At 37.1% G+C, this 71,631-nt stretch overlaps 1 protein-coding gene and 1 non-coding gene across 6 annotated transcripts; both read right to left on the reverse strand.

Annotated features, from left to right (window-relative positions):
• Positions 1 to 5,130: 5,130 nt before the first annotated feature.
• SLTM (SAFB like transcription modulator) lies at positions 5,131 to 48,776 on the reverse strand. Of its 5 annotated transcripts, none has more exons than XM_040226627.1 (21): positions 48,370 to 48,776; positions 47,314 to 47,401; positions 36,437 to 36,501; positions 33,608 to 33,805; positions 32,640 to 32,687; positions 24,814 to 24,841; positions 23,039 to 23,279; positions 22,379 to 22,428; positions 20,133 to 20,251; positions 18,189 to 18,338; positions 17,683 to 17,786; positions 17,418 to 17,584; positions 16,841 to 16,926; positions 16,464 to 16,627; positions 13,600 to 13,780; positions 12,761 to 12,885; positions 11,724 to 11,894; positions 10,685 to 10,990; positions 10,433 to 10,577; positions 8,290 to 8,450; positions 5,131 to 6,201 (listed from the first exon to the last, which is right to left on the reverse strand). In XM_040226627.1, exons 1-21 carry the CDS (start codon positions 48,529 to 48,531, stop codon positions 6,093 to 6,095), a joined length of 2,868 nt encoding a protein of 955 aa, XP_040082561.1. In that variant the 5' UTR covers positions 48,532 to 48,776; the 3' UTR covers positions 5,131 to 6,092. The 5 variants fall into 5 exon arrangements, with proteins under 5 accessions (XP_040082561.1, XP_040082560.1, XP_040082557.1 ...); XM_040226626.1 differs by having other exon boundaries at positions 17,499 to 17,584; positions 23,039 to 23,453; XM_040226623.1 differs by having other exon boundaries at positions 23,039 to 23,453.
• Positions 48,777 to 60,714: 11,938 nt separating this feature from the next.
• LOC120853770 lies at positions 60,715 to 60,776 on the reverse strand. The gene has a single exon (XR_005718828.1). It is a non-coding gene; the product is annotated as a U7 small nuclear RNA (small nuclear RNA).
• Positions 60,777 to 71,631: the final 10,855 nt, after the last annotated feature.

The raw sequence follows: 71,631 nt of genomic DNA on the forward strand, positions 1-71,631 counted from the left end.
AAAGTGCGGTGCATAAAAGTTAGATTATATGATTCAGCTAGTAGGATCAGAACCAGACTCCAAGAATTTTAACTCTGGATCTAGTCTCTTAACCTTGGTATCAATCTATAATCCTTTTAAAAGGTGACTCTCCCAGTTAATATACTAAATACAAAGTACTGCTTATCTAAATAATATGTAGAATTAGTATTTCACAGCTTAACCAAGACAGTTTTAAAGCCCTAGACACAAGTTCCTAATGCTGAAGTTCACCTTCCCCTATCCCAAGTGGTTCAACGATATGAAATTATTATTCATCAGTTAACTGGAAAATTACATTATTCAGAGCATCTCATCCCACTGGCACGATGGTGTTTCTAAAACTAAAATGACACGCTGGAGCAGTGATGAGGAAAACTCTACTAATAAAACTGGCAGCTGCTCTTCAAAGAACATTTGGTTCTTCCTACTCTGAGGTGTATCTATCTCCATAATGATTCTCAACCCAGGCTGCACACGTGGATCCTTTGGAGAAGCTTTGGCAGACAAATATGCTGAAGTGCTGCCCTGAATGTCTTGGAGTAGGGTCCAGGCTTGAGAAGTATTTACTGTCTTATCTCACCAAATTAGACCTAAGATTTCATCAGCAACAGCTATACTATTTCAATTCTCTACATAACCAGCAACATTTACAGACGAAATTTTTCTTATCATCAGAGAGCACAAGTTTGCTACAAGAGAATGAATGAGAATTAGTTCAGTATTCTATGCATGTTTTCACCGTTTAAATCCTTACAACAGCCCTGCAAAGTAAGCCAAGTTCATCATAGCATCTTGGACTTACAGATAAGCTGCCCATAATTGTACCCACCTAGTAAACGGCAAACTGCCACTTGAACTCCTAATTCCTGCATATCCCTAATTCTTTAGACTGGACAGTCCTGTAGGTTGTCCAGAAACGAGGGCCTTTCCTATGGTACAGTCTGGCCCAAGTGTGGTTTGTTAAGAGTGGTTCTGTGGTAGTGAAATGTACACAAGGTGAAGCAGACCCAGTCAGGGTGCTTTTCCTGAGGCCAGAAAGCCAAGAACAAGAGGGACCAAGGATTGCAGATCATTTGGGAAATAGAGTAAAAGTAATTGCAAAAGCTCATAGGTATATGATAATTAAAAAAAAACTGGGATACTTCAGGGTTTTTATCTTACAGGATGTTTTAGAATTTTTAGTCTATCATATACTTAAGAAATGTACTATATATCTTACTTCTCATGGTATCTGATCTGTCTCCTGTCCACTCCATCTCCCAAATGCCTGCTGGTAGACCATAATGAGTAAAGTAATGAAGTTAATATATGTTGACAGAAATTTGAGACAGAAAACAGTCTTTGTCCAAATGACTGGTTATTGTTTGAGCTTTTGATGTAAGCATTTTCTTAATAAATCAATAAAAATTTAACCATTGAGCAGATTTCATATTCTTGCTTCCTAACCCAGATGTCAAATCCAAGCGGGAAGTAAATATATGATTTGGTGAGCTTGGAACTGGAGCAAAGATGATTTGATGGTTAATATTCATGCCTAAGAGGCTTCCCAGGTGGCTCAGTAGTAAAGAATCTGCCTGCGATGCAGGTGCAGGAGATGCCATGGGCTCAGTAACATGGTTCAGGAAGATTGCCTGGAGGAGGGCATGGCAACCCACTCCAATATTCTTGCCTCAAAGAATCCCAAGGACAGAGGAGCCTGGCCGGGCACAGTTCACAGGGTCGCACAGAGTCGGGCACAACTGAAGCAACTGAGCACACACATCCTGCCTAAGGCAGGCATCTACTCTTTGTTTGGCTTACGTCTGATGGTCCAGGCAACCTGTCTCTAAACAGTCCCATTTCTTGCTGCCGCATAGGGAGCAGATGCTCGCCCTCCTCAAGTGCTTACCTCGATTTTCACCAGATACTCTCAAAGTTACAAGTATTCAATCTTAAGAAAATGTATTCAGTCAGTCAGTTCAGTCGCTCAGTCATGTCTGACTCTGAGACCATGTGGACTGCAGCACGCCAGGCTTCCCCGTCGATCACCAAGTCCCAAAGCTTTCGCAAACTCAGGTCTATCGAGTCAGTGATGCCATCCAACCATCTCATCCTCTGTCATTCCCTTCTCCTCCTGCCTTCAATCTTTCCCATCAGGGTCTTTTCAAATGAGTTAGTTCTTCGCATCAGGTGGCCAAAGTATTGGAGTTTCAGCTTCAGCATCAGTCCTTCCAATGAATATTTAGGACTGATTTCCTTTAGGATGGACTGTTTTGATCACCCTGCAGTCCAAGGGACTCTCAAGAGTGTTCTCCAACACCACAGTTCAAAAGCATCAATTCTTCACACTCAGCTTTCTTTATGGTCGAATTCTCACATCCATACACTGGAAAAACCATAGCTTTGACTAGATGGACCTTTGTTGGCAAAGTAATGTCTCTGCTTTTTAATATGCTGTCTAGGTTGGTCATAGCTTTTCTTCCAAGAAGCAAGTGTCTTTTAATTTCTTCTAATTAGAAAACTGTTGGTTACACCAATTCAATTGTACAAAGCCCAGACCCCCACCCCAACTGCTATTCCTACCTAACTGCAGCCCCTAAGTACCTTCTAGAAAAATTCTGAATTCTCCATATAGGTATTTACTTGACAATTATTTATTGAGTAGCTACTAAGTGTGAGGTGCTCAGGATATGGAAGTGAAAACTAAACAAAAAAAACTGCAGACAAAACTGCTGCCCTCCTGGAGCGTATATCCAAGTTGGAAGAAATATAAATGTCAGTTGGGAAGGGGGAGGGAGAATATTGAGAATGGATAAAAGTATTATAAAAGTTATAAATACTAGGGAAGGCATCACCGAGAAAGTGACATTTTTCACAAAGTGGATGTGGCAGGGGAGTGTATTCCAGATCAAGGCAAAAGGCCAGAGGTGGGAGACTGTATTCAAGAAACAGGAAGAAGCTGATGTGGTGGAAACAAAGTTTGCAAGGAAAGAAGCAGGAAACAAGGTGATCAGAAGTAGCACAATTCCAAAGGCTGGGTTTATTCCAAGGGAGATATGGCAGTATTTGAAGGTTTAGAACAGAAAAAAGAAAAACATCTGCCATTTGGTGGGGGGAGACATAAAAGTAATTGGTACAGAATACATAGGTGAAAATTAACTGTATGGAAGCTTACCCTTGAGCCTGGTTAGAAGCACCAAGTATAACAAAGAGAAAGAAAGGAAAGACAGAACCTTATTTTGCAGGAAGCACTTAAGGACTTCAGAAAAGTTTTTTTCAGGTAAAAATAAGCTGATGCAGTTTGACTGATCTGTTTACATGATGCAATTTGACTGATGCAGTTTACATGATGTAGAAAAGAGAATTTTATGTATGAGCCTTATTGACTTTGAAGAGAGTGGCTAAACATTTGTGAGGATTAGCTAGTTTGTTGGGTGGTGGTGACTGAAATGTTAAATTAGAGACACTGAGAGGAAAGCTAATTAAGCAGTTAGAGGTGTTGGAAAAGATTCATCTTTAGGTAACAAGCTGGATTAGATGAGGTTTGAAAGAATGTAAAAGTAATTTGACATTTTTATAGTTTAAGGATTCGGTAAGTGTTTAATTGCTGGAACCGGCTTAAATATGGAGGAATTCAATACAGGGGATTCAATACAGGCAGAAGGGTTTCTAAATGTTTCTATGCAATTCTGAAGTTTTTACATCTCTTTCACAATTATTTTGGGCAATTATTTGAAACTATAATTATTTGAAGTTTCTGACTTCATTGTCTTGTCCAAGCTTATTAAGACTGGCTCTTTCAAAAAAAAAAAAAAGACTGGCTCACTCTTCTTTTTTAAAAACCGTATCTTTCCTGAACCACTGTAAGCTGTCTGTTACTCCTCAATCACTGAAATCTTCACTTCTAACATTATGCTGAAACAGTTTTGGATTGTTTGATAAGTATATGGAGAGTAACAAAATTTTCTTTTCTCTTGGTTTTGAGGAACTCATCTTCCTTTATAAACTCTTTAAAATTGGATTTCACTACTGATCCTTAGCCAGCCAGATATCTAGTAACTGATGCCCCTGAACCCTGAGGGTTACTTCCAAACCCAATGCCAAAACTTCAGAAGGCAGTTCTGTTAGGTTTTTTCAACTTTAAAATGCTATACTATGGCAACTTTGAGGAAAAAAATAACTACATACCAGTTGTGGACAGTTGTGCCATTCAGTGTTAGGTGTAGAAAAGATTATAACAAATCAAAGATCTAATATTTTAAGAGATTACTTCTCAGATCCACATCTGAAAATGGATAGAATAATAATTGTTACTTACAGCTAGTAGGATTCTTTTTGAGTATTAGGCAAGCAATGCATTTAAAATGCTTAGTACACTGCCCAGCAAATAAAGTGCTTAGCAATGTTAGCAATTGGGTAATCCATTATGGTAAGCATAGCTCCACTCTACCAATGGGGAAAAAGATCAAAAGTGACCTAAAGACCCAAAGTTTACAAAGAGGCAAAGCAGAAAAGTAAGTTAGTTCACTGCAATACATAACTGAGACTTCTGTTGTACCATTCTACAACATGAAGAGGGGATCAGGAAATGAAGTAGACCTCTACACACAGACAGACCCCTGCTCCAAAACTGCAGGGTTAGGAAGGGAAGAAAAGGGTATGAAATCCAGAAAAACAGAAAAAGTGCCAGTTCCCCAAAGAGTCAAAGACAAAGGTACCCTGCCTGCCTTCAATAAAGAACTTCTATAAAGACTCCTTCTCAAATCAAAAGGTGGCCTCTGGGCAATCCCTTGGCACCCATCTTTTACTTTGTACACACTGCTGAGTTTTCCAAGAATCTAGACCATCTGAACTACTGATTCACATGAAGGAATATGGAAGGCTTTAAGAGGTGGTATTCAGAATTTTCCTTGAAGGACTTCCCTGGAAAAGATGCTTAAAAAAAAAAAGTCATAAGGTTAGTGCTCAAGTTTCCAACACTTCAGTAGAAGTGAAGAGTCAGTCAGACTTATATCTTAGGAAGAAGACCAAAACACTGTTGTTAAAGCTCTAAACTTGGTCAATTACTTGGAGTAAGGAAAAGGGCTGGAGGACCAACACCTAAAACATTGTAAACAAAGACACATACACTTCCAGGTGTGGATTTTTATTTTCACAAAGAGACAACAATGCCTTCCCACATACAAGTATTTACAAAACCCAACTGATTCACCAATCTAGAACCTGGGTTTTTGTTTTTTGTTTTTCCACTTCTCAACATAGTTGGGAATATGGAAACATTAATACCAACACAATTCCCAGAGATGGAATTTATCCATCAAACAGTGCAGATTACCTAAAAGTGCACTTACCTGCACAACTCAGTCTAAGAACCTCAGTGATACAAACCTCATGGCCAAGGTTTCATTAATCTATTTGGTTTCATACCATGCAAACCTGAACAAGTGTGCTGCTACACTAAACTGAAAATCGGTTTCCATTTTACAATTAAAAAGGTTCTCAACGCTTTAGCAACTATACAGAATATGAAGGTTTATTTCAAAAAAGAGTACATTTCTTAAAACCAGGATACACAGATGCACTTAATGTAACAGTACCTTCTGCAAAAATAGGTTACATAATACTCAGAAATGCAAGGAACAATCTTATTTTCTAAAAATTAAACAGCAGACTTCTTAAGCTTAAACAGCCTTCAAAATGGAGGCTGAAAATTCTTGTTGATAAGAAGTAACTCTAGAGCCTGACACCACAGAGCTAATGCTGCAAATTAAACCACTACCACACACCTGCAAACTACTCTTTATATTCACACAGCGTTAAACAAAATGGTTTTGATTCCTATCCTTTCCAATGTGTCTTGGTGCTGCAAGAAAAAAAGTTGAATGATACACAAAACTATTAAAAGTTGCAACGGAACTATTTAAACATCTTCTCCAAAATTGAGAAAAGCAATCATGTTAAATTTTAAAAAAAGAGAAAAAGGAAAAGTCTGACAACTCTCAAGCAAGTCAGAGGTCCTCTTCATAAGTAGTCAAGTAAAGTTTACAGGAGATTTCAATAAATTATCTTGAAACCATGGCAGCAAGTAATTTTCAGAATCGTCGTGGAGGTCCACCCTTAAATGGCTTAAATCCAGAGCCACTTCCTCTTGGCATGGAATTGCCACTGATTTGTACAATTCTATTAATTGGGGATGCATTACTGAAAAAAGGTTTAAAAGAAAAAAATGTCAGAGAACGAAAGAAAATAACTACAGCTAATACCTAAAAAGTGATTATCATTTAACACTGTTTATTGTACTTTACTCATATTAAATAATTTACTTTTTTCAACAGTTCTAAAAAAAAAAAAAAAAAAAAACAGTTCTGTGAGGTATGTACCATTACTAACCCCGCTTTCCTGATGAAGAATGATACAGCATTTAAGTTACCTGCCTAAGATCACAATGATTATCTGATAATAAACAGTGGCGTAAGGATTTCAGCTCTGACAGTCTTGTGTTAAACCCCTGCCTCTTAGTAAGCCATGTCATGGTCTGCATATGAATGGACTTCTCAAAGTGTGGTCCCCAGATCTGCATCAGCATCAACTAGGAACTTGAACCTCTGAACTATAGGACATCATTTAAGAAATACTTTTGGAATTTCTTTTATATGAATAATGCAAAGTAGGTATGAATAAATAATATGGGAATAAAAGCCCACCCCAAAACAACAAATTTGGAAGATAAAAATCCATGGTGAAATGGTTTAAGGATAAAACCTGATTAAAGAAAGGCTTGGATGCCAGGCTAAGTGATCTAAAGAAGCTGTTTGTAGTTCTGCAGCAAGTAAATGGTGTACAAAAACAGTCTCAACAGTTAAATTTAGAAATAATGTGAAAAAATGGAGGAGAGAAAAATATTGGGAAGATCGACAGGAGCTGAAATGAAAAAGAAGACAAAGCTACCACAAATATTTTTTTTAACTGAACCATACTTAGAAGTTTATGCTAGGCAAGAAGAAAAATAAAGATGAGGCCCATATGTTTTCCAGTCCGGTACTGGCAAATTAAAAGAAGTTGGAGACAGAACATAAAGATCTGAAACAGGAAGGAAATGAGTTTCCTTGTGACCTTGAATTTATTGACTCATTCAAGCATCTACATGGTGATCACAATATAAGACAATAAAGAATACTGTCTAAAATCCAACCATGTGAAGGTGCCAATAAAATAAATAAAAATAAAATTATGGTACATTAGAAAACAGAGGAATGTTTCAAAAAAGGAAAATCAAAAGGGTTTAATCACCAAAGAGCCCAAGAACTAAAAATAAAATAAAGGAATCTGTATTTATCAAGAAAAAAGGTATGGGTGACCTTTAAAAACCAAGGATAGGGGAAGGAGAGGGTGGGAAAAATCTGACATATATACACTACCATGTGTAAAAGAGATAGCTAGTGGGAACCTGCTCTACAGCACAGGGAGCTCAGCTAGGTGCTCTGTAAAGACCTAGATGGATGGGACAGGGGTAGGAGGTGGGAGGGAAGTTCAAGAGGGAGAGGATATATGTATACGTATACCTGATTCACTTCCTTGTACAGCAGAAACTAACACAATATTGTAAAACAATTATCCTCCACTTAAAAAAAAAAATGAGTGATGAGGCTGGGCAGGCACAAGTATAACACTCACTTAAATCTGATGGTGGAAGCAACCAATAGAATAGTAGTAACCTAGGTCAGTGAGCTAAGCCAATGTCTCTTCTAAGACAGATGACTGGGAAAGAATGAAGTGTATAGAAGAGATAGGCCAAATACTTGTCAGCTGAAGGGTCACAATGGATATTGGTAGGAAGAGAAAATAAAGCTCATCTCTTAGCATCTGAACAGGCTTTGGGGTAAATGTCCAAAAATTCTGATAAAGCTATTTGAGAAAGGAGGAAGCAGAACATACTTTCAGTTTCTTCTTCCTTTCTAAAAATTTTTGTAATGATAGTGAACAAGAAGATTGTTCCAATATGAAATTAATATTCCTGTCTACTGGATTCTGACATGTATACATACCTATATCAAGATCTATGCCAAAATACCAATTAATTAACTTATAATGAGAAATATTAACATCAGAGCTTGAGCACAAACCCTGCATATAATCTCCTGGAGACTTTGAGTTAATATGAAGAAATATCTGGGCAGACCTACGGTTGTTACTCATTATAATTCAATCTCTCAGAAACCATAATGACTCTTAAAGGAAAACGGTTTGGTTGTATGCTGGCAGAAAAACTTGAACTGATTAATTACTTACCTCGTATGTTGCGTTATCATGCCTGCTCCTGTCCGGCCATCGCCCATTCGCCTTGTATCATGGTAGCCAGGCCCTTGGGAAGGTGGACCATGCCACTCTTTCCTTGGTCCACTTGTGTCCCGTCCATGGCGTTCAACTACATGTCGTTCTTCAGGATAGTGCTAAAGAATAACATATTAAAAGAAAACCTCAGCTTCAGGCCAATTTACTTATGCTGGTATACTTCTCATGTCAGAAAGAAATTAAGATGTCTGAGAAGACGAAAGAACAAATAATATGAAAAAAGGTTCCCATCTACTTTGAACTGGGAAGCTACTCAGGCTACAAGGGTAGAAAAGGTAGAAAAGTAGAAAATGATTCAGCATTGCTATTTCCATACCTTCTAACACCCATGTACTTTTTGACCCTTGAGTATTTCTGGATCTATATATAATGCCTAGATCTCTACATGTGTTAAGAAGGCATACTGAGAGATCGGAACCTTAAGACAATCAGGGTAGGGTATATGATCCACATGCAAATACCACATAGAAATAGGAGCTGCCATCTTATTTTACATAGTGGTAGTTACTGTTATGGCTCTTACAAGGCCTTAATACTGAACAGAAAGAAACAAAGAGAACTAAGGATCTGAGGGAGAAAAAAAAAAGTCAAAAGTTATGAAAGCCTACAGAAATCTGAAGGTGCTCTACAGATACATACTGCTGTCAGAACAGCTTACAGACCAAACACCATGAAAACGAAATTTCCAAGGGAGGAATAAGATCTTTTCCCTAAAGATACCTTTTCCAAAAAGGGTAACTGAATGCAGAGGGGCTAGTCTATGAGACTGCGTTAAACTTTAAATAAGGCAGAATATCTGGATTATATTAAACAAATTTTAAAAAGTTCTATTCAGGGTAGAGCTCAATGAATTGATCTACTGAATATTTCTACTTACTAGAAACACTGAAACTTATAAATCCCAGCAGGCCCAAATGTGTTTCAAAAATGTTTTGTATGAAATGGAAAACACAAAGTGGTATTAACTAGAATGCCTAGAGATTTGGTAAAAAGTTGTTACAAAACCACAGAGCACCAGAGGATAATAGAGGTTGAAGGATGGATACACACATATATATACACTTCCAAATTCTTTTCTGTAATTTGAGAATATTCTATCTTCACTACTGTCAACCTATATCATGCCAGTTATTTCATCAACAAATCAGGTAAAAGGTTTTTGCTCATTTGAATTGCAAACAGATGTCCTCTGTTCATTAACTTACAAAATACTCAAGTCAATAAAGTGTTGCAAGAGTAAAAGCAATTAAAAAACACAAAATATTCCATTTACCTACCTCTAAAAATAAAAGAACAAAAAAGAGACTAGCGTTTTATTTCAGTTCTACACTTTATTTAATTAAGTAGGAGGAAAGAGAGAGTATTACTTAAAGAAAAAAAAAGGAAAACGATGACAGAAACACACGTACAGGTCAAAGATTTTCCATCCAGTTTGAAAATCTCAATTTCTTAAAAAAGAAATAAAGCCAAAGTCATCATTAAGAAGGTTCATCTACCAAATATAACAATTCTCAAATTTCAGCAGGAATTTTAATAAAAACTTTAGAGATTAAATAAAATTATTATGTTGTACACTTTAAATTTACCTGGTTTTGTCAATTATATTTTAAAAAACTAGAATAAAAAAAAACTTCAGGGCTAGTATCCTGCTTCTCTGGACTACTATGTTCAACTACTGTCTTGAAAATACAAAAGGGACTTCCTTGGTAGTCCAGTGATTGAGAATCTGCCATCCAATGCAGAGTACTCAAGTTCTATCCCTGGTGAGGGAACTAAGATCCCCCCTGCCACAGGGAAACTAAGCCCATGCACGGCAACTTCTCAGCCCACCTACTCTGGAGCCTGCACACAACTAGAGAGGCCCATGCGCTGCAGGCTGCAACTAAGATCTGATGCAGGGAAACAAGTAAATATTTTTTTAAAAAACACAAGGCGCATTAAGGCCTTTCGTGAGAAACGAATCTGCCAATCATGCCAATCTAACTAGGTCATGCCCAAATGATACTATAAATACAATGTCTCAATGAGTCCTCTAAATTTATTTCTGGAGAGTTGACAATAAACTCTCATAAGCACTTACCTGTGCTCCACTTCCTCGGTCAGTGATTACTCCTCTGTCTCCCTCCCTGTTTCCATAGCCAGAAGCATTACTGCGAGTTCCAGGAGGAGCCCCTCTTACACTGTGCCCTGATACTTCTCTCCCAGATCGTTCTGGCCTTTCAACTCTGTTAAACAAAATTCAAGAACATATACAATCAAACTCTAACTTTTTTTGAAAAACCCAAGTGCTTTATTACCACCATTAGCTAGGCATTAGAAACTATACAAATACCTTGTTTCCCGTTTGTCAGTGGACATGCCTCCTTCAGCCTTCCAGGAGGTTGGTCTAGATGGATTGGGCCCTCCTTCTCGAGGATGTCTAGGGTGGGTGGTATCAGGTCTGTCATGAATGATCACTGTTCTCCTCTCATCTCGTTCCCCTCGTCTGTCTGTTTCTCGAAGTTCGTTTCTTGGTGGTGGAGGCTCGTTTCTTCTGGAATCACTGAAATTTTTGGGATACCTTTCAAAACCTAGATCTTCTCTTCGTGCAGAAGGACGTGGTTTTTTCCCTTCACTTTGACCAACAAAACGTTCTCTCCTGTTATCCAAAACAAAGAACACAGGTTTTGAGAAGTACTTGGTCTGATTCTTCTTAACTTTATTTGCACCTTCTTTAAAAAATAACTTAAGGCAAAGAACAAAATAGCCATAATTATTGACTGTAATGGGGCTTCCCAGGTAGCTCAGTGGTAAAGAATCTCCCTATCAATGCAAGAGAGAAATGGGTTTGATCCCTGGGTTGGAAAGATTCCTTGGAGGAGAAAATGGCAACCCACTCCACTATTCTTGCCTAGAAAGCCCCATGGACAGAGGAGCCTGGCGGGCTGCAGTCCATAGGGCTGCAAAGAGTCAGACATGCCTGAGCACAATGATGACTGAGCATAATAACCTATGTTCTTTTAAATTGAACTAAATGTCTGCCATGAAGGGTGGTTTTTTGGCATACAAGGGAAATTACATCAAACACTCAGGTCACTACCAACCTGAAGGATATTTTACTATCCTTCACAAATGAGACACATCCCAAGGTAACAATACTTTCACTTAGTTTTAAAGGTTAAGAAGATAAAGCCTACCTACTTAAGCATGTTATGGCGGCCTATAAAACTAATTTTGAATACAGAATCACATTCTCAGTAACAAATAAAAAAACCAAACATGATTTGTTCTGAATACTCAGTTATGACCTGTACTTAAGATTTTAATAGAGAACCAAACTCACTAACAAGGCTCATACACCAAATACAGTCATTTTCAACATATTCATTTACCTATCAAAAGATGAAGACTGAATTGATGAGCTCTCAGGAAACCTGCCCCTCTCTCGGTGGTCAAAGTCATTAAATCTATTCTGTTGCCGAGAGTAGTCAGATCCATGGCCAAATCGTGCATCTGTATCTAGAGACAACTTTTTATTCTCGCTCCAGTAAGGATCATCCCGCCTTGAAGAGAAATATTTGCTCGTTTATATCAATCAGTTTTACAGGAACAAAATAATACTTACTGGAGTCATACATACCACATGCTAGGAACTGTGGATACAGAGGGCTAATAAACTCAAGACAAAACATTCTTTTGTAAGAACAAGCTAACAAAAAATTATCAAATTATATAAAGTTATATAGTATTAGAGGGATTTCACAGAAAATAATTGAAAAACTGTTTTCAAATTACTAAATGAAAAAGGCAAATAAGACAAATAGTTGATAGCATTCTAAAATAAAATTCTAACCAGGAGAATACAACACTTTTGGTTATACTTAACTGTGGAAAGGATAGAGAGGTTAGTCCCAAGCACAATTCATTCACTCCGCTCCACTTATTTCTCAACACAATCAACTAAATCTCACAGAATTTATATTAAGAAAAATTACTATATTATATTTTGAAGTCTATTAAGAACTATGAATGCAAACAAATTACAGAATCTATATTTTAGTGTTCCCAAGTTTGTGACTTTGATTTCTGTACTGTCTGTACTACCCTGTAAGAATTTTCAAAATGGATCCGAGTTTGAGAGCCATTATTAAAGTCTACCATGTATTCAGTACTTCAAGTCACAGTGGAAAACATTTGGCAAAGAAAGGAAAAAGGCGGGGGGGGCGGGGGGGGGCGGGGGGTGGAATGGGGAAGAATTTTGTTCTACTTGAAAATCCACTGATGTCCAATTCACTACTGCAATCATTCCCATCCCTCTTGATCATGACCTTGTATTCCAGCGACAGGTGCCTGTACGTTCTAATTCTGTAGACTTAGCATGAAAGGAATAAGACAGCAAGTTTAACTGGTAAAGAAAGCAAGCAGCTACCTATGATCTACATCACGTGGGCGTTTCAAAGAATTCCTTTTTTCTTGCTCATAACGAAGCTGCTGCTGTTGCCTTCTCAGTTCCTCTCGTTCTCGAGCAATACGTTCAGCTTCCTTACGACGTTCCTTCAGACAACACAGAAGGAAGAACCAACCAAGGCAAAATGAAAACATAAGGTAAGTATATATGCAACCTTGCTTTAATCCTATCATTAAGAAGACATTATAAGCAAGCACCAGGCAAAAGACAAACCTGGGACAAAAAAATTTGACTTCAGTAATTGCAGTCTAAGCTATGAGTACTGTTCTGTAGTAAAAATAACAGACTGGGTGGTGAAAGCTGGCAAGTAATATGGAAGGCCAGATTTAGTTTAATAATTTGAAACAAAAGCACCTAAAAGTAATTAGAGATGAAGTTATTAATAAGACTAAGTGTCCTAAAACCCTGGATGCAATTCTACAGAGAGGCATTGTTTCCTTCCAGCCTTGGGGAATCATTCCCACTATAATCAGTAAGGAAATAGTTATTATTTTCTAAGAATGGGATAGTGACAGAGCCTGGATTACAACTACTCTGGACTCATAGTCCTATGCTCAGACTATTAGGCTGCCATGATATCACAGAGTTCAAGTTATTACCAATTGGCTAGAACAAAGTCATGACTAAATGTAGTTTTAATTAGCACCTAATTCACTGTTATCTCAGGGACACTTAATAAATGCTCATTAGCTGAACTTATTCTATAAAAGCTTTACAGCATGTAAAGCAAATTTTAGGGCAAAAATCACAGGGTTTGAAAAAGGTCAGTTATTTAAGATGAAAAGATTTTCTGACTGCACCTGTTCAATACGAATGCGTTCCCTTTCCAAGCGTTCGCGTTCCATTCTCTCTCTCTCTAGTTTTTGCCTTTCAATTTCTAGGCGCTCTCTCTCTCTCTGTAAGCGTTCCCGTTCTTCCCGTTCACGAATTATTCTAATGCGTTCTCGCTCTCGACGCTCTCTTTCTGCAATCTCTCTTCGTCTAACAAAAATCAGTATTTAGAAATACTTAAATTATGCTAGCACTGTGTGAAAGAGAATAGCTTTTGAATTTCTATTTTTTCCTGAGGTTGGCAATTTTATACTTCAACTCATTCTAAATAGTTTTAATGTAACTGGAAAGAGAACTCAAAATAAAACTTTAAACAGATTTCAATACTGTCACTTATTTAAGACTGTCAACTGAACAATTTTACAGAGTTGTTGCCTCTTAGATGATTCCTGTTTAAATAAAAATCCCACTATAACAGCCCATTAATTAGTCAACATCTTTAAAAGGATAGTCTACATATATGAATTTACTAAACTACAAACTTCTGTTTTTGATAGAAAAATTGCCAGTATCTAGGATATATTCTATCTCCTTAAATGAAGTAAGCCTTAGTTTTGTTGAACTGGGATCATAGCCACCAACATGAATTACAGCAAATGCTATTCTAAATGGCTGCCCTCGTGGCCTCTTTTGGAGTGTTCACAACCCATAATAGATGGCTCTAAATAACACGTTTCTTTGAGTTCAAATATGTGCTCAACTAAATTATTATATCAAGACTTTTAAAAGTGGGTTATTTTTCTGTTTGTTTTTAATCATTTCCTCACTTTAAGGCACCCAGTGTGTTCTGTCAATCAGCATGTCTTCTCCTAGTAACCCAGTGGTTCTCAATGGTTCAGTACGGCCCCCGTGGAAAGGCATTTCTAATTATAACAATGACCAAGGGGGCTGTTACCAGCAATTAGTTAAACGGACCAAGGATTCTACATATCTTTTGATGCATGACATAGTCGAGATAGTCCTGCATCACAAAGAACCATCCAACACTCCAAATACCTTTCAAATGCCATAATGTAATTCATGTCATCAAAACAAAATCACTTCTAGGAAAAAAAAAAAAAATCTGGCCCTAGCATTTAACTCATTTTTAATAAATGCTAGTTTCATTTCCTTTGGCCTTTTATGTACACTAAAGTTTCCAGGAATGCAGCTCCATATAAAAAGAGGAAAAATTACACCTTCTTGAGAACTTCACCAAGAGTTGTTCACCATTTCAGAAGTCATTCCATAACATCAACACTACTCCTGGTATTTGACTCACCAATATGACAAACCGGTATCAATCTGTGTTTGTAGCTGTCACATTCTCACTGAGTCTTAAGAGAGGTGCAAACATCTGACTACTTCATTAGATCTTGTAGAGCGTCATGCCTAAACATTCATATCTGGAATATATGCTTCATTATAAATTACTTTATGTTTTCTTCATATTAGAGTCAAGGCTTTATATTGTTCTTTTTTGTATATTTGTATAGTAAGTATGTTACATATCAATTTCATTTCAGATTAGTAAAGAAGGTGCTACAATTTTTTTTGTTTTATTACTATGAAACGGGTGCTGGTCTGATAGGTTTGAGAAGTGCTGCCTAATAACTCCCACTTTCACTCTTCTCTCAGCTGTGGTCATCTGAACAGGAAGCCAAGCATACTGAGACTTCATCAAAAAAAAAAAGTTCTGAGTATGCAAGAACTGGAGAAGACAATGGCAACCCACTCCAGTACTCTTGCCTGGGAAATCCCATGGATGGAGGAGCCTGGTAGGCTGCAGTCCATGGGGTCACGAAGAGTTGGACATGACTGAGTGACTTCACTTTCATTTTTCACTTTCATGCACTGGTGAAGGAAATGGCAACCCACTCCAGTATTCTTGCCTGGAGAATCCCAAGGAAGGGAGCCTGGTGGGCTGCCGTTTATGGGGTCGCACAGAGTCGGACACAACTGACGGAATTTAGCAGCAGCAGCAGCAGCATGCAAGAATTATTTCCTTTTAGTAAACTGTGTGGCAATCACAGTATTATTTAAGTTGCTAAAAGTGTCTCTGGTAGTTCCTAGCACCCTTCTGAATGAATAGATGAAACTCCATAAGTGACCATTCAACAATACAGGTTAATATTTGGAAATTTATATTATGAAACACTTTCACAAGAAAATTTTAAGTGGCATCCAAAAATCGACAGCAAACTGGTAACCCATGATGAACTTGAGATATGGCCACTAAAAGTAGAAATGTTTTGTTCTCATTTTGTTTTAAAGAGGATGTCTGCTCTAGGACAGAGTTTGAATGCAATAAGGTTCACAGGTTAAATCTTCCTTTACTTGGGGCTCCAATTCAAAGTACAATAAATTTTCCCTAAAATGTCAATGTATTATTTGGCCACTACAGCTTACATTAAGACTATCTTATATCAAAATCAGAATTTGCCTTCAAAGTCATGTTTTTTTATGGCGGCAGCTTTGAAGTAGAGGAAAGAGCATTGGACTTGGAGTCAGAAGACTTGGGTCTGAGTCCCGACTCTGCCACTCATTAGCCATGTGGCATTGGAAGAGTCATTTAGCCTCTCTGGGCCTCCATTTTTCTCATTTATATAATGGACATAACTAACCTTATAGAACTGTTGAGATAGAGATAAGAGATGCAAAGGTATTTTTTAAATTGTAAAATATTATGCAATCTAAAGAAATCATTAGGTTTTACTTCTTAGAAGTGACAAATATCTTTCTATAGAAATACAATTTCCAGAACTCTGGTTTATAACTAATATTAAAGATACACCTATAGTTAAAAACATACCTATATAGTTAAAAACAGGTATAAAACAGACTCTTTCCTTACCTTCGAAGTTCCATTGCTCGCCGCAATCTTTCAAAACGAACTAAATGTTCTCTCAACCTTTGTTCCTTCATCTTTTCAAAAGGCAAGATGTCTTTCCTCCTGTAGTCTTTGTCCCTTTTTTTATCTAAGCTAGCCCTCTCCTTTTCCATGCTTCTTCCATGAATCTATAGGGAAATAAAAAATTGTTAACAGGACTAGAAGTTAAAATAATTTTCTTTTCAAGTTGAGCTGGTAATTTAAAAAGCTTAAATGAATAATGACATTCCCCTTTTCTTAGGTTTTCTATCATGGACACATGCAAAATGGTTAGAGATAACTGAATTATCTTCTTTTGGAAACAGGCAAAATAGTATACAACATCCCTATCAGGGACTTACTTTCTCGTATCTTCCTCTTCTTGATGGCCTACAATGATCGCCTTTAGTTTGGTCTAGTATTACCATATGTCCTGGACTCTTTGAACCTAAGAGAAAAAAAATTAGATAAGCAAATGTCTAAAACTATTCCCATCAAAAAGAAAATATAATGTAAGTATGCTGAATTCTTAAGACAACCAAATATTTACAAACCAATATATGATATAAAATATATCATGAGATATATATGAGAAATATTAAGTTTATATGAGATATAAAGTTATTAAAACTTGATCCCCTAATGTAAATACTTCCAAAGATATCAAAAGATAAATTCTTCTATTCTTCTATTATTCAATAATTCTTCTGTTATTCAATGACCATTTTCAGTCAGCCCAGATTTAACAGTAAATGGGCTTAGGTGGAAGAAGACAGCTGTTTCCCCAGTCCTATTAGATCTCATTTTCGACCACAATGACATCTAACAACAAAGTTTAAATATTTATCTAGATTGTATTCTCAAGTTTCCCCTTTCACTGTAAAAATTAAACTGTAGGATGCATTAGAAATGGACTGAGAAGAAAGACACATAGCATACTTATTCGTTTCTTTTCTTCACTTTTTTTAATCGATTCTGAAGTCTGGCCACTTGATCCATTATCATTCTTCTCATCTTTACCTTCTATTTTCTTAGTATCCTTGCCTTCTTTTTTTTCAGTTTTCTCAGACAACCTTTTCTCTTCTTTTTTGACCGAGGCTTGCGTCCTGACCATACCACCCCACACAAGAAAACAACAAAATGAGAACTACTTCATCATTGTACCAAAAAAGTCTATAGGCTAATTGACAAAATAAATCCTTACTTGCTACTTCTATCACTCATATTTTTTTTGTCTCCAGAACTTCTTGAACTACTCTTTTCATCAATTTCTTTCTTTAATTCTTTCTTAGAAGGATCACCTTTAACCTGAAAAGTTTAAACAGGAAGAAAAAAAATATTAATTTTATTTTTTTTTCTGGAGTGCATGGGCTCTTTAGTTGAGATTCGTAGGCTCAGTAGTTGCAGCTTAGCTGCCCTGAGGCATGTGGAATCCTAGTTCCCAACCAGGGGTCGAACCCACATCCCATGCACTGGAAGGCGGATTCTCAACCAAAGGACCACCAGGGAATTCCCAAATATGTAAGTTTTAAAGTTACATTTTTATGTTTTTAACAAGGATGTGGATGGTAAAAAAAAAAAAAAAAAAGGAAAACAGAAGTAAAATAATTAAAATTAATATATGAAAATAAAAGTCATTCCCAATTCTACTCCTTACTAGCGTAATATTGTTAAATTGAGAATTAGTATCCTTCAGTTAAGCAAGCTTACTTTTTCAACAGAAATTAGCTGTCCATGCAGCTCAGTGCGATGAAGATGTGCAATACATCTGGACACCTCTGTGCTTGAAGACATAGTTACAATGCCATAGCACTTGGCCCCAGGACTTCGAGCATTTGTGACTACCTTTGCACTCAGAACCTAAAAAAATGAGATTATACTTTAGTTTCACAGTTTCACATATATTTCTAAGATAAAACTTCAGAATGCAGACTATTCAAATTAAAGGATATGTTCAGGATGTATAAATTCAGGATAAAGGATAAATTGAGGACAATATATATTATTGTTTCATATTCTGGCACTCACCCACTACCTTGCCTATAATATTCAGGGGAACAATTTAAAATGTTAAAAATCAATATAACCTACTTTTTTACTTTTCTTTTTTTTTAAATACATTGCCAAAACACAGTCAGTCACATCAAGGAAGTAATGGCACAATTAACAAAAGCAAAGAAACAATATTTTCAATTAGATTTGGACCAAATTGATAGGGCCTTCCTATCAAAGGCCCATCCCTAGTCTCTTAAAGATATTAAAATGAAAAGGGTCTGGGTAAATGTTAACACTCTTCTATAATGAGTCTCTCAAAAACAGTCTCCCACACATGAAAAAGCAGCCTTAAAAATATACTCCACAAAACACACTCTAAAAAGACATATTTTCCATTTATGTACTTTTAAAAGGTATACTAATATAAAAGTGACGAATCCTTCAGCTCAATAAAATGAATAGCTAAGAGAGACAAGGCAGGGATGGCTGAGTGAGAAGAAAAGTGGGAAAGAACAATCCAGTGCTGAACAAACAGGAACACAGACACAAAGGAAGAGGAACAGAGGGGATCTGGTTTGAGTAGCTGGAAACGTATCAGCTTGTATCTCAACTCTGGGAAAGCATGACTTGCCCCAACAGCAATTTCATGTTATAAGTACATGGTTTCCTTATATAGTTTAGCCCTAATTAAATTGCTGGAAACAGAATCAAAAACATACCACAAACTGATCATGGGACAATTCTCAGTGTTTTGTATCTGACATCTACAAGAACCTCCTTACTCTGTAGGCAATTCTCTAATTAGAAGGAAAAAAAACAATTTCTAAAATCCATAGGATAGATTTTTATAACATTCATTAATGGCTATTTACTGATATTGGTGGTCATTAATTAAATAAATATTTGAAAGCCTATCATGTGCATACAAAGTATAGTAGTTAAGACCCCTGTTATCAAAGAGTTTACAGCAGAGTAGGTTACATATATGATGCATATTGAAAACTATAATGTAAAAATAGTGAGTGCCCTAAGGGATGCAGATCAACTACAATTTAATTCAACAGCTATTAATTGAATATTCAAATCATTTAATTATCAACTATTTTCTTTTTCATTAGGTCTCCCCTTATATGCCAGAAAAACTTCTCCTGATCAACCAACCACAGTAAAGCCTCCTTTTTTGCTCTCTAAACCCTGCACTCTTCCTTCATAGCACATATCAAAACTTCTGATTAAGTCCATTTTATCAGTTTTACATTCTTCTGCACCACTGTACTAGAATTTGTATAATAAAAGGGACCACATTAGTTTTGGGGTTCCACCCCATATTCTATATCCCAGTGCCTCTATTTTCCAGATGACCAGATCAGCCTCAGCAATTTTAGGTCCAAGATAAATTATGATGAATGTGACGAAACAAACTCAGTCCTTCCTTGGCTTAAATGGGCTCAAAAAAATGAACTTTTAATACAAAGATTCCCAGGGCTCAGAGTGAGATTATATGATATAGTAAAACTCATGATTACCACAGAACTAAATAATTATGCCTATAACAGTCCTGAGAGAGATAAGAAATTAGATTTTATATGTATTGTTTTGAATACCACCTCTGTTTAAAATGGACATAGAAATATGGATAAAAAGATAAAAAGAATGTACCTTTCCATATTTGCCAAAGAGGTTCTTCAAATCAGCAGCTTTGGTATTAGAGGAAAGTCCACTAACCCAGATATTTTTAGTTGAGCTTCCACTGCTACCACTAGCACTAATTGTACTTCCTAGAATAGATTTAATATCAGAAGTTTAAGTTTCTCAATTGGAAATTTTTTAAACAAAATTATTAGGGCTATAAACTTCCAAAATTATAAAACCCTCTAATTTTGACAGCATGACTTCACTGCATCAAAATCCTACACATCTACTACAACTAAAATTGAACACAATAACATAACACAAACATGTCTGAATTTGTACATTTTCTGCTGCAAGAGTTTTAAGACAAAGTGGGTAAAAAAATCAATTATATGTCTTGGACTTTTGTTGTTTAAATTCATTCATTTATATTCAACCACCACACTATATTCAAGAAACCAGGAAGCAGCGGTATAGGAATGTACAGACTGCTTATTTATCTACACCTGTTGTGGGCTTTAGCTCCTGAGACATTGAGAGCACAAAGAGAAAAGTCAAACAAAGGGATAAACTGTTTTCAAAAATTTAAATGTTTACTAACAAAGACTAGCCACAGTTCATCTTCATTTTGTATTAGAGAAAGGGTAAGAGAAAGTGGAAATTACATGCAACTAGAAAACTCTGGATTAAAAAAAAAAAAGTCTTCTAAAGCAAAGCAGTTACAAAGATCAGAGACCCCAAAATTCTTTAGAAAAGGTAAATGGTTATATGAACTATTTCTGCACTATTTCCATACACAAATTATTGTTTCATACAGATAAATGCCATTTCTTAAAACACATTCCTGGCCAGTTACCCTTCAGTATTTTACTTCCAATGTGCTATTATAAAAAAGGAATTTTCATTTCATTATTTAGAAACAATTCTTACCCACTTTAAGAGAAACAGTATCTAAGCAATAAAAGTAACAATTTTTATAACTTCATGGTATCAAATATAGAAAGAGTAAAATGTTTAATGCTTTAAAAACTACAAGCCACAAGTTTTAAAGAACTTCTATCAGTGTACTTATGAGAAGACAACACACACCTAATTCAAATATTTTAACTATTAATGACTGCTGCATTTCTGTTCTTAACAAACATAATTATCAAAGGAAATGTTTTATCTTATGAAATGTTAACCAGAAGTTCGTGTATCTTTTATATTTTACCAGGAACACCTGGGCCCACATACTCCTCTTAACTTGAGAAAAAAAATTTTAATGATAGGAAGTTAATATTTAATTAAGACTACCCTAAGCTTCTAAATTTAAAGGATAATATTTAATAAATTTATTATATCTTATCCATTAACCAAAACTGTAAGGGATGTAGGTAATGCAATTAATTGTCAATTACTAAGCCAATCACTAAAATTTCTAATTATTAAAATAGGCCAACAAAATATACTAAAAAAAGATAAGGGACACATAACATTCCTTTTTTTAGGCACTCAAGAGGCATTTTCGATTCTGTAGTACCCAAATGGTATTATTCTTCCCTTAGAATGCTTTTTTAAAACACAAGAAATATTTTTCACGTATACAGCATATATAAGATGAAACTAAAGCACATGACCAGGAGATAAGCAGAGACTTCCCAGAAACAAAAGACTAATCAAATAATGCACCTTTAAACTTACAAAATTTAAAAATAAAACTACTTTTCTACATAAAACTCTCATCAATGCAAAGTAAGTCAATTAGGAAGTAAATTCTGAAGAATTAAAATCCTATAAAATGGCTATATTAACAGTTGTGCGCCCTGATTTAAAGAATCAAAAAAGTAAAACCAAATGTCAAGGCTAACTTGCTTTCAGCTCCACAAATACTATTTATATCACATCTCCTACTAGCCAGAACAAGAAAAAGATTGTGGTAGTGTGTGGGAGTTACAAGTGATAATTAAAGGTGAAATGCTTCTGAAATTTTAAGAAATGAAATGTCTAGTATGTGAATATTCAATACAGATACTTAGAACACAATGTAAAAAATACATAGCAAATATATTTGACTCAAATTCATACCAGTTTATAAATTAAATAAGAAAGTAATGCTTCAATCACACTTGAGAATTTGCTGTAATCTAACTCCACTGTTCACACAAAACCCACCAAAAAATTTACTATGTCAGTTTTTAAGGACTAAATGTCAAAAGAAACCCTAGACAATTACTACTTTTTAAAGAAAACATTCAAATTATCACTGAAATAAGCAGGAAAAAATACATTACCTTTGTCATCTTTGGATGATGTCTTGCTGTCTTTAGATTCCTTTGAAGAGCTACAGAAGCAAATCACCAGAAGAAAATTGAAAACAAAAAAGCAAAAACAAAAAGAACAAAAATCGAACAGCTTGATATTGACTATATTTCAAACCAGTGCTATCCATACAAATTAACAATTCCAAAAGCCTAGATTAGGTTATTTGAACAAATGATTCCCTTAGGATTCTTGCACTGATTTTCCCCAAGATTCCTGAAGATCTAGATTTTCTGACAATTCTATTCAGTGGATATATGGCCATCTTCTCCAGATTTCAGGACTGGGACTTGACTTCATTTGTGTTCTTAGGACTGATAGTTGTTCATTAACCATCATCACAAGGATTTTTAAAAATGAAACACAAAAAAATTGTCAATTTGAAAAAAACAAAAAAACAAAAAAAACCAAATATATGCTGACAATTCGACAATGCAATCAGTAGGACACACTGCATATTACGAAGATCTTGAAATTTTTTTTTAAAGTAACTTATGACGGTCAAAAATATTATAGGCAGGATCATAAGTACTAATTACTGTACATGGTCTTGAAGCCACCCCCTTAATGTAGAGTGATCTTATTGAATGCTGGAATTCAGTATCGTAAAGAACTGACATAGAAAAACAAACCTCTTTGCTTGACCAGAGGCCCCAGTAGACGAGGGCCCTTTCTTCAAAGTATCCTTTTCTTTGTCTCCAGATTCTGCTTTCTTAGAACCTTCTCTGGCTTCCTTCTCGACAGGATCACCCTTCACGCAGTCTTCCTTCTTACCATCTTTATGGTTCGCATTCATCTCATAATCCTTGCTTTCCTTCTCCGGGCTCTGTGCAATGACGTCCTGCCCATCTTTTGGCTTACTTGCTTCAGAATCTGTAATTTTCACATTTTTACCTGTTTCTAGGAGGTCATCACCATCAAAATCCAGAGTGATGGCATCTTCAGCCTGGATTGTAACCGAGATGTTGTCATCCTCAGCTTCTTTCACAGTCGCATTAGCTTCCATCTCTTCATGAGCTGTGTGATCAGCCTCAGCTAGGTTCCCTTCTGAAGGAAGAGGTTTAGATACTTCTTGTGTACCATCACCAGAACCTGCTATATCTAAGAGGATTTAACAGGAATAAATATGGCAAAACAAGAAGTTTAAACAATTTTCATATTCATAAGCTAGAATAGGACCTAGAAAATATAAACCCAGTTATTAGCACTGATGGAAGGTTAGGAAGAAAAACACAAGGGTATTAACTAACATAAACAATCCTTTACCCAGGATCACTTATTCTTCATGGAAAAAATGATCTCTAAATACAAATACCAAACAACAAAAGTGAGGAGAGAGTTCCATCCTGAGGATACCAGCTCTTCATTTCTGGTTATAAGTTAATGGCATATGGAAGGTGTTTTTCCTCCATGAAAGAGTGACAAATGAGCAGAGTTGTTATTCAATGTTCAAATTATCTTGGGATTTAACCCTTGTGACCTTCAGAACTCCCATGGTGACGTCTTGAAAGGTCACAGTCTGAGGATACCAATCAGTCTTCAAAGTATTTAGGGCCTCATCTTTTTCACTCTTCTTATTCTTGTGTAGTCCGAAAACTGCTGCAAGAGGCTCCAAAGATGGCCTGCTCCATAACGTTTAAGAAAGTGGTCATTTCCAGGCTTCATCCTGTCCAGTCAGTCCTGCAATTACCATTTTCAAAGACGTCTTGCATTCACCCAAAAGCGAAAGGCCTCGAGCACCTGAGATTTTCAGTCGGTAGCTTTGCTTCATTCATTGCTTCTAGGTTTTTTATTCTGCCTGTTCCATGTCCTTTCTAGTCCAAAGTAGGAGGATCCTTGGACGTCCTTCCAAGAGCTCTTCTATAACCTCAGACCAACCACATATATTGCTACTGATGTCCCTGTAACTGTATTGGATAAGATAGGTCTCCAGAACTACTGAAACTATCAGAAGACTACAAAATTTCTCCAAGCAGCAAACAAAAAGTCAGTCTCCTGGTCACCCAACAATTTTAGAACTAGTTATAAAATTAATTATCCATTCCATACTAGGATTACCGGTAAGCACGTATGAGTTACTGCAGTGCCAGTCTTAAGGATAATATCAACTTACCGTATGCTAGAAGCTGGTTTTAAAAATAAAACTTAAATTAGGTTAAACAAAAATGGCATTGTCCACCACAGTAACTGATATGTACCATTAAGTTAGAACATGTCTTCAAAGTGTTAAAAAGAAAATTAAACCAATTAAAAAATAAAATCAAGGTGCTAACTCACTAAATTGATAAATTTGAAAATAAACTCATTTCAAAAATAAGATTTTGAATAAGGAATGCTTTATTTTCACATAGTTTACTGTTTTTCTAAATGTCACCAATTTTTAAACTCTACTTAGCATCAAACATACCTTTCTCATTTTCTTCTTCCTCAGCATCCTGAAAGTCAAAGAATAATCAAATGTAAAATGAATTCATTTAAAACTGGATTTTAGTAACAGTTCAAGATCTATCAAGTTAAATTGTAGAGTAATATTAATTAGAGACACCTATTACTAACAAACACAAGATATTCCAATCAGAACCAAAACACAAAGAAATGTACCATATGTCTAGTATACATGACTTAGACAAGAAAACAGGCAAATATATCAACAGTTATATCAACAATAAACTAGAATATTTAGTTTCACTACTCAAAACTGGTTTCAATTACCCAAATCTTACTCATATCAAAAAGTTGCTAGGAATTCCCTGCCAGGCCGGGGTTCAATCTCTGGTCTAGGAACCAAGATTCCACAAGCCATGAGGCATGGCCAAAAAAAAAAAAGAGAGAGAGATGCAAAAAGCCACCAATAAAAAGCCTGCCCTGATTATTCCGCATGACTCCGTTTGAAAGCACTTTTAGGACATACTATTCAAAATGTACCAGAAAATATAACACGAAGACATACTTTTTCAAGGGATAAAATGCGTATTAATAAACAAAGAACATTCCCAATTTAGGCATCTCAGAAGTAAGAAGAATGACAAGAGTAGTTTCAAATTCTTCATTCCTTTCTATCTGTTAAAAAGGAATTCATATACTGTTTCATATACACACTGGTGGTCAGCCACTTTAAAAACAGTATTTGTGCTACAGGTAATCAAAACAAGTTAATTTTATTAAATGACTGATTTTAATTTTAAAATATTTTAATTTTTATATATGTGACATCATGTAATCTAAAATTAAGCACGTAATGGCTTGAAAACGGGAATATTACAAGGAAGAAAATATTTACACCAACCAAAATTCTGCAAAAATAACTGAAATTATAACAAGATAGAAACAACATTTCCCAAAATTAAAGATCATAACAAATATGCATAGAATTAAGGTATGTTTTAACTTACAACTTTTAAAATAAAAGCTGAGTATAAGTAGATCATATTTAGTCAAGGTGGTGTGAAGCTACCAAATGCAAAGTCTTACAGTAGTGATTCTCAAACTTTGATTTTGTATCAGAATCTCCTGGAGTGACTGTTAAAACAGACTGCTGAGCACCAACCCCACAGTTTCTGACTCAAGACTGGAGTAGAGCCTGGAAATTTGCATCTCTACAAGTTTTAGTGATGCTGATGCTTTTGGTCCAGAGACTACAAATTAAGAACTGTGCCTGAGAGTGACAGCCTAGCAGTGAAATTAGACTTAAGGCAAAATTTAACTGTAAACAAAATTTTAAATGCCATATGTATCTCCTAACACAATTTTAGGTTCACGGAAGTCCACATTTCTTAAAAATAAGAAATATTTTATCATATGCTCAGTTACATTTGGATAACAAACATATTTCTAAGAAATCATTTAAAATAATTTTTCAACTTCAAGTTGACATATACGTGCCCCATTTAGGGAAAGACCAATTGTTTTACACACTAAAGTAATATGAAGGAAACTGAAAACACTGAAACAATTAAGCCACAAGCTTAGTATGTAGAATAGTACAAAAGAAGATTACTAATTGGTAGCAATGTGACTGCTATTATATACGTCCATTATACTATGCTCTAATAATCTCCTAATTGTTATACTGGAATTTAGTTTTAATCATTATATTTCTATTGTGCAACATTTGGAAGGGAAAGAAAAATGATTTGACAGGATGGACTGGCAGGCAGTGGCAGCAAAGAAAGGATGAGTTATGCTGGAATTACTGAGAAAATCTTTTTCTCCCAAATTCTCTTTTAGTTTAGTAATTTATCTTAAAGGGATAAATAAACTGGAATATCTTCACTTTTACTTAAAAGAAGAACAAAAGAACTTAAAGAATGTACTTGCTTCTTCATCTACTTGTAATTCAACAGCACACCACTTCTAAGTTATTCTTTTAGAGATTCAGTATCGATAAGATTCAAGGAAAAAAAGAAATAGTCAAAGTATTTGCTATTTTAAAAAACAAAATGTTTTTAAATACTGTGATGTAAAAACCGAAATCTTTCTGCTGTACTTTCTGCCAAGTAGAAATGTTATTTCTAGCTGCTAAAACCACCAGTAAGGTTTGCCTTACTTTTGCTGGTTTTTAGATATCTATCCTAATCACTCAACAGGTCTTCTGAAGGGTTTCATACATTTAAATGCCCCAAGGAAAAGAATCTGAGCCAATTTCTAGAAAACAAACTGATTACAATGGGGATGGAGTGCAAAAACAACTAGGGTTAGTAGAAAAGATGAGCCACACATCAGTGCATATTTGCATTATATTTCTATGTGTAATAAACATAGAACTACTAAGGTTAAATCATTTCTTGCAATAAAAAAAACAAACCAAGAATACTGGGAAAATGTCCCTGAATATGCACAGACATGATATGTGCCTTATTTCAAAATAATTTTCCTCCACTGAAAACATGTTTTTTCAGAATGAGGAATATGGTGAATAAGTAACCACCATGAAAAAGCATCATTTTAATTAACTACTTTTTTAGTTTATATTGAAAAAATATAATATTTCACATATGAAAATGAAGCAAACGCTTTATAATATTCATGTTATCTTTGTAATGGGATTTACAACCCTTAAGTGTCAAAAATCATACAGGGGCGTATAGCTCAGAGGTAGAGGATTTGAATGCAAAAACCATACAGAAAGCTTCTCTATTTTTATTTCATTCTAGGAACAGCAATGACTAATGATAAAGACAAACCTAGGACTCACTTTCAGTTAACAAGGTGTTAACTTTCTACCCATTCTAGTAATCTTTGCCAAAGGTTAATCTTGCGATACATGTACAAGTGCTAAGTAAGAAGACGTCTTCTGGAAGGCCTCCTCTCCCTTGACTTGTACATAAACACTGTACTCAGTCTCACTAATTTACAATAAACTGTCAAAATAACCCTAAACCACCAATTGCCTATTACCTACCTGGAAATATGCTAAAGATCATAGGAAATAAGAAGTACTGGCACATAATAAGTACTCAATAAATATTTGTTGAATGAGTTTACTGAATAAATGTACTGTAAGACACTGCTGTTTTTAAGTGGAGGGACTTAACTAACTGCTCATTGGCAGAGGGTTTAACTGCAGCACTGTGTAAGTACAATGGAATTCAGAAAACATTTACTAGTTCGGAGTTACTTGTGAAAAGAATACAGACTAGGCAGCAAGATATGTAGGTATTTATTCTATTTTTACCACTGAAACAGTTTTACTCTGTGATATTGTGATCTTCCTGGGTCAAGAAGATCCCCTGGAGAAGGAAACGGCAACCCACTCCAGTATTCTCATCTGGAAAATCCCATGGACAGAGGAGCGTGGTAAGCTACGGACCATGCGGTTGCAGAGAGTCAGACTGAGCGACTAGACACCACCACTGTCATCTACCTAGGTGAACTTTACCTATAAATTAGAGATGACATATGACCTAAATAGGATGTACAGGATTATTTAAGACAGTGGGTGTAAAAAGTTCTCTGTAAACAGTAAAACACTACGTAAGGGAAAGCTTTATGGAAGAGACAGAGATAAATCTGGCTTTGAGAGTTATACAGACTTCATATGGCAAAAAGGGAAGGTACTTCAAGTTGATGAAACACTGGGGGCAAAGGCAAATAGAAAAAAGAATACATGATGCACTCACAGAAGATTGACAAGACTGAAACTAGAGGACATTTTTAGGAATTAAAGCATTACCAAATATAAACATTCTAGAGAAAATTTTCCAAACAGTTCTAAAGAACTGGTATCTCCAAGCTAGTAAAACAATACTACAAGTAATCACTAATTACACATGGACTATGTGAAGGATATAAGATTGCTCTTCTCATCAACCTAGCAGGTAAGACTTACAATGTTCATTTTACAGACACAGAAATGGACTAAGAGAACACTTTGAAGTCACAATATTTTAAGTAACTAACAGAAGTAGAATGTGAACCAAATTCTATCTGTTTAAAAGCTAAAGCTCTAAGCTTCAAGTCAAAGCCTGAAGACTGGCTTTAAATGAATAGAATACCTATATAAATGCACTTGCCTATTTACTTATATTTTTAAAGACAAGGAATAAAACAATTAATCCTGAATTTTAAAAAATTCACCAATAAGGGGATGGGTCAAGGGGACTTTTTTGAATTTATCCTTTCTTAGATTTGACTTTGGAATCATGTAAATATTTTTAAAAATTATAAAACTAAAATATCTATTTTGAAATAATTATAGATTCACAAGAAGTTACAGATTAAAATAAAACAAAAACTATATTGAACGTAAATATGTATTAGTTGATGATCATATAGAAAACTAATCTAAAACACACTGATTTGTTCATTCCTAGAGGGTATATCTTATAAGAGAGATAACTTGAGTGGAAAAAACCTTACTTTCAGAAATCACACTGGTGATGGTGTTGGTATCATCATCCTAGGACTACTGTACATATACTGTGAGATAAAGGAAATAATTAACTTAGAAGTATCCCTTATGAACTCAAAATCTATTTTATCTTAAAAGTAAAAAACCAACAAAAACAAATAAAAAACACATTCTCTAGCACTGTACATTGAAAAGGTCTAGAAAATATGAACAACCCAGAGGCAATGAACACCCCACTCCTACCATCAAGATTATTGTCTCAAAATACCATTTACCACTAAAAGGAAGAAGTGGCTAATTACAGGTCCGGAGCAGGAAATAGAAATCTGAACCAGAGAGCAAGGAAGTAAAGACTACTTGGATCACGTTGAAAGGATTAAAGAGACAACCTGAAGAGACTCTCACTGGCTATAGATAGGACAGTCTGAGCATTAATAAGGATAGTAACTGCGATGGCTTGAAATACATTTAAATCCATGAGTTCAAAATGAAACAGAGGGACAAAAAGAAAAAAAAAAAAAATCAGTCACTATCAGTCTGATAGTGAAAACTGGTAAATAAAGGAAAAATAATCAAACATATATCCTGGCTTTTCTTTGTAAATGATACCACAAGGCAGTAACCAAATAACAGATGAGAAGTTTTTTCCCAAGGAACATTCCAGCTAACAAATAAAGAAAATAAAAGAATACCACCACTTTGATTAATTAAATCAGTGCAGTACAGATCATCAATGACTGGTACCATCACCAGAAAGATACAGCCAGACATTATGTGTATCCAAACAGAAGAATACAACACTACCTATGAATTAGTTGTATCTCTTGGGGGGATGGGGATGGGGTGTCGGAATCAGATAGCAAGCCTCAGGATCCTATAAACAACAATTTAAAGGATATACACTAAACAGAGAAACATGTTGACTAAATTCACAGGAACATAATCAGCAAAATACAGACGTTGGAAGCTCTATGAATGACAGGGGTGTCAAACTCTGCAAGATGCTCTTTCTGTAGCTATTTTTATTGAAATAGCCATGTCCATTCATTTACCTAATGCCTGTAGCTGCTTTCACACTCAGTGGCAGGGGTGAATAGTTGTAACAAGTTGCTCAGTCGTGTCTGACTCTTTGCGACCCTATGGACTGTAGCCTAACCAGGTTCCTCCATCCATGGGATTTTCCAGGTAAGAATACTGGAGTGGGTTGCCATTTCCTTCTCCAGGAGATCTTCCCAACCAAAGGATTGAACCCAGGTCTCCTGCATTGTAGGCAGATGCTTTACCGTCTGAGCCACCAGGGAAGATCCCAGGCCCACACAGCTAACATATTTTCCACCTAGCCTTTAATGAAAAACTGCCACCTCTTGCTCTATACGATAAACAACTCAATTTCTTTAACAAATAAAGTGGAGGGGGGAGGAGATGAACAGAAAACCTATAGACTGAAATAGGCCTAAAAGACATTTCAATCAATCACGATATCTCGATCTTATTTGCATCACACAAATAAACAGACTCAAATAAAACTTTCTTAAAAAAACAGGATAACTGAGCATCTGAAGATATTTTAAAAAAATCATATATTAGGAATAATAATGTAAAAAATAAAATAGTTCTCTTTCAGAGATATACACTGGATTTTTAAGGCAAAATATGTCTGGAATTTGTTTCAAAATAGTGTAGAAAAGGAAAGGTGAATGGAGGTATAGATGAAACAATACTGCCCATGAACTGCTAAAGCAGAAGCTGTGTAACTGGTATACTCTGTGCAGTGTTCCTTAACATGCACAATAAGACAACACAATTAGTCATGCTTAGAAGCATCAAAATCATGATGGAATGGAGATACATTCATATATATTTCTACATATTTCACCATACATCATTAAGGAAGAGGAGAAAAGGTCATTTTACTTCTCTGAAGATGTAAACTTCTTTGAAGATGTAACCTCCCTGACACAATAAGCAAAACCTGCCCTTTGATAAAAAGTAAATAAAGGTTCTTTCACTCTCATGATGGAATAGGAGAGCAAGGCCAAATCTAGCCCATAAAAATTTGTAAAAATTAAAAAAGGCACTCATTCCTTAAGATACTTCTGTTAGATTTTTATAATACACACATTATCTATTATGAGAATGGGGACACTCAGATGTAACCCTTCACACACTCCTTAGTGTGTGAAGGGTTAAGAGGCCCTTGATGAAAATTTAAAAACTTTTTGCCAATGAATATGAAGAGTTCAACTCTACCTTTTTGCAAATTAGTAATATCTAGAAAAGGTACTCCAATTTGGGAGTTAATCTTCCTCATCTATTTTTTATCATTCAAAAATGAACATACCTGAGGATAGTATGGGGGGAAGTCTACAGACTTTCACCGTCCTAATATTTCCTTCCTGAATATTCCAAACTACCAAAAACATTTCCCCCAGAAATGCAATTTCTCCCATTACAATGAACACAGAGAACCAATATACAGCTTCACCAGCATTCCAAACGTAAGAGAGCTGGAGTAAAGAAGGAGTGACCAGAGGCAATCAGCTAAGCAGGCTATGAATATACACCGCATTATATACCCTTGCAGTAAATATTACAGTGAGGAAATAGCACACCTGATCACTATTTTTCCTAAATCTAGTAAACAGAGGGAATGGGAACCCCTATCTCTATTTGAATGTATACTATCTAAAGAGGGTACATGAACAAGGTATCCTTGAGTACACAAATGGGAAAAAGACAAAGGCTAATTTTTAGTACAGAAGTTGAGCTATAATGTCTGTTTATAGCATCTGTACACCATGCTTCAAAATGGACACTATGCAAGTCACATATACCAAACCAAAGTCTTAACACACAACAGAATCACTTTCTACACACACACACACACACACACCCACACCCACACACACACACCCATGCATACACACGTCTCAAGTAAATTACTTAAACAGACTTCCATCATTCTTATACTGTATTTATCATAGGGGTGTTAAATTAACAAAATTTTAAGGCTTTAATAGGATATTAGTACTTTTAAATGATTTATTTCATACCAAAGTGACCACAAAAAAAAAAAAAAAAAAATCAAGGAGTGTGAAGGCGTCCCAAAAAACTGATAACTAGACTTATGTTTTAGAAAAAGGATAGACTGTTTTTATTTTTATTTTGAGAATGGTAGGAACCTTATTTTAATAACTTCCAATTATCTCCACAGCAAAAGAAATTTCAGCCACCAATTTAAAGTATTTTGTATATACCATGTAACTCAGTATTATATTTAAGGCAATTTTATGAATTAAATAATTATGAAGTCAAAATGAGATTCCTTTTCCAAGCCCTTCCACCCAACAATATCAAATTCATAGGACTAAATGTAAACTTACTTGGGCTGTTAGAAAGGTATCATCTTCACCTTCTTGAGCTTCAATTTCCTAAGTAAAAGGGTATACAATAGCTTTGCTTTACAAAATATCTGGGTAACATGAGAATGCTTTTATGCTACACCCGATTATCACTTGCCTCATGTTCTGTGCAGTGTCTATGGATACCAAGGGTATTAAGCCAATGCTTAATAATTCAGACTATATTTTTATGCCAACATAAAAGCTTAATCACATTGATAAAAGAATTAGAAACCAAAAAAAGAATTAGAAACAAGTCTTTCATGAGCCCTTCATGTATTAAGCTAGGTAGAACATAGTGTTCTAAGCATGAATACTGACCCCCTATTCCACTGATTTTCTTAAGTAGTACTAACATGCTTCAAAGCAGGACAAATGGTCTATTTCATTCAAAGAAAAGATTTAAAAATTATATCTTTAAAGCTTTTAAGTTAAACTTTCATAAGTAATTTCCCCACCCTTGATGATAACCAAATAAATGCAAATTAATGTTTTACATCTACTAAAGTAGGAAAAAAAAACAACTTACTATCTGGTAATGTTGGCAAGGTCAGTGTTAAATTGGTACACTCTTTCATAGTGGGATAGTAAACAACTTAAAACTTAAATATCCCAAATTAAAAGAGTAGCTATTAGACACCCAGAAAACAGTCTAGTAAATTACGATGTAATGTATGACTTTTGAAGTCATTATATATTATGTGAAAATATACAGACTAAATAGCAATTTATAACATGATAACTACTAGGTAAAAACATACATATGTGGAAAATAATAAGCAGAAATTGAAAGGTCATCTTAGATTACAGGATTCTGAGTGATTTATAAGTAACTTTAAAAATATATTTTTTGAAAGTTCTGTGACTTCCAAATTGAACTAGAAAAATACTTTTTTATTATTTAGTACTTAGTTTAACTGTATCACGTTTTAAAAAAACTGGCTAAAGACCTGACTTTCGATGTCCTCTTTTTCTATATCTTCTACTGCTTCTGCCTCTAGTAATTCATGAGCTGTCTTGTTCTCTTCTGCAGAAAATAACTCCTTGGAATGCACATTTTCTTCTTCATTTTCACCAAATTCTTCAGAGTCCTTCGGTTCGTCATTTGCATCTTGTTCATGTGCCTCTTGATTCTCCAATTCACAGTCCTTTTAATGGTAAGAAAATTTGATACAATTCGAGGCAAAGTACTGCGGGCTAGCCACCAAACCTTTCTGGTAATTTACATCTCTAAATGCTTTCACTTCTATCATATTTTGACATTACTCCCAAAGTCAAAGTTCAATAATTTTATATTACGTACTAACTGTGCCTTTAAAAACAGAGGGGGGTCTAATACCAAGGTCATTATACTGTGCATCTGAGTTCCCAAATCACTTACACTGAAATAAATATATGATAATTGGATTGCTCTCAAGTTCCAGTTATAATATTTACCAAGTCACATCCTATGAGCTTTCCTATAAGACATGGCTTCAAGGAAATGACTTCTTTTTTCTACACGCCACAGCCTGGCTTACCTTCAAAGACTGTGGACATGTCATACATGACAGTATAGACTTTATTCCTGATTTATAATAAGGAACCCCAACTGTTACACCAATGTCTGTTCTCACAAATATGCAAATAACTAATCAGTTTTGAAATCTACCACCATGCCACAAAGCCAATTAAACAGGGGAACATAGATTAGGATTCTCTCTGTGAAGCAAAGAATATTGGTTAGCCTCTTAAAGTTTATGGATATAAGGGTACCTCAGTAGAAATAAAGAAAAGCAACAATCAGCCTAGTTCCCTCTCTCATTAACTGCAGACCAAGGGTTGAAAGCAACGGACATTCTTCCTCCTTTCCTACTCTCATGGTGAGATTTAAAGGAGTTAAACAACAGATTTAAAGGTTTCTGGGTTAAAAAGGGAAAAGTATAGGGGTATAACTATTAATTATTCACAGAGGAACTGCAGTGAGGGACTAGAAATTTCTGGGAAGGTAGGCCCAGAGAAGAAACATGACTGTGTGGAATGTGCAGTGCTTGGGGAGCAGGTCATCTCTGGGACAGCAGGTCTAGCCAGCTTATCATCTGCCTATGAGTGGGGGGACACTGGGAACTGGAAATGGAGGAGGTGGTTGGTTATATGATGCTAGAAGAATCGGTACAGAACAAAAAACAAAACAAGGCAAGTCACTGAGGGAATTTCACCTACTTTCAAGTGACAATTTTGACTATTCTCCTCACCTACAGGTAGAAGTAATTTCTATAGTATCCACATATCTTAAGCAATAGGTGATATTTACCCACCATCACTGTATAAATTCCAAAATTACCAACTCTGACAAACAAGGCAAGTATATCCACTTTCTTTCTATAATATTTACCACAAGTGAGGATACCTCCAAAGGGAAAAAGAAATATAAAAATAACGATACATTTAAATAGAATTTTGTAAAAGTTCTTTTGTTCTTTTAGACATTATGACCAGGTTCATTTAATTACACAAAGGCATCCTCTGTGGTACATATAAGACAGCAATATTACATCTCCTCATAACATTTTAAATGACTGAAACATTTTTGTGCACTGAAGAGCTGAAAGGAAGTTAAAAATTTGAAAACTAAAAGGGTTTTTACTAAGTCACAATGTTTTTCCAGCTTATGGATAGTTTTGGCTTAATCATACACTCACTAATGAAGACAACTAGAGAAAATGAGAGCAAAGGAATAAACCTAGTGGAAGATATACCACAAGGATAACAGAATACAGAGACTGAACACCCCTTAAAGGCTCAAAAAAAGCCAGTTATAGGCATGTAATCACCCATTTTAATGGATCCCTGAGCACATATTTCCTGAATTACCTGACTTCAGGGCTAACTCCTCAACCAAAATCTCTTTCTCTCTGGGCATGCCGTGAAAGTGCAAGATACAAAGAGTGAAGTACATGGTGCCTGTGTAGCCTGTGTTTGGGGGCAGGGTAGAGAGTTAGATGGTAGGAAATGAGTGAGTGAAGGGACATGAGCTGACTTCATGGTGGACCACACAGACATCCGAGATGTTATGGCAATATGACCTAACTGTACACAGAAAACAGAATACATGTGGTGTAAATGTATGTAATTGAAAACGAACTATGCTCATTAAATAATTTCTGCAAATGCCACACTACTTAAGACCTAATGATCAGTCAATAGATCACATTTCATTAAAATGAGAACAACAACAATAAAAACTATAATTAAAAGTAACAGCAGATTGAACTGCCAAAAGTAACAGTATACTGAACCTCAATTAAAATTACATACTCTGTTCTCCTAGTTGGACATTCTTAAAATAAAATATATTTTTAAACCAGTAAAGACCTGGCTTATTTATCTTTAATGGGCAAAACACATTTCTAAATCTGATCTTCACTAAGTAGCAATATATCAGCAACTTTCTCCATTTTAAAGACTACATTAATCTGATTTCTGTATATTATTAATATATTCAAAAGCTAAATGTGACGGGCAGGACCCTTTCCAGGAACTAAGGTATCAATTGTCCTGTACCTGTTCCTCTGGCCCCTATGTCTCCCCAAACAAACATGCTTTGCTTTGTCTCATTTAACTAAAGTTATTTATTATATTTCTCAACTATGAGAATTAGTAAGACTGATAATATTATTTGTCTCTATACCTATTTACCAACATATTTCAGTGTCTACTGTTAAAGCAAAACACATGAATTCATCATGCAAAATACTAGGCTCAAAACAGACATCTTAACCATGTAATTAACACTTTACCTTGACAAAAGCATCATCTTCCACAGAAGCATCTCCACTCAACTCATCTGCTTCCTGTTTTTTACCTGCGAAAGAAGGAAAATGGGCTAACAACGATACTTTATTACTTTAAGAGCAAAACAGATTCAGACAAGTTTACCCCGAGGTATCACTCTCCACTCCCAAATCATCTGACAAAGCAAATGCCAACTGCTTATAAACCACCTGGCCCTAGCTGTCCCAACCAAAAAAAAAAGCTTTATGAACAATGTCATGCTGTTGCATTTCATTGAAATAAACTGTGCAAATAATTAATCCTGCATATGAACCCATCACCTTCACTGACTTGATATATGAGATCCATTTTTCTTTACACCAGTCAAATTTTCTATCTTCAATTCTCCCAGAAGTAGCATCACCATTTAACAGTACTCTACTAACTGTATATATAAGCAGACATCTGATAGCTAAATTCAAGACTCAGATCCCCCATAAAGGCTTCCTAAGTTCGTCTTGTCAACAAGCTTTCTCTAAAATACAATTCTCACACTTGACACCTCACAATCCATGATCAGCTGATGATACACTGCCTTGTGCTGTCCGGTACCTCTTGCTCACCATTTAAAGAAACACCTTAAGTACAGTGACTGCTTTTATGCTTATTTTGTGTTTCTCCAAAGGCCTAAATATTAAGTACTGCTTTAACATGATGATTGATTTAACTGATTTAAGGCAAGTAGAAATTACTTCAGACCGAAAACTGTTAACAGCTTCCAGATAGACTACAGGCCTCCCTGACCCAACCCTCAACTTCAAAACTTTGAAAATTGGTGGTTGGAATTTTTTAAATGTTTTACACACACACACACACACACACACACACGTTTTCCACAGATCCAAGGCTAAACATGCCACACACACACACAAATTTTCCACAGATCCAAGGCCAAAAGTTTGTGTTTTCAAGCAAATCAATAAAAATCTACTTAGATAACCCATAATGTATGAGAAATGCTGTTTAAAAAAAAAATCACAGCTGTTAAAATTTTACTATTTTTAAAAATTTTATTTATTTTGAGATGTTAATGGATGTCTTCTCCTGAAGCCAACTAATCAACCTTTCCTTGGCCTAAAACAGGAACTGCCACATACCTATCTCAAGCTTCCATGACCCCAGAGGAGAGAGAGTTTGGCTGTGAGGTAACTATAAAAAAAAGTCAGGTTAACTCCCTTTCCCATGTCTCCTCATCAGCTCCTATCTTCCATCTAATCCCAATTGGAAATCCTTTCCATGAATGAGAGATAAAAAGGAACAAGATACTGGTTCTTCCAGATATGTGAAAAGATGAAGAGTAAAGAGTTTTCTTTTATCCACTGAGGTAAAAGAGGTCTTCATATCCCTGAGGGCTTGAAACAAAAGAGAAACAAAATGTGGAACTTAGTGGCATTTGTATTTTAGAGAAAACACAAATCAGAAGTTACTACAAGGGCAATGAGGGAGATGTTCCTTCCTTAAAAAATGAAACAGTATCAGGTGAGAAAGAGCTTACTAAACTGTTCTATCACAGATCACAGAAAAAGCAAGAGAATTCCAGAAAAACATCTGCTTCTGCTTCACTGACTATGCTAAAGCCTTTGACTGTGTGGATCACAACAAACTGTGGAAAATTCTGAAAGAGATGGGCATACCAGACCACCTGACCTGCCTCCTGAGAAACCTGTATGCAGGTCAAGAAGCAACAGTTAGAACCGGACATGGAACAACAGTCTGGTTCCAAACTGGGAAAGGAGTATGTCAAGGCTTTATATTGTCACCCTGGTTATTTAACTTCATGCAGAGTACATCATGCGAAATGCTGGGCTGGATGAAGCACAAGCTGGAATCAAGACTGCAGAGAGAAACATCAGTAACCTCAGATATGCAGATGACACCACCCTTATGACAGAAAGTGAAGAAGGATTAAAGAGCCTCTTGATGAAAGTGAAAGAGGAGAGTGAAAAAGTTGGCTTAAAACTCAACATTCAGAAAACGAAGATCATGGCATCCGGTCCCATCACTTCATGGCAAACAGATGGGGAAACAATGGAAACAGTGACAGACTTTATTTTCTTGGGCTCCAAAGTCACTGCAGACGGTGACTGTAGTCATGAAATTAAAAGACACTTGCTTCTTGGGAAAAAAGCTATGACAAACCTAGACAGCATATTAAAAAGCAGAGACATTACTTTGCCGACAAAGGTCTATATAGTCAAAGCTATGGTTTTTCCACTAGTCATGTATGGATTTGAGAGTTGGACCATAAAGAAGGCTGAGTGTCAAAGAATTGATGCTTTTGAACTGTGGTATTGGAGAAGACTCTTGAGGGTTCCTTGGACTGCAAGGAGATCAAACCAGTCAATCCTAAAAGAAATCAGTCCTGAATATTCACTGGAAGGAGTGGTGCTGAAGCTGAAACTCCAGTAACTGGCCACCTGATGCGAAGAGCCAACTCATTAGCAAAGACCCTGATGTTGGGAAAGATTGAAAACAGGAGGAGAAGGGGATGGCAGAAAATGAGATGCCTGCATGGCACCACCGAATAGATGGACACAAGTTTAAGCAACTCTGGGAGTCTATGATGGACAGGGAAGTCTGGCGTGCTGCAGTCCATGGAGTTGCAAAGAGCTGGACACGACTGAGGACTGAACTGAACTGAAGTGAACCGATGCTAGGAAAGATTGAAGGCAGGAGAAGAGGACGACAAAGGATGAGATGGTTGGATGGCATCACCAACTCAATGCACATGAGTTTGAGCATGCTCCAGGAGATGGACAGGGAAGCCTGACATGCTATAGCCCATGGGGTAGCAAAGTCAGAAACAAATGAGTGACTGAACAACCACCACCACAATATAAAACCTTAAAGCTTTGAGAAGAAATAAGCTTTTTAAAGCTACAGGATTCCACCACCCACCCCCAACACCCACACCACCAAATAACCTATAAGAGCAGAGCTTCTGAGTGATATTCCTTCAGATCATTTGCAAATACTATTTACTCTTTATAAATATAAAATGCATTACAATTTGCAAAGCACTTTTAAAAAGTTCAGGTGATATTTTTCTAACACCCCACAGTACATAGGGCAAGTAATCACAACTTTACAAAAGAGAAAATGAACCAAGGTTACACAGCCTGCCCAAGGCTAGTAAATGGCACTGTCAGACCGAGAAGCCAAGGCTTCTTCATTTCCAGGACTAAAATTCTTTCCACTTCATCTTACTATGACCTATTTAAAAGACATTATTTTAGTAAGAAGTGGTTAACTCAATGTATAGATACCATCTTTGAAATGGAAGCCCTCAGCATAATGACAAGCTACATATACTATGCACACTCCATGGCGAGTTTCACTTGCTTTAATTTACTTAAAGGAAAAATAAATTACACTACATTAACAAAAACAGCCGCAGTCACTACCGCTGCTTAAGCAGCTTCCATAGTGCAGGCACTAGGACACATGCTTCATATATATCAATGCATGTATTTTATCCTCTTAACTAGCCCCATTCTACAAAATACTGCAAAATTAATCAGATTACAAAGCTAGTAAGGGCAGTGCTTCAGTTTAAACCCAGCTCTACTCCACTCCTCAAAAACAACAAAAGCATTAGCTACAATGTGCCAGCAGTTAAAAATGTCATCTCTTTTAGCATGAACAGAGGCTCCAGAAGCCACATCTGTAAAATTTTAAAATGAGAGAGTCACAGAGATTATGTAACTTGTCCCATGACAAACAGGCAGCAAGAGGCAGAGATACAGAGAAAGGTCCAAATTGCTATCCTTTATTGTTTTTAACAATTGTATCACATGAAAGCACTGGACACAATGTGTCATCAGCTTATAAACATAAAAACTAAAAGGACGAGATTTTTCAAACAGACATTAATGAAACTAGTAATAACCTGACAGGCACATAATAAACTGACATTTTACGCACTAATTTTTGACTGCTCTCATAATCTGTAACTGCATTTATTTACACATGCTCAATTAGCAACTATATTGTAACTTCTTCATTTATAAAAAGTTTCATCCCTCCCCCATACAAAGATAATTCACCTCTCAGACAGCTATGATGTTCATCATCCAGCCTAGAACCTAGTACAGTGCTATATAATGAGCATTATATAGATCTTGAATGATAACGATGCCGTTTCTAAGCTGGACGCTAGCAGTAAACAGAATTCAGACTTTTATTCAGCCCTCACTGTGGCACGCCAATCTAATCAGCATCATGTACAACCCCGTATTGTCAGTAAGGACTATAAACTTGGAGTTGAATGACACTACAAGGTATATCTACAGATTCCTAACTTTTATGATGTCACAGGTAAGAAATAACTTAAAAATCAAATCCCACTTAATTCAACAAGCACCACCAGCTTAGACACATCTTTGTACAGTCAGTAACCATTTATACCTAATTTCCCATGTAAGCCTGTGCTATGAAATGTCCTATAACAAACTAATAAATGAATCGTTTGTTCTTCAGGGAATCTGGCATGTACCAAAGAAATATGAACTGGTCCAAAGGAAAGCAGCACCACCAGGATGAGGAAGCTAACTGAAAGTGCAATGTAAAGAGAAACCTAACTAATGCTTTGAGGAACAAAACTAAAAAAGAAATTGAGTATAAAGATAGTCTGAATAGCACAATTAAAAATGGAAGCAAAATTACTTATCACATCTCAAACTATCATAGTAGTAACATACAGCTATCTTGAAATTACATAAAATACACTGCAATGTTCTTTGCACGATTATAGAGTCAAAAGTAAAAATACACCAAAGGAAGATGCTAAAACACCTCCTTATTTATGCATCATAAGTTTGTATAGGTCCACAAACCCTTAATGAAACCACTGGGGCCAGACATGTTTTAGAACTGTCAGATTTTAAAAGAGTACAATAGTATATATACCAATTATTAATTTAAACCTCCCAATGGCTTCTGGAACAGTCTCTCAATTAATCACGGAAATAACATAAATAGCTTCACTTTTGCCAAACTTTTCAGAATACTTGTGTTTCAGAATTAAGAATATAGATTTCAAGATGAAAATTTGGTTTTCTCCTTATGTTCTTAAAAGGGTTGGTAATTTTCCTCTTCAAGTTCAGAAATACCTCCAAAAACAAAACAAAAAATCTACTTAGTAAGTAGAGTTTAAAGTAATTTGCCAAAAAACTTTGTGGCTGAGTAACTTTTCCACTAAATATTAACGGAAGTTATGAAATGCAGAAAAGGTTCAGTCACAAAATTTCTGTTAGAGAAGAGGGAATAAGACTCAGAGACCAGGCCAAACAGAACAATATTAACGTTTCCAGCAACAACCTCTCCCCAACTGCACAAAATCTTAAAATAATCATGTACTATTGTCTTGTGTTAACTGTTTGCATATGTGTTTTAGCCTCTCTTGTATTAAAGAAATCAGATTTCTGACTTGCATATTGTCTTAAACATAGCAGTCATCCCATAGGTCATTTTATTATTTTTAAAAAGTCTACCATAAAGATAGTTCATATTCATAAAGTAAATCTGAAAAATACCAAACATATATTTAAAAAATCTCTTAACTTTATCATCTAAAGACAACCAAACTGAACATCCACACACACCTGTGAACATTTGCACAAGATTTTCAAAGGCAGCAAAAATTTAACTGAGTGGATTACTTTAGTGGATTACTTTTCTATCCTATCAATTAGAAGAAAGTAGTACCGCTTAACTCTCAGCATTTTTGTGCAAATCAAGTAAAGCAAAATGAAAGTTTTCTGAAAACTGTATAGAGAATTAATCACATATATATGCAAATAGAGACTAATTGTGTAAGGTATAGAGAACTAACCAACAGGCAGAAAGGGATGAATGAAAATGATGCTAAGTTTCAATGAGGCTAGAGCACCCAGTGGTTCTTTAGCTGCTTGAGAATCACCTGGGGAACTTTTAGAAAATACTGATTTCTGGGCCCCCCAAAGAGTAAACAAAACCAATTCTCTGGGGGGCAGGAGCCTGGTATCTGTTTTTAAAACTTAAATGACTCAAATGTAGGTCAGATTGAGTATAACCAAAGAAGATGGAATAAGAATATGAGGAAGGTTACTATTTTCAGATTCTCCAGACTAGAGAAAATTTAAATTCTGCCTACCTTCCACAAAACAACTAGAGTAGGTATAAACTTGTATTAGTTCTCAAAAAGGTAAAAAACAAAAACAAAAACAAAAATCCTTAAACATAAACCTCCTACAAGTACATGCACATGTACATATACAGCTTAGATCAATAAAATGTAACTTCTGATCAAGTCAGAGTGGTGGAATTATGGACAATTTTCACTGTTTTGTACTTTTCTGGATTACCTAGTTTTTAAAATGAAAACATTTCACTTTTATGATCTGGAAAACAATTCTGTAAAGCCATAATACAAACTATTCCAGGATTCCAGAACTAGAGGCTAACTGGGAATGTGGAGTTTATGGTGTGAACGGTTAACTCCTGGAATTGCACCACACTGAGGCCCTTTTACTGTCATATGTGAGATCTTAAATAAATCAGTAGATTTCAGCCTTAAATCCTAAGCCATTATTCAACCTCTTCATTAAAGTCATTTTTGATGCCACCAACTGGTAATAATGATTGCTTTTTCCTCTAATTCCTAGACAATTAACACTTCATTTTACCTGAGTTCATGAAAGAGAAAGTCAGAATCTTCTACCCTTGATTCAAAATGCCTGGAAGGTGAATGACATGGGAGAAAGATATTTTCTTAAAGTACTAGAAAATTTTACCTCTCTCTCCACCAAGATTGTTGATACACACCATATTTGACACAATAAAATAAAAGTAAAAAAGTACTTTGATAATAAACATAATCTACCATATACAACTGCAGAGTTCAAATGCTGGTTTTAAGAACAGAGGTAAAACTGCCTGATTTTATGAAATGAAAATGACATACACAACTTTTGAGATCAGACAATATGCTAGCAAAAGTTATGAGGCTTTCCAGCACAGCAACACCTTGGTAAGGGAGAAAAGGCAGGTGTGCCCATGATTCATGTGTTCTAAAAGTAACTGTATTTCACATATCAGTGTTTAAGGAGAAGCCACTAGTGTTTTTGAGAAAGGCACCTTAAAAAGAAAAATCATATAGAAGATAGTAAGGACTATTAATCTCTGATACGGTGCTTCCTACAAAGAAATATGCCGTTAAAGTAATCACCAAAAGACATATTGTTCAAAGCAGTTGTTAAGAAAGTCATCATATGACCCTTGGTATTCATTCAACAAGTATTTTCTGAGCACCTCTTATGCGCAAAGCGAGCTGCTAGGCATTACAGAAACTAATGTAAATAAAAGACTGTCCTTACCCTCACAGAGCTTCTAGCCCAGTAGGTACCCAAAAATATCTGACACTTTTGGCCTCAGAATGCTTCTCAATGCCACAGTTCTGATTAAAATTTCCTTAACATCCAAACATACTACAGTTAAAAAAAGTTACAGTTTACTATGATAATATATTAAATTCATTTTATGTGGTTGATTACTATATTTTTACTTGGCATACAAATTTTAGAAAGCTTAACAGAGTAAACATGTAATTAATTATACTGATTGTGTATATTGAGTATGGTACTTTACACACATTAATCAGGCATTATGTCTGGATAAACCTGTAACCCAAAAATATACTCTATAGTGGGAACAAATCAGATTTTTAAAAACTTAAAAGTATTGTGAATTTCAATTCAGTTAAATACTGACTATATATACTTCTGAATACTGCACTGATTAACTACTTTAAGTAACTTTTGCCAAAGTTTAGGTGACTCTAAAGGTTGAAAATCCAAAAGAATGATATGCTATTTACAAGTGAACCAAAAGAAAGTTTACATCTATAATCTCTAAAAGAGGCTAATGAGGAGTTAGTTCTACCTGTTTAACCGCTTTCTAACACACACCCAAATAATGACCATAAATCTCACTGGTGAAGCTTTCTTCTACATAGCAAAGAGAATGAGCAAAGGTTCAGAAGTGAGAACCAATCTAAGCCACAAATTTCACCATAACAACTACAAGTAGATAGATTTTTACAAATATGTTAGTCATAAATATTTGGACTCACTATAACATTATCAACATTCGTTACAAATTTGTGAGTTTGTAGTTATAACAACAGTATTTTTAAAATATCCCACAAAATACTTAAGAATGCAGATTCCTTTTCCTTTAATCTGTCAAAACACAATCATTTTAACACAAAAAATTTTCTTAAGAAACAGGGACTCTGCACTTGTAAGAGAACAAGCTTAATATTCCACCTAAGAAATGTTAAGACCCATGAAGCTTCTTTTACCTTATCATTCAACACCATTTAACTTTTACTTGCTACATTAAGCCACATGATCATAAGAATTATTTATTTTGTCTAAAAAGCTATTAAATGTTTTATCTTGGTCTTGTCTACATCACTGCCTCTAAGTAAACCCTTTCTTTATTCTTTTCCTATTTTATTTTAGTATGCTCAGCTGAAGAAATCTATACTAACTGAGGAACTATGAGCTTTCCTGTTCCTTCCTTATATATCTATTTTAGCTCAACAGAAAGAATTTTTCTGGCTCCTGGTTACATATTATTATTAAACTTCAGAATTAAGAGACACTTACAGATGGTCTAGTAAATTTTCCATTTTTATAAAAAAGAAGTAGACCCACTGAAAGAAAATAATATGATCGAGATAAAATTATTTTCAAGACAGATACTAAGTGAAATAAGATGTGGCACAAAGAACCTTATTTTAGAATAATATTTCATTTAAAAACTCTGTTCATTACTGATATATTTAAAATTTCCCTATTCAAATTTGATGCCTAAAAAGTTATTTCTAAACTTAAAATTTAAAATAATCGTATTTATAAGCATCTTAACTGTAAATTAATTCAAATGAGGTTCTTAGTTTGGGGTTTACATTTTATTCTTTGTAATTCATAGGATTTTGAGAACAATGATAAATGGAACTCAAGGAGACAAGAACTATTTATCACACATGTCCCAGAATGAGTCTGATGAAGTCCTCAGTTGTAGTCTGCTGCAGACAAATAATTAATATTGCAACTCCTAACTAAATACCACAAGATACCTTAACATCAGGGTTATGGAAAAATTAAATTTCAAGTATCCTTATAATCTATACAAGAGGGAAAAATTAACATACTTATTTTATACACATACACATATATACATATGTACATATGTATACTGAAAAACTTCTCAAAATGGTTTATTGCTGAATTTATTTCTAACGGTAAAATGAAGTTCCTAACGACTGAAAAAGGAAGGGATACACACAGAAATTAAAAGTAGGTGAAAATAAATAAATAAGATTTACTTTGCATGCTAAGTCATTAATCAGCTTGAATAACTTGGGACCACAGTGAACATACAACATCTATCAAACTACTACAATGTGCTAAATAAATGACATGAATCAAAATCATAAGAAATCACTATAAGAAACAGGGTTAATTCCTGATGTACTTATTTCTGAATTTTTTTATGCTTCCTCATTTTGAAATTGCCTCTGGGTTTGTCGGCAGAGGCTTCTCATTCTCAACATGCTTCTCTAAGCACAGGGAAATGTATCTCTCAAAGTGATATACTGAGCAAGAATTAATTGAAAGCCACATATCTTCAGGGTAATTTTCTAACTCCTGTAAACTCCATTTCCACTAGTCATTCCCATCCTATCCTGGAAATGCCCTTTTTAATTTCCTTTGGCACAAACAGGAGACTCTTGCAAAGGTAGGAAAACTCACATAGAGAGATACCATCAAGATGTCCCTGGTCCTGATACTCATACAGATTGCTTAAGCTCAAACTTGACTATTCCCTTCTTTTCAACGTTATTCCATTCAACCATTTTACTGTAGTTGCAATCAGTCTGGTCTACAGCAGAGAGTAGCAAATCGATCACTTCAAGCAGTAAAGAGTGTTAGGTTTTTAAAATGCTGCAGCTGCAAGGAAATTGTAGGTAGGTACCAGGATTCAGATACCCACACAATGCCCACCTTATGGGACAGAGCGAGAAATCCGTAGTTATGCAAATAAGGCTTTCACCAACGAGAATCTTTTAAACATATCTAAGCCCCACTTACATTGTTAAAATGTTAATTTAAAACCACCTTTACCTATTCACTAAATCACCATATCCCAGAAATATATTCTGGCCTAGTTTAAAAGTTAGAAAATGGAAATCTTTAATATATATATCCCTGTGAGTTAAAACTTTTTTTAAAAGCTAATTAGTCATGGATTTTTGGATTCTTTTTCCCCTACCTTGTTAGTATGATTGGTGAGGTCTTTTTGAGTTTTACTGAAAATTAGAATGTATAATGGCCTAAATGCAAATTAAGTTCACCAAGACAAACAAAATAGTAAACACAAAGGTTATAAAATTTTAATATACTAGAGGAAACAGCAAGGAGCCAAGGTGAAAGATTTGGTAGGAATTCCATCAATACTCTGCCAATTGTGGGGCAAGGTAGACATGTTTTAAACCATATTTTATTCTTCAGGTCTTCACACTATGAAGGAAGAAATATTATGAAACTTGACTTTGTAATTTATTCGGAAGCAATAAAGAACTGGTTTCACTTTCAGGACAACTTCAGCCAAATCTTAAGGGCTACTAGTCACCCAAAGCCTGGCAACAGTACTTTTCTTCCTTGACCCAACAAGGCAGAGTGCCAGAGGGAAATAGCAAAGAGTAGCACTATATCAACAGGGCGAGTGGCATAAGAGCAGAGGCAAGTTATATAACCAAAATATATTTTAAAATATGTTTATAACTCGTAACAACCTTTGCCTTTGGTTGGTTTCTTGTTTGGAGTATCAGTTGAAACAGTTAATTCAATATTATCTGGATCGCCTCCTTCCTCTTCAATAGCCTACATTAGAAAGAGAAGTTAATATGCTACACAGTCTATCTAAACTTATTTTATAAAAACGAAATGAAAAACGAAATAGCAAACCTCAAGCCTCAAGACATTAGAATTGCCAGTCATTTCATAAACCAACTTCACAAAGGAGCAATTAAACTACACAAGTGAGAGAAACTTTCAGGAGGAAATATCATTAGGTAGAAAAATCACATGGAGCTTTACACTTTACCCAGTCGAGAAAATTAACTATCACATATTATCATACTGAACAAAACTCTAAATATTCTCAATTGCAAAAAAGTTGCTAGCTACGAAAGTAAAGAACTAAAAGGAGCTTCCCTAATGTCTATAATGCAAACTTGGTTCTCCTCTACTATAATTCCAACGCTCACTCAAACCAAAAAGACAATCAGGGAAGAAAAAGCAAATTATTGTGCTAATGCAAAAACTGAAAACCCAGCGGACAAACCTTTCTCTTATCCACCCATCAAATCCCACTACCAATTCCCCGCTAGTATGGGGAGAAAACGGTTGGGCACAATTAAACGGTAACTTTGCAGAAGTCACCAAAGTAACCAGTCCCTACGAGGCCAAGAAATGCACGCGCTCACCATCTCTAAAGACTGGGGACCGAGCGCCTCCCGGGTCTCCACGATGGCCCTTGGGAGGCCGCGCCGGCCGGCCGCAGCCCCCGGCAGCCTGGCGGGGACGTCCCGGGGGAGGCAGAGGCGCGCTCGGCTACGGCGGCCAGTCCCGGGCGGCTCGCGGGCCCCTGGCAGGCCCGGCCCGGCGCGCGGGGGCAGGGGTGCTGCAGGAGGGTCCTCACTCTCCCCGCGCGCGCGCGGGCGACGCCCGGGACCTCCCCACCGCACCGCACCGTGGGCCCCGGAGGCTGGGCGGCCAGGGGCTGCGGCGGTAGTGGGGGCTCCGAGGCGCGGCCTAAGCTCGCCTTCCCGGACCTCGCCGGGCCTCACCTGCTTGAGTCGTGAAACAAGCACGGTCTTGACTCCGGTGATATCCAGGTTCCGCCGTTTCAGCTCGGACTTGAGATCGATGACCCGCAGATCGGTGATCTTTTTACCTTCTGCCTGACCTGAAGCGGCCGAGGCTGCCACAGCACCGGTAGCGGCAGCCATTTTAGAAGAGCGGCGCGCTGCCAAGGCAGCGAGTGAACTGCAGGGCGGCGGCAGCGGCTCCAACTTCGACTCAGGCCTCGCCGGCCGCCGGCGCCGCGCAGCGCTGCGCACAATGAGCCACAGGCCCCGCCCCCTGCTCGCCGCCCCGGCGCAACCTGCAGCCGCCACCAGCACCCGGATGACAGGCGCGCGTGCGCACTAACGGGGTGGAGACGGGAAGGCGCTCGGCGCGCGCAGGGGAGCGGATCGCGGCCACCTGGGCGGTGCGGGCCCTTGCTAGGACTGGGAGATCGGGCGCGTTCAACCGCACCAACGTCTGCCGTGCCGCCGTTCCTCCGCCGCTTCTTTACACATTTTCTGGCAACGTCTCGAGTCTTGAGCAATAGCAGTGCGCCAGGCACTCTCGTCATAGATGGTTCGCGCGTTACTCAACCCGAACCAAGGGGCGTGTCCTTGCCTTAAACCTTTTCCAGGGAAATAGTTTAGCGGCCCTGCTGAATAATCGGAAAAATGTGGCCACCGTACGCGAAAGAACTAGGTTCCCAGAGTTCCGTTCAAAGGCAGGAAAAGAACTCGAGAGCGGTTAATATAAAGAATATATAGGGCTGGCCTGTGTAACAAGTCCCACTCTTGGGACGTCTCATGGGAAAACATGCCTTTTTTTCCCAAGGAGGTTTAGTTTGTTCTAGGGCTGCCCATCTCACTGAAAACACAAAACAAGACAGGACACCTTCCCTTCTGCACTAGCCTTAGTTTGCTGTCATCTCCAGAGGTCCTGGCGGCTCAACACAAAATTGATTACTGAAAAATGAATTTGGTTTGTAAGTACTTGTTACTATTCTCGTATACCCTGTTCACTGTTTCTCCTGTCATAATTTGGGCTTCCAGGAACAATGACCATCTTATGAGGGACTACGCTGTACAAGTAACTTTAGCCAATATGATTAATGATCAAATCAAAAGCAATTATGGATTAAAACTATTCTATAAACTCCATAAACAGAATATGACGCTTAATTCTTAATTCTTGGCATTTCCTGATTTTAAAAATTCAAATTGATGAAGTCTGGGTCGCTTTAGATTGCCTTTTCTCATTAGCTAATTAGAGCAAAAAGAGAAAAACGACGTTATACAATAATACTTGTCAGGTAAGTATTTATGGTTTATATGACTTGTAATAACCCCTAATCCTTCTGATCCCTGTGAGGAAAATCTCTGTAAGGCTTAGAGAGATTAAGTAGTTTGTACATTTTCACATAGCTGGTATGTGGCTGAACTGGTGCTGAAATCCGGTCTCCTGATTCAAAAATCCACCTCTGTCTCTATTACAAGTTGACCCACAGTGATAGAATATTAGAATTCAAAGGATCTTTAGGAATCTTTTGGCTCAATCCTCTCTCTTTCTCTCTTTTTAATAGATGAAGTTTTTTGGAGTTTAACCTAAGGACCCACAATTAATTACTGACGGAATTGGCTCTAAACCTCAGTTCTCATGCCAGTGTCTTTTCCACTTAACACATTGCTTTCACCTTCTGTGGACACTTGTAAAGGGGGGTTACATTTGTGGTTGTTCAGTAACTCAGTTGTGTTCCACTCTGCAACCCCATGGACTATAGCACATCCAGGCTTCGCTGTCCTTCACTGCCTCCTGGAGTTTGCTCAAGCTCATGTGAGTTGATGACACCGTCCAACCATCTCATTCTCTGTCACCCTCTTCTCCTCATGTCCTCAGTCTTTCCCAGCATCAGGATCTTTTCCAATAAGTCTGCTCTTGGCATCAGGTGGCCAAAGTATTGGAGCTTCAGCTTCAGCATCCATCCTTCCAATGACTATTCCGGGTTGATTTCCTTTAGGATTGACTGGTTGGATCTCCTTGCAGTCCAAGGGACTCCCAAGAGTCTTCTCCAGCATCACAGTTCAAAAGCATCAATTCTTCGGTGCTCAGCTTTCTTTATAGTCCAACTCTCACATCCATACATGACCACTGGAAAACCATAGCTTTGACTAGACAGACTTTTGTCTGCAAAGTGGTATCTCTGGTTTTTAATACACTTTCTAGGCTATATTAACCCAAAGATCATGTTATCTCTTGAATAAACGAGTTTTTGTCTTTTAAAAAATCTGACAGTGGAGTTATCTTAAAATGGAGACCTGTACTTTCAGATCTGAATCACTGGAGGACACATCACCTGCCAAATTGTCAAGAATGTTTAACTTCATTATGAGAAAACAATCAGACAAATCTAGCAGTAGAACATTGCACAAAATAACTCTTCTGGATTCTCAAAGCAGTGCAGTTGTCTGTTGGTATCAGTGGGGAACTGGCTCCAGGAATTCCTCAGATACTCAAATCTGCAGATGCTCAAATCCTTTATGTAAAATGGTACCCTGTTGGGCTTAGTCATATCTGACTCTTTGCGACCCCATGGATCTTGCCTGCCAGGGTCTTCTGTCCATGGGGATTCTCCAGGCAAGAATATTGGAGTGGGTTGCCATTCACTTCTCCAGAGGATCTTCCCAACCCAGGGATCAAACCCAGGTCTCCCAGATTGCAAGCAGATTCTTTACTGTCTGAGCCACCAGGGAAGCCCAAGCATACTGGAGTGGGTAGCCTATCCCTTCACCGCAGGATCTTCCCAACCCAGGAATTGAACCTGTGTTGCCTGCATTTGAAGCGGATTCTTTACCATTTGAATCTGTATTTGCGTATTTGCGCTTTCTAGGTGATTCAGTGGTAAAGAATCTGCCAATACAGGCAGGAGGAGACGCAGGAGACGTCAGTTCGATCCTTGGGTAGGGAAGATCCCCTCAAGCAGGGAATGGCTATCCACCCCAGTATTCTTGCCTGGGAAATCCCATGGAAAGAGGAGCCTGGCAGGCTACAGTCCATGGGGCCACAAAGAGTTGGACTCAACACACGCACATTTGCATAGAACCTGTGCACATCCTCCTGCATCTCTTACATCATCTTTAGATTACTTATAATATCTACTACAATGCAAATGATGTATACATAATTTTAAATACAATGTGAATGCTATATAAAGAGTTATCAGTACATGTAAAATTCAAGTTTTGCTTTTTGGAAATTTCTGGAGTTTGGGGGGGAATGTTTTTGATCCAGCATTGGTTGAATCCATGGCTATGGAGGTTCTGACCATATCGTGAAAGTGAAACTAGTAGGGCACTTCTTGAATAAAGATAGCTAAAGAAATATGGTAACTAAATTTCATCTATCACTGTTGTTTGGATCCTGGATCAAAGACTGAAAAAGCTGCTACATGGACAAGTGGAAAATTTGGTTTTGTGTTAGATTGTGTTATGGTATTGATGATAAATATCTGGAGTATTATATCATGGTTATTTTTTAGAATGTCCAAGTTCTTAGGAGATACTTGCTAAAGTTCTTAGAAGTGAAGTGTGGTTCTGTCTGCAATTTATTTTCAAATGGAAAAGGTGGGCGGGAGCGCAGTGTGAGAGAGAAGAAGAGAGAGAACATACAAATAAGTTACGATAACTGTGGCAAGATGTTAATAATCGGGGAGATGAATGTGACAAAATTAGGCAAAATGAACAATTAGGAAATCTAGATGCAGGGCAGAAAGTTGTTCACTGTATACTGTTTATATTTTTTATAAGTTTGAAGTAATTCAAATAAGTTGGGGGGAACCCATGTTGTTATTCAGTTGGAAAGTCATGTCCAGCTCTTTGTGACTCCATGGACTGCATGCAGTACACCAGGTTTCCCTGTCCTTCACTATCTCCAGGAGTTTGCTCAGATTCATGTCCCATTGACTTGGTGATGCGATCTAACCATCCTGTCCTCTGTTGCCCCTTTCTCCTCCTTCCCTCAATCTTTCCCAACATCAGGGTCCTTTTCAATGAATCCACTCTTCACATTAGGTGGCCACAGTCTTGGAGCTGCAGCTTCAGCATCACTCCTTCCAATGAATATTAAAGGTTGATTTCCTTTAGGATTGACTGGTTTGATCTCCTTGCTGTCCAAGGAGTACCACAATTCTCCAGTACCACAATTCGAAAACATCAATTCTTTGGCACTCAACCTTTTAAGTCATAATCTTTTATTAATGATGTCTTTTTAAAGACATAATCAATCATGAAAACACATCTAAAACTGCAAATGTAGCTAGGGGGATGAAAGAAATATACACTGTTTTGAGAGCCTATAGTAGAAAAAGTTAACCCTTGTAGGGAACATAGAATGATCCTTATATTATGAAAGAGAAAACTAAGGTTCAAAAATGTTGATAAGGGACTTCTCTGTTGGTCCAGTTGTTAAAACTCCAGCTTCCAATGCAGCGGGCCTGGGTTTCATCCCTGGTCAGGAACTAAGATCCCATGTGCTGTGCAGTCAAAAAAAATGTTTTAATTTAAAGAAAAATGTCAATAAGTAGTCTAAAACATAGAGTCAGTAAACAGAAAATCTAGGATGATTCCAAACCTATTGCAATTTTTTCTGTCACATCTGTTTTCCATCTAAGTTTATTTGCATTCCCTGAAAAGAGTGTTTTTTCCTTCCTCCTAATGCTAAGCCCCAATTTATCCTATTCACTGTTGTTTTTGTTTTTGTTTTTGTTTTTGAGACATCTTACTCTCTGTTTACCATCTTCCTGCCCAAAGTCAATTGTTCCTTACTCCTACTTTCAAGTAGGCCTTTGTGGTGGTGGTTTAGTTGCTAAGTCATGCCCAAGTCTTCTCGATCCCATGGACTGTCTCCTACCAGGCTCCTCTTGGGATTTCCCAGGCCAAGAATACTGGAGTGGGTTGCCATTTCCTTCTCCAGGGTATCTCCCAACCCAGGGATTGAACATGGGTCTCCTGCATTGCAGGCAGATTCTTCACAAACTGAGCCACCAGGGAAGCCCTCAGGTAGGCCTTAAAACCTTTTATATCATGAAATATCCTTGCTTGACCTCCATATTTACTGTTGGCTATAGTTGTATCATTGTATCCTTCTCCTTCTCTTCAGGTAATGACAGAGGAGGTAAATCAGATAAGTGTCCCCTCTGAAAATAATAAAAATGCTTGTTCCATACAAGTACATAGTTTCAGTTCAGTTTAGTCGCTCAGTCATGTCCCACTCTTTGCGACCCCATGAATCGCAGCACGCCAGCCCTCCCTGTCCATCACCAACTCCCAGAGTCTACTCAAACTCATGTCCATCGAGTCAGTGATGCCATCCAGCCATCTCATCCTCTGTCGTCCCCTTCTCCTCCTGCCCCCAGTCCCTCCCAGCATCAGAGTCTTTTCCAGTGAGTCAACTCTTCGCATGAGGTGGCCAAAATACTGGAGTTTCAGCTTTAGCATCAGTCCTTCCAATGAAAACCCAGGACTGATCTCCTTTAGGATGGACTGGTTGGACCTCCTTGCAGTCCAAGGGACTCTCAGGAGTCTTCTCCAACACTACAGTTCAAAAGCATCAATTCTTTGGCGCTCAGCTTTCTTCACAGTCCAACTCTCACATCCATACATGACCACTGGAAAAACCACAGCCTTGACTAGATGGATCTTCTAGCTTTGGTGCATACAAAAGTACAGTTGTTAAATCTCAATCATTGTTAAGTGAGCCTTTTTTCTTTAATGGATTTTTTTCCGCCTTTAATACTGTACTAGCTGTCTCTGGAGTCGCCCAGAGTCGGACACAACCGAAGCGAATTAGCAGCAGCAGCAACAGCTGTCTCTTGGCTAGTGTTTACAAAGTTTTGCCTTCAGCCTTTATTCTGTGTTTCTTAAATGTGCTTTTTTAACTAACATACAGTTGGCTTTGTTTATTTAGGTTAACAATCATTTCTTTTACCTGAAATATTTAATACAGTAATAGTTAATGTAATCACTCTTAAATTTGGATGTATGTCAGGGTTCTCCAGAGAAACAGAACTATCATCCAATGTGTGTGTGTGTGTGTGTGTGTGTGTGACCTCCTCAGCTTCTTTCTTTTCATGAAATTCACCATGGTAATCATTACAGGTATGGTATTAAGGATGCTGTTTACTGTCACACAGTTCAGTTCAGTCGCTCAGTCGTGTCCGACTCTTTGCGTCCCCATGAATTGCAGCACGCCAGGCCTCCCTGTCCATCACCAACTCCCGGAGTTCACTCAGATTCATGTCCATTGAGTCAGTGATGCCATCCAGCCATCTCATCCTCTGTCGTCCCCTTCTCCTCCTGCCCCCAATCCCTCCCAGCATCAGGGTCTTTTCCAATGAGTCAACTCTTCACATGAGGTGGCCAAAGTACTGGAGTTTCACCTTTAGCATCATTCCTTCCAAAGAAATCCCAGGGCTGATCTCCTTCAGAATGGACTGGTTGGATCTCCTTGCAGTCCAAGGGACTCTCAAGAGTCTTCTCCAACACCACAGTTCAAAAGCATCAATTCTTCGGTGCTCAGCCTTCTTTACAGTCCAACTCTCACATGCATACATGACTACAGGAAAAACCATAGCCTTGAGTAGACGGACCTTAGTTGGCAAAGTAATGTCTCTATTTTTGAATATGCTATCTAGGTTGATCATAGCTTTCCTTCCAAGGAGTAAGCATCTTTTAATTTCATGGCTGCAGTCACCATCTGCAGTGATTTTGGAGCCCCCCAAAATAATGTCTGACACTGTTTCCACTGTTTCCCCATCTATTTCCCATGGAGTGATGGGACCAGATGCCATGATCTTCGTTTTCTGAATGTTGAGCTTTAAGCCAACTTTATCACTCTCTCTTTCACTTTCATCAAGAGGCTTTTTAGTTCCTCTTCACTTTCTGCCATAAGGGTGGTGTCATCTGCATATCTGAGGTGATTGATATTTCTCCCGCAATCTTGATTCCAGCTTGTGCTTCTTCCAGTCCAGCGTTTCTCATGATGTACTCTGCATGTAAGTTAAAAAAGCAGGGTAACAATATACAGCCTTGACGTACTCCTTTTCCTATTTGCAACTAGTCTGTTGTTCCATGTCCAGGTCTAACTGTGGCTTCCTGACCTGCATACAGATTTCTCAAGAGGCAGGTCATGTGGTCTGGTATTCCCATCTCACAGTGCTCCTTTAATATTACCTTTTAATAATAATGTTTGTTTCTAGTCTCAACACAAGGAAGATTCCTGATTCTTCTGAGCTATATTACCTTGTTGATACTTGTGAATCTTGTAGCTGATTGCATTTCCCTATTGCCTTTGGCTGAAAGGAATCTAAAGCTAGATTTGTGGCTCTTGTCTAGAATTTGTCCAATATTCTATGGTATGTATTTCTGTATCACAACTATCTCTGGGTAAATTTTCCTAGCCTTATTTATTTTTCATTGGTTCTCTACAGTCTAATTCTATTTAGGTTTCTACCCTGGTATTACATGTGTTCATGTAAACTCTTGCAAATAGTATTAGAGAATAGGACTGGGAATGTTTAAACACGTAAGTAAATGTAATAAAATATGGTTCATTTAAAGTGGCACTTAGGGCTGCCCTGGTGGCTCAGTGACAATGACTCTGCCTGCCAGTGCAGGAGACACAGGTTCAATCCCTAACCTGGGAAGATCCCACACGTCACAGAGCAACTAAGCCCTTGTGCTAAAACTGTTGAGCACCCTGCCCTGGAGCCCGTGTGGCACAACAGGACAGCCACAGTGAGAAGCCTGGGCACCAAAACTGGAGAGTCGGCCCTGCTCACACTATTTAGAGAAAGTCCATGCAGCAACGAAGACCCAGGACAGCCAAACGTAAAAGGAATAATTATTTTAAAAATATAAATAAACTGGCACTTATGGCAAAGAATTAGTGTGTATTTCACATCGAAAATTTAGTTTCAGAATTTTAGATTGCATCACTGTCTCATTGTTAAGACAGGTTTTGTTGCGTAAACCAAAGGTGAAGCAGTGGAAAATATTTTTAACATGAATCATTTTGTCTTTGTGTACTGCTTAACACTTAATATTGATCATGGTCAAGTAATTTAAACTTTCTCAGCCATAATTATCTCATTTATAATGTGAATGAAATTGACTTAATGATCAGTTCGAGGAGATGGTACCTCTTAGGTGAAAAAACAGAATAGATTATTACTACTAACTAAATTGTTCTGGGATATTGGAAAGCTATCTGATCTCTGTAGGGTTTCCTTGACTCTGGTGGAAAATAAGATGACTGAACTGGATGATCCTGAAGACCCTTTACAACTCTTTTTCTTTTTTAGTTTATTTTTGTGCTGAGTCTTTGTTGCTGCTCGGGCTTTTTCTAGTTTCAGAGAGCAGGGGCTACTCTCTAGTCGCAGTGTGTGGGCTTCTCATTGTGGTGGTTCCTCCTGGGGAGCTCTGGCTATGTGAACTTCAGTAGTTGCGATGCACAGGCTTAGTTGCCCCACAGCATGTGAGATCCTCCCCAACCAGAGATCAGACCGGAGTCCTCTGCATTGCAAGGTGGATTCCCAACCACTGGACCACCAGGGAAGCCCCCTTTACAGCTCTTACTTGAATTATTCAACAAATATTTATACAAAACTGAGTAAAACAAAAGACTTGACCTTTAGAAGGTCACAGTATGGTTAGAGGGTAAATTGATTAATTAAATTATTAAAATTATTAAGTAATAATTTAGTATTAAATTAATTAAATTATTAAATTGAATTATCCCTGAACTCCTCAGGTCAGTAGGTGTCCAGTATGCTACTGGAGATCAGTGGAGAAATAACTCCAGAAAGAAAGAAGGGATGGAGACAAAACAAAAACAATACCCAGCTGTGGATGTGACTAGTGATAGAAACAAAGTCTGACGCTGTAAAGAGCAATATTACATAGGAACCTGGAATGTCAGGTCCATGAATCAAGGCAAATTGGAAGTGGTCAAACAAGAGATGACAAGAGTAAACGTCGACATTCAAGGAATCAGCGAACTTCAGTGGACTGGAATGGGTGACTTTAACTCACATGACCATATATCTACTACTGTGGGCAGGAATCCCTCAGAAGAAATGGAGTAGCCATCATGGTCAGCAAAAGAGTCTGAAATGCAGTACTTGGATGCACTCTCCGAAACGGCAGAATGATCTCTGTTCGTTTCCAAGGCAAACCATTCAATATCACCATAATCCAAGTCTATGCCCCAACCAGTAATGCTGAAGAAGCTGAAGTTGAACGGTTCTATGAAGACCTACAAGACCTTTTAGAACTAACACCCAAAAAAGATGTCCTTTTCATTACAGGGGACTGGAATGCAAAAGTAGGAAGTGAAGAAACACCTGGAGTAACAGGCAAATTTGGCCTTGGAATGCGGAATGAAGCAGGGCAAAGACTAATAGAGTTTTGCCAAGAAAATGCACTGGTCATAGCAAACACCCTCTTCCAACAACACAAGAGAAGACTCTACACATGGACATCACCAGATGGTCAACACCGAAATCAGATTGATTATATTCTTTGCAGCCAAAGATGGAGAAGCTCTATACAGTCAGCAAAAACAAGACCAGGAGCTGACTGTGGCTCAGATCATGAACTCCTTATTACCAAATTCAGACTTAAATTGCAGAAAGTAGGGAAAACCGCTAGACCATTTAGGTATGACTTAAATCAAATCCCTTATGATTATACAGTGGAAGTGAGAAATAGATTTAAGGGCCTAGATCTGATAGATAGAGTGCCTGATAAACTATGGAATGAGGTTTGTGACATTGTTCAGGAGACAGGGATCAAGACCATCCCCATGGAAAAGAAATGCAAAAAAGCAAAATGGCTGTCTGAGGAGGCCTTTCAAATAGCTGTGAAAAGAAGAGAAGTGAACAGCAAAGGAGAAAAGGAAAGATATAAGCATCTGAATGCAGAATTCCAAACAATAGCAAGAAGAGATAAGAAAGCCTTCTTCAGCGATCAGTGCAAAGAAATAGAAGAAAAGAACAGAATGGGAAAGACTAGAGATCTCTTCAAGAAAATTAGAGATACCAAGGGAACATTTCATGCAAAGATGGGCTCGATAAAGGACAGAAATGGTATGGACCTAACAGAGGCAGAAGATGTTATGAAGAGGTGGCAAGAATACACAGAAGAACTGTACAAAAAAGATCTTCATGACCTGGATAATCACGATGGTATGATCACTCATCTAGAGCCAGATATCCTGGAATATGAAGTCAAGTGGGCCTTAGAAAACATCACTATGAACAAAGCTAGTGGAGGTGATGGAATTCCAGTGGAGCTGTTTCAAATCCTGAAAGATGATGCTGTGAAAGTGCTGCACTCAATATGCCAGCAAATTTGGGAAACTCAGCAGTGGCCACAGGACTGCAAAAGGTCAGTTTTCATTCCAATCCCAAAGAAAGGCAATGCCAAAGAATGCTCAAACTACCACACAATTGCACTCAATCTCATACGCTAGTAAAGTAATGCTCAAAATTCTCCAAGCTAGGCTTCAACAATATGTGAACCGTGAACTTCCAGATGTTCAAGCTGGTTTTAGAAAAGGCAGAGGAACCAGAGATCAACTTGCCAACATCTGCTGGATCATCAAAAAAGCAAGAGAGTTCCAGAAAAACATCTATTTCTGCTTTATTGACTATGCCAAAGCCTTTGACTGTGTGGATCACAATAAACTGTGGAAAATTCTGAGAGAGATGGGAATACCAGACCACCTGACCTGCCTCTTGAGAAATCTGTATGCAGGTCAGGAAGCCACAGTTAGACCTGGACATGGAACAACAGACTGGTTCCAAATAGGAAAAGGAGTACGTCAAGGCTGAATATTGTCACCCTGCTTATTTAACTTATATGCAGAGTACATCATGAGAAACGCTGGACTGGAAGAAGCACAAGCTGGAATCAAGATTGCCGGGAGAAATATCAATCACCTCAGATATGCAGATGACACCACCCTTATGGCAGAAAGTGAAGAGGAACTAAAAAGCCTCTTGATGAAAGTGAAAGAGGAGAGTGAAAAAGTTGGCTTAAAGTCAACATTCAAAAAACCAAGATCATGGCATCTGGTCCCATCACGCCATGGGAAATAGATGGGGAAACAGTGGAAACAGTGTCAGACTTTATTTTTTTGGGCTCCAAAATCACTGCAGGTGGTGACTGCAGCCATGAAATTAAAACATGCTTACTCCTTGGAAGAAAAATTATGACCAACCTAGATAGCATATTCAAAAGCAGGGACATTACTTTGCCGACTAAGGTCCGTCTAGTCAAGGCTATGGTTTTTCCTGTAGTCATGTATGGATATGAGAGTTGGACTGTGAAGAAAGCTGAGCACCGAAGAATTGATGTTTTTGAACTGTGGTGTTGGAGAAGACTCTTGAGAGTCCCTTGGACTGCAAGGAGATCCAACCAGTCCATTCTGAAGGAGATCAGCCCTGGGATTTCTTTGGAAGGACTGATGCTAAGGCTGAAACTCCAGTACTTTGGCCACCTCATGCGAAGAGTTGACTCATTGGAAAAGACTCTGATGCTGGGAGGGATTAGGGGCAGGAGTTGAAGGGGACGACAGAGGATGAGATGGCTGAATGGCATCACTGACTCGATGGACGTGAATCTGAGTGAACTCCGGGAGTTGGTGATGGACAGGGAGGCCTGGCGTGCTGCAATTCATGGGGTTGCAAAGAGTCGGACACGACTGAGCGACTGAACTGAACTGAACTGAGTAGGGGATATAAACATAATTTCATTGAGACAGAAAGGGAATTATGGGCTCTAAGTGCAAAGGCAATGGGAAATTCGGCCTGTGATAGTGACTTTTTTTGTTCCTTATTTTAGGGGGAAAGTCATTAGTGTTTCAGTATTAAGGATGGTATTAGCTGTAGGTGTTTTACAGAGTTTTTTTCTAGATTGAGGAAGATTCCCCCCAACCATTTTTCATTTCCTGTGAGTTATCATGAATGGATATTGAATTTTGTTGATTTTTTTCTGGATCATTTGAAATAATCATCTAGTTTTTCTTTCATAGTGTGTAAATATGAATTATATTGACTGATTTTTGTATTATTATATAAATCATGCATTTTTTGATTAAGCCATGATGTAGTATCCATGTTTATGTATCACCAAATTTGATTTACTAAAATTTTGTTAAGGAGTTTTGTACCTATTTTCATGAGGGATATTGTTCTAAATTTCCTTTTAATATGTTTGTCGTTGATTTAGGGCAATGCTGGCCCCATTGAATGAGTTGAGTTACATTTAATCACTGATTTTTTTTTTTTTTTAGGCTTTCCAGTGTGAACTGGAAAACCTGCTAGACAAATTCCAAAAGAGCTGTAACACCTAGTCATCTATTTTCTACAAGAGTTTGTCTATAGAACTGGCATTATTTGTTCCTTAAGTGTTTTGTACAATTCACCAATGAAGCCATCTGGACCTCATGTTTTCTTTAGGGAAGTTCTAAAACAGTGAAGTCAATGTGTGGCTCTAATGTGATGTCCTCTCTCTCATTCTTGTTATTGACAATTTATTTCTTCTCTCATTTATATTAATCATAAACAGTCTGGTTACTGGTTTATCTGCATTGCTGACATTCTCAAAGAACTAGCTTTAGATATCACTCACTTTTCTTTTTGGTTTTTATTTTCTATTTCCTTGATTTCTGCTCTTATTTTTTTTCTATCTGGAAAATTAAAAAAATTTATTTTCCATAGTCGAGTTCATAATATGTGTAAACATAATGACATAGTACATAGACATAAACATAGTACAAACTTTTAAAAAATTGAAATATAATTGATTTATAATGTTGTGTTTGGTTTCAGGTGTACAGCAAAGTGATTTAGTTAGATATACATATATATTCTTTTTCAGATTCTTTTCCCTTGTAAGTTAGTACAGAATATCAAGTACAGTTTCCTGTGCTATACAGGAAGTCCTTATTGTTTATCTACTTGATATATGGTAGTATATATATGTTAATCTCAAGCTCCTACTCATTTATTCCCCCTTTCCTTTCCCCATTGGTAACCACAGGTTTCTTTTCTATGTCTGTGAGTCTATTTCTACTTTGTATATAAGATCATTTGTATCATTTTTTAAAGATGCTACATATAAGTGATGTCATCCGGTATTTGTCTTTGTCTGTCTGGCTTACTTCACTTGTATGATGATCTCTAGGTCCATCATGTTGCTGCAAATGGCATTAATTCATTGTTTTTAATGGCTGAGTAATATTTCATTTATATTTACACCACATCTTTATCCGTTCTCCTGTTGATGGCCATTTAGGTTGCTTGTCCATGCCTTGGCTGTTTTACATAGTGCCACCATTAGCATTGGGGTGCATGCATCTTTCTAAATTATGGTTTTCTCTGGATATAAGCCCAGAATTGGGATGGCAGGATCATATGGTAGGTCTAAAATAGTAGCGATTTTAATGGCAGCTGTTGTTCTTCATCAGTTTAACTTCACAAAAGAAGTTTATCAGCAGAGCTAATGTCTCACAGACTTACTAAGTCACATTCTGTAACAAGTTAACTTGTTTCCCTTTTGTCACCTCCTCTCTCTGCCTCTAATTTATCTTCTAGCAGTTCACATTCATATTCCAGTGTTTGCTCCTCCAAAAAGGCACTAGCAAAATCTAGGTCATTTACGCTCATTCCAACGCAGCAGATCCTCTTTAGGAGAGATGTCATCATCCATGAGGGGTTTGTTTTCTTTTTCTACCGCTTTGTCAACTCAACCAGTCATTTCTCCTTTTGTTTTGGTCATACTATTATTTGCTTTTTGAGTGCCTCCTGATTGAGTCCACACAGATTTGAGTGCACAGCAGATTTCATGATATTAGAGGAGGCTGTAGGTTCCCTTCGGAGAAGGCAATAGCAGCCCACTCCAGTACTCTTGCCTGGAAAATCCAATGGACAGAGGAGCCTGGTAGGCTGCAGTCCTTGGGGTCGCTGAGTCTGACATGACTGAGCGACTTCACTTTCACTTTTCACCTTCATGCATTGGAGAAGAAGATGGCAACCCACTCCAGTGTTCTTGTCTGGAGAATCCCAGGGAAGGCGGAGCCTGGTAGGCTGCCATCTATGGGGTCACATGGAATCGGACACAACTGACGCAACTTAGCAGCAGCAGCAGCAGTCGATTCCCCTAAGTCATTTTGTATGTAGTCTTCTTTTCCATCTGGGGTCCACAATCAGCAACTGCCAGTAACTAATCAATCTCAGATGGGGCTTCATTTTGTCTGAAGCAAACACTATAGGCAACACACTCCTCAGGGTCTACTGAGACATCAAATGGTGCCTCACATGGACAGTGCTTTTCTGTAAGATGGCTAAATCCTGTGCTCATTCTGCTCAGCAAAAAGAGCTGTCTTCCAATACACACAGCAGGCTGAAAGGTCTAAAGTCAGAGAGACTTTGGAAACCCCACATTCAGGTTACAGATCTCTTGGCTCACATCAGAAGTGTCCAGAGACTCTCTCTGTGCTTTATAAAGGAGGCCATCCTGGGCCTTTAGTGCTCATGATCCTCCTCCTTGGTGTTCTTTGAACTGTTCTTTGTTAGTAATTCCAACCTGAATGATTTGGAAGTAGAGATCCCAAGGAAAGACCTTCATACTAAAACATTTTTCTAACCAGTACTCTTCAAAGTATAAAGTTCAAAGTATATAGAAAGATGAGCATCAAAGAATTGATGCTTTTGAACTGTGGTGTTGGAGAAGACTCTTGAGAGTCCCTTGGACTGCAAGAAGATCAAACCCATCAATCCTAAAGGAAATCAGTCCTGAATATTCATTGGAAGGACTGATGCTGAAGCTGAAACTCCAATACTTTGGCCACCTCATGCGAAGAACTCACTGGAAAGATCCTGATGCTGGGAAAGATTGAAGGCAGGAGGAGAAGGGGCCGACAGAGGATGAGATGGTTGGATGGCATCACCAACTCGATGGACGTGAATTTGAGCAAGCTCCAGGAGTTGGTGATGGACTGGGAAGCCTGGTGTGCTGCAGTCCATGGGGTTGCAAAGAGTCGGACACGACTGAGCAAGTGAACTGAACTGAACTCTTCAATTTGTCAAAATCATCAAAAACAAGGAAAACTTGAGAAACCACCGTAGTCTAGAGGAGTCTAAAGTGACATGAACTAAATGATTTTTGAGGAAGACTTCTTAAACAAGTTCTTGTTGCCATGGGAAACAAAGGAGCCATGGGAGCCATGTGGGGGCCGCACAGCCCCCAGCTGGTGCCCACATGCCTTATTATAATTTTTTAAATTGTGTTTCCTTCTTTCTGCTTGCTTTCAGTTTAAGTTGCTCTTGTAGGTTATTAAGTTGGAAGAATAGGTCATTGATATTAAAGTTTTCTATTCTAATATAAACATTTGATGCTATGTGTTTCCTTGAAAACATAGCTTTAATGGCATCCCATAACTTTTGAATAATTGTGGTTCTGTTTTCATTCAGTCCATAACATTAGACTTTTTCTTTTGTGACCTTTGATCCCATTGGTTATTTATGTGTTGTGTTTACCTTTTAATTATTTGGGGAGATTTGTTCAAATATCTTTCTGTTACTGATTTTAGAATACTTTAAGTTGAGAGGATGCTTTGTATGAATTTAATCTTTCTGAATTTATTGACTTGTTTCATGTCATAGAACATAACTGATATAGCTTGGTAAATGTATCATGTACACTCAACAAGAATGTATATTTTGCTATCACTTTGGTTTTTTTGTTTGTTTGTTTAATTTTTTTATCCCTGTCTTGATTTACTGAAGTTTCATTTAAGATGTGTTTAGTTGAAGATTTATTTTGCTTGGGTTTTGTGGGGCATTTTGAATTAGTAGACTATTAATGATCATCTCTTCAAAATATTGTCTCAGATCCTTTCTTTCTCTTTTTTTTTTTCTGGGGCTTCAATTTATCTTGTTAGGTTCCCTCACTGTATCTGATATCTCTCTTCAAAAACAAACAAACAAAAAAGACATTAACTTTGAAGAAACTGCACTTAAACCCAACACTGACATTTCAATGACAAGAACTTCAGAAAATAGTGAAATGTTATCTCCAAGGTGCCTTGAGAAAATAACTACTCTTCTAGATATACTTCAATAAAGAAGGTAAAATTAATATGTTTTTAGAATATATTAAAGAAATTATATTCTTGAGAAAATTAAAGTTATTCCAACAGGAGATAAGCATAAAGAATACTCTCTAACTCATTCATTATGCAGAAAGAAAAACCCTCTTGCATGAAAGAACAGATGCAGAAAGTGATGGAGACCAAAGAAAATTATAATTATGAGAATAAATCTAAATCACATTGACAGTGAAAGTAGGAGGTTTGAAGAAAGAACAATGTGGCATTTAAATTATACAGAATTACAATACTAAATGGTGAAAATATCGCAAAAGATGTGTGTGCATGTTGGGGGATGTATGTGGTAAATGCTTTTACACCATTCATAAATTCTTCCCTAGGAGGATAATAAAAGTAAGAATGGTTTTGTTAATGGTTTTGTTAAAGTAACTAGTAAGAGAATAAAACAGTGAGGCTGCAATAAGATGCCATTTTATACCTACTAGGATGACTACTAGATGACCTACTAGTAAAGAAGATTGACAGTAACATGTTGGCCAGGACATGGAGATATTAGAACCCTCGAAAAGCTAAGCATAGAGTGACAGTATGACCCAGCATTTCCATTCATACGTATACATCAAAAAGAATTGAAAACAGGAACTCAAACAGAGACTTGTACGTCTATGCTTATAACATCATTATTCACAGTAGCCAAAGATAGAAACAATCTCAGTGACTCTGGAGAGATGAATGAATAAACAATGTTAGAACTTCAGAAATCTTTGGTTTGGGAAATGTCTTATTACTTCTTTCATAATTTCTTCTCTCCATGTTCTTTGTTCTTCCTTTGTGGAACTTCTGCAAGAAATTTTACCTCTAGGAATGGTCCTCTATAACTCTTAACTTTTCTCTCATATTTCCTTTTTTGCCTTATATCCTGGAAAATTTTCTTCCTTTTATCTCTCAAACTTTCTATTAAATTTTAATTTTAGAAAAAATCATTTTAGTTTCCAATCATTCTTTCTTGCTTTTATCATCGCATCTTTTTTTTGTTTGTTTTAAAGTATGCAATGTCACTTTTAAAAAATATCTGAGGATATTAGCAGGAGGGTTAAAATGTTTTCCCTCTCTCTGTGTTAAATTATCTCTATCTCTGCAATTTTTCTTAATGTTTAACTTGATCTCTTTTGCATTACAGGTTTTCCTCAAATACCTAGCATATCTTGGTTTTCAATAAATGTTTTAAAATTATATAGTATAAAAACTTTAATGTGTAAAAGGATGATGTCTACTGCCAGGCAGGTGTTGGCAGATGGACCTTTTAGTATTTAAAATCAAGTAGTTAGTGTAACGGAGAAGGCAATGGCACCCCACCCCAGTACTCTTGCCTGGAGAATCCCATGGACAGAGGAGCCTGGTAGGCTGCAGCCCATGGGGTTGCGAAGGTCGGACACGACTGAGCGACTTCACTTTCACTTTTCACTTTCATGCATTGGAGAAGGAAATGGCAACCCGCTCCAGTGTTCTTGCCTGGAGAATCCCAGGGACAGGGGAGCCTGGTGGGCTGCCATCTCTGGGGTCGCACAGAGTCAGACACGACTGAAGAGACTTAGCAGCAGTCAATCTGTTTTTTCTTTTTTTTTCTTTCAGATCTCCCTGCCCTTGTTTTTAGCCTAGGACTTTAAAACCTAGATACTATGCATTCTATTTTTTAAAATATATTGTATTAGTATTTATATCTTTTAATTATGTCATGTGGGATCTAGTTCCCTGACCAGGGATTGAACCCAGGCCCCTGCATAGGGAGTGGGGAGTGAGGTGTCTTGGCCTGCCTGTGTGCTAAGTTATTTCAGTCGTGTCCAACTCTTTGCGACTATATCAACTGTAGTCTGTCAAGGTCCTCCCTCTATAGGATTCTCCAGGCAAGAATACTGGAGTGGGTTTCTATGCCCTCCTCCAGGGCATCTTCCCCACCCAGGGATAGAACCTGTGTCTCCTATAGCTCTTGCATTGCAGGTGGATTCTTTACCACTGAGCCACCAGGGAAGACCTCTTAGCCACGGGACCACTGGGGAAGCCTAATGCTGTACATACTTTGTGTGCTGAAGAGAGGCATAGAGAGTTTTCACTGTGCCACATGTAGACTTACTCTCTTATTTTTCATCTCTACATTTTTTTCTTGGCCTCGCTTGTCTTTGGCCTGAGTCCGTAGTCTCTGGTGTATTCGGCAAGGTGCACCAGCTGCCTAACAAGTGCAGCCCCTCCGGTAGTATTTCATGGTGTAGATTTTTCTTCACTCTGCTCAACAGTTAACAGCTCTTGCTCTGATTTCTGTCTTCCAGATATTTGGTGGAATAATTTGCTTGGTGATCACCTGCTCCCACTCTTGTTGTTTTGGGTTTGTACCATTTTGATTCCTTTGCCATTTGTTAGGTGATATTGGGCATGATAAACACATGATTAGTCTGTTATTCTTCTACTAGGAAGAAATATTTAGTTAAATAATTTTTCAGAGAGTATTTTCTGTATGAAAAGTCTCTAAAATGTACCTCTCTGGTGCTAGAACTTTAGAGGTTCTGAGAATGAACTTAATGTTGAGGTGTTTAAGTATTTTTGATTCAGTAGGTGGCACTCTTTACTAGTTTAACTCAATCCTAAATTAATGTTTGAATTTCAGTTCGGGGTAGAAAGATTTTATTTATCCTTATAATCCAAATAAATATGTTTTCAGAATTGGGTTATCAACTCTGACCAATTTATATTTTCACAACTTAAAATGTTTGAGTTAAATTTCAAAGTAAAGATCTGAAAAAAATCAAAAACTAAAATCTCCAACATTTCCAAATTTCTAAAACAGTAGTGTTAATAGTGACTTATGCTCTATCAAAAGTTAAAAATAATCAAAATCTTAGCAGACGTACTGAGTACTAAAGACATTCAGATTCAAGCTGTTAAATATTTTTATTTAACAGCTTATTTGTTTAACCTTTATTTATTTTTATTTAACCTCTTATTGCATGGACAGGTTCATTTCATTCTCTTTTCTTCTCTATCCTTCCTTCTGAATATTCCCCCAATGAATCAGTGTTTTAAATGTACTGATATATTTGTACAATCTGTAGAGTAAACAAAGCACAATGTCTGTCGCTGCTGCTGCTGCTGCTGCTGTCGCTTCAGTCGTGTCCGACTCTGTGTGACCCCACAGACGGCAGCCCACCAGGCTCCCCCGTCCCTGGGATTCTCCAGGCAAGAACACTGGAGCGGGTTGCCATTTCCTTCTCCAATGCATGAAAGTGAAAAGTGAAAGTGAAGTTGCTCAGTCGTGTTCGACTCTTAGCAACCCCATGGACTGCAGTCTACCAGGCTCCTCCGTCCATGGGATTTTCCAGGCAAGAGTACTGGAGTGGGGTGCCATTGCCTTCTCCTACAAAGTCTGTTAACAATCCTATAATCAAAAATCATAGTCAAGATACATGTTAGACAGTTAAGTAAATACTAATACAGTTTAGGGAAACATTGAGTGCTTTTGGAAAACTATATATTCTATAAATAACAAGCAAGTACAGAGAAACATCTTTACTTCCTGTTGTGAATTTGCAAATAATTTGCCAGTCTGGAAATCATTCTTGAAATTGTAATATTCAGTGTTCACATAAATCTTTTTAGGTCTGAAGCAAACCATGAAATTTTAGAGGTTTAAGGGACTTCAGAGAGCATAAGTCTAACTTGTTTTGTTTATTACTTACAAAAGTGAGCTCTTTAAAAACTATGGTTTTAACAACATTGGAAAAATATTCTAAAAAGAGTTAAAACAACTTACTGTAAAAGTTCACGGGTAAATCTGTGACCAATTTTGACAAAATATGTAAAAAATATTAGTAGTGAGAAGACTAAACTGCTCTGAGAACTATTATCAATCAGTCTGGAAACCTCAGTGTGATACTAGGCTTACGTAACCATGGGTGAATGGTGACTTTATCTTTTATTTTTCTACAGTTTTATTTTAAAAATATATTTTTAGGACTTTCCCAGTGGTTCAGTGGTAAGACTCCGAGCTGCCAATGCAGGGGTATGGGTTTGATCCCTGGAGAACTAAGATCCCACATGCCACATGGTTTGGCCAAAAGATTAAAATAAATAAAATTAATATGAAGAGGAAATCTTAAAAAACTAAAAATAAATAAAGACACTTTAAAAATACATACATACATAAAAATATACTTTCACAGAACCACGTGGCCTTAAATATACACAGAATTTGGCCAGATAGCCAGAAATATTTCAGGATACTTTAAGTTTCAAATGCTTGTCTACAAACTTCCAGGCATATTATGTCTCCTTGTTAGTCCATAATTTGTTACTTTTGTTTTTCAATATCTGAGCCACACAGATAATATTAGTATTTGACCACTTCAAATATATCTTGAAGGTTGCATTCCAAAGACAATCAGAGAAACTTTAAAAAATGATAATACTCAGGAAGATTATTCTATCTTTTGAAGTTATCATTCCACCAAAGAGCTCCCCAATTTTTCAAAATTGATTCCATCAACTCAGAACTGTTTAGTAGTAGGAAATAAGTGGAGTGCCTAATGACTCCTTACCTTCTGTTCCTATTTTTCTGTCTCTGTCTCTCTGTGTATGTATAAAAAGATTGTAATCTTCAAACTAACCACAGTCTGTTTGCAACCTTATTGTCTGAAATCAAATTATATATATAGAATTTTAATGAGGACTCGCAATGCCTTAACTAAATCAGCAGTGCTATGGAATTCATAAAATTTTCCTTTTAGTTTCAGATTCCAATGATACCTTGGTACATCAACAGGAAAGTAGAATGTTGTGAATCAGTAAATGTTCTGATGAGTGCATCTCTTAGATCCTTTTAATTCTTCCCAAAGCTTTTTATCTGAGGAAATATTTTAGTAAATATTTCAACAAGTTCCCCCAAGCCCCTATCTCATTGCATTAAACCTCCAATCTTTGCTTCATTTTTTTTTGAAAGAGCTCATGAAGCTGACCACATAAGCATACTCTCACTTTCGAACTTTGTACAGTTATGAAGTATTTATGCAATGGATGGCGGGCATACCAGCCTTTCCCTCTGACTTCAATAATGTGGAGAAAATTTCTTTTTTTCCCATTTATTGCAGCTGATCCGTTAGCACAGTTCAGTATTTCCATGTTTAGAACTAGCTCCTCAAATTCTTATCTACCAGATACTAGGCACTACTGGCCCATGTGTGCAGGCTAATTTGGTAAATATAATTTTGCTGCAGTTCCTGACAAACAGAGTTTGGTTTGAAATATATTTGTTGGATAGCCCTGATCTTTCCATAGAAAGTAAAGTTAACTTTTTTGGAAGAGTTCAAAGATTTAAGACTAAAGATTTATGTTTTCTTAGTGTGAAATTGAGACTAGGACCCCAATCTTCTTTTTTTTTAAATTTTTTATTGAAATATAAAATGTTTTAAAATTGAAGTGTAGTTGATTTACCACATTGTGTTAGTTTCTACTTATGTGTATATATGTAAGTGTGTATATGTGTAAGTGTGTATACGTATAAATGACTCACTTATATATATATATATATACACTTTTTTCCATATTCTTTTCTATTATAGTTTATCACAGGGTATTGACTCTACTTCCCTGTGCTGTACAGGAGGACCTTGTTGTTCATCCAGTCTATACACAATGGTTTGCATCTGCTAATCCCAAACTCCCATTTTAGCCCTCTCCCAAACCCTCTCCTCCTTAGCAACCACAAGTCTGTAGGACTCCAATCTTCTTATTCAGTAAGTTCAATAAATATTTTAAGTGATATTTTTCTGCTAAAGAGAGAACATTATATACATATATTTGATCTTAGTTTTTTGGGGACAGACATGTGTGTATATAAATAATTATAATACTTCTAATAGAAATATATGCAAAGATTGAAGAGAGTACCAAAGTTGTAATGATTATTAGGTCTGTTGTGGGGGTGAGAAGAGAGGTATGGCAATGCTTCATGAGGAGGGTTTTGAGGAACGGGTAAGAGTTTGGTGAGCAGATGAAAGTGGGGGTGGGGTCGGGGAGAGGGTGAGAATATTTTGAAATAATGGATAGTAGGTGCAAAGGCAGGAAGATACTAGAACTATATACTTTTTCTACAGAATGCAAAGAGTTTGAGAAGTCTGCTTAAGTCTAAGTGTGGACAGGGAGTAGGGTCATAGAACGAGGTGGTGTGAAATGACCCTGGAGAATCTGGATTTGGAAGAGTTTTATTTGCCAAGTTAAGGATTTTGGATTTTATCTTGAAGCTGATGGAGGGTTATTGAAGAATTTTAACTTAGTGTCTCAGTTTCTGCCACTCTGATAGTGGTTGAAGGTGGAGGCGATGCTGGCAAGAGTAGACCCATAGAAACCAGGAAACTATTGTGTGTAATTCAGATGAGAGATACTTCCCACCTCTATGTGAAAATCGCTCAGTCGTGTCCAACTCTTTGCAACCCCATTGACTATACAGTTAGTGGAATTCTCTAGGCCAGAATACCAAAGTGGGTATAATCTGCCACTCTTCCCTTCAATACAACCCCTGGCACCTGTCCTTCTGTCAGTCTCACCCCTTTTCTGCTCTGGGCTTCCTGCCTTTGATCTGTTGCCTCTATTGTCTGCCCTGCTATCATGTTAATGACTATTCTGAGGTTTTTTTTAAAACTCTCTCTTCTAATTACTCTCCACTCAGCAATTTCCAAATCTGATGTCTTAGTAGATGGCCTTACCTCATGTTTTGCAGAGATATCAAGTCCATTCTTTGAGCAAGCCCTCAACTTGTTCTCTGAAGCTAACAAACTTAATTCATTTATACAATCACTTCTTCCTCCTCCCTACCTGTTTCAGGGAAAGGAATATCCTTTCTCTTATCCAAGGCTAATTCTCCCATCTGAGCTTTGAATCTCATTTCTTCTGCCTCCACTGAACATTTGTTTTTTCCATTCACCTTTCTCATTTCTCCTTTCCCTTCAATTACCAACATGATTCAAGTCTCCCCTTTTTAAATTCCATATGCTGCTAGATATGTATCTTTCTTTTCCATTTACTACAAATTTCATTAAAAAGTACTGATT

The sequence above is a fragment of the Oryx dammah genome, unplaced genomic scaffold (genome assembly GCF_014754425.2).
Source record: "Oryx dammah isolate SB20612 unplaced genomic scaffold, SCBI_Odam_1.1 HiC_scaffold_26, whole genome shotgun sequence".
Lineage (NCBI taxonomy): Eukaryota > Metazoa > Chordata > Mammalia > Artiodactyla > Bovidae > Oryx > Oryx dammah.

Coding starts and splice junctions, on each gene's coding strand:
- SLTM (XM_040226622.1), bottom strand. CDS start 48,531: ATGGCTGCCGCTACCGGTGCTGTGGCAGCCTCGGCCGCTTCAGGTCAG. Junction 16,628..16,840: donor GAAGAGGAAGATACGAGAAA/GTAAGTCCCTGA, acceptor ATTTCCCTATAG/ATTCATGGAAGAAGCATGGA. Junction 13,781..16,463: donor CGAGCAATGGAACTTCGAAG/GTAAGGAAAGAG, acceptor GATTTTTGTTAG/ACGAAGAGAGATTGCAGAAA.